We start from the raw sequence: 72,089 nt of genomic DNA on the forward strand, positions 1-72,089 counted from the left end.
AGTTTATAACACTATGACTATTTAACTAACAATCCCCTTGGGGATAAATTTCAAAATTGGACATTATGTGAACAAAATTCAATTCGTTGTTTTTTTGTTTTTTTGTTTTTTTTGGATGTAGTAGCAAAGTCCTGAGCTAGAGTTTTAAATATATAGGGTCTTGTCCAAGCTTTGTGCTAATTAGATGAATGGCTTGGGAAGTCATTTAACTTTTATAGGTCTCAGTTTCATTATCTGCAAATGAGAATTTGCTTGATAAAACCTAATGTCCCTTTGAAATACCCTCTTAATTCATACAGTCATTCTTTTCTTTTCAAAATGTGTCCACTATCTCTATACTCCCTTCCCATTTCCTGGTCCTTGTTCTAATGATTGATCTTGGCTTCTTCTCTTGCTAGCTGTGCGACATTAGACAAGTTATACAACCTTTCTGGGTGCTGAGAGAAAAGAGAGTAGTAAAGTTGTCAACCTCAGAGAGTACTGTGAGCATGAATTTATCAACATATGTAAATTACCTGGTTCAACAATCAGTAATTGTTAGTCAATATTCATTATTTTCCACAGATTAGCTCTAACTTATTCAAGAATATAGTTGATGCACTTTAGCCATGGATAATGAGGATAGAGTTGAAAACATTATTATCCAGAGTGGCTTCTATTTACTGAAGAAAAATATAGATTGGATTACTATTGGCTTACTGACTCTCTCTTGTCTAGTCTCACACTGTTGTTTCAGGAACTCTGTATAGTCACACTCTCTCTCTCTCTCTCTCTCTCTCTCCATCTCTAATTCTTTCACCATTCTGTGTGACAACACAAAGTGAATCATTTCAACTCAGACCTTGAACATAGGAATCAAGTATGTGATTGTCTTTCACTTTTCCTAATCTGTTCTGCACATTGGAATTATCAACATGCAAGTACAGTGGAGAAAGTACAAGTGTATATATATATATATATATATATCCTAGTGAAACACAAAAAATGATGGAGTAATACAATTTGGGGAAAGTACAAAGTACAAAAAATGTTTTGGTGCTCTTATATGCAGTAAAATGCCTGGCTCTTAAGTATATCATTGAATGGTTTTGACAATTGTATACGGTTATGTGCCCAATCCCCCAGTCAAGACATAGCACATCAATCAACCCTGGAAAGTCCCTGAGCTCCTTCTGAGCTAATGCACTTCCTTGGTCGGTGGCAGCTAGTATCTTGATTCCTATCCCCATAGAATAATTATCCATGATTTTGAACTTTCTATAACTGTACTTTTTGTGTCTGGTTTATTTCATTCAGCTTAATGTTTTTGAGATTGATCCCTATTGTTCTATGTATCAGCAGCTCATTCTTTTTGGTGTTAAGGAGATAATATTCCATTGTGTGCCTATACTGTTCATTTGTTTGTCCCTTTCTTCTTGATGGACATTTGGGATATTTTCCCTTTGTACTGTTACCAATGAAAGTACAGTGAACATAGAAAATGATGAGATAAAATTATTTTTTTCTCCCTTGAAGTTTTAGTTTTCTGCCATGGAATTATACTTTTTAAAAGATCTAAAATGTATCTCAAAGGCTACTCAAAACTTCCGCCATTCAAAAGGAGCCCCATTCCTCTGCTGGCATTTCTTGCTAGGAACTGTTTTGCACATATTCATGTACAAGCACCGGGGTTTCACAAAGTGCCACTCTATTGCTTGCTTGTGCACCTGTTTTAATAGTCTCATACGTTTCTTGTATAATAGTCTTACCTCCTCCTTAGGTAACACTATTTCCTATATTTCTTTGTTACATCCATGGTGGGATATAATAATCAACAAGTTTGTATTTTATGATGGCTGTTTTTCTTTTGACATGGGAGATGGTTAATTTAGAAGAGAGAAGTGAAGATCTTGAAGATAGATGAATGCTCCAGATCAAAGCCCATTTCCCCCCACCTCACTGCCATGCAAGTTCAGGTCATGGGCCTACAAATCTGCTCTACCATAAGTCTGTTTGATTCTATGCCCTCTGTAGTACTGGAGCATGCTGTTGGGGGACACCTTTAAGATGACCATTCAGATGTTCTCTAAATGGGATGTACATAGAAACAGCCCTCATCAAGTTCATCATCAGAGCACAGACAGGGACTTCTAGTGTCTGGATGCTATGTTCTGTGTTTGTGTGTGTGTGTGTGTGTGTGTGTGTGTGTGAGCATGTGTCTCCATGTGTATATGCCCGTGTGTATGAATGTGTATGTGTGTAGGTGGATTGTGTATGCATGTGTGGTGCATGTGTTTATGTGTATATGTACATGTTTGCACATTCTTGTACTTATCTTTGTGTGTTGTGTCATCTGCCCTCTCCCCTGTATCTTCATTGACTCCATCAGTCTTATGTTAGTCTTCTTTGCATCGTCTAGCAGGTGCCAGATTGGTTTCTTGTGGTCCCTCACTATTTTAAAGAAAGTTTTCTTTTCCTGGTCATTAATTGCAATCTTTCCTTCTATATCTGAAATTCTGTCCTCACATTGGTTCATTCTGCTGCGTAAACTTTCAATGGAGTTTTCAATATCCTGTAAATCTGTTTGCATCTGTTTTATGGGTTCCATTTGTTTCCTATGTTGGGATTCCATCATGTTCCTCAGATCCTCTATTTTTTTTATCTGTATCCTCTCTAGATTTATTAATCATGTCTTGCACTATGGGCACAATCTCTGCTGTTACCTGAGAAATTATTTCTGATTTCATTTTTTCCAGAACTTCTTTTGTTGCCAGTTCAGGGAGTCCATGTGGTTGAGTATTAGATTGTTCCATGTCGTTTCCCTTTGGAGTTGCTTTAGGTGATCTGGAAGTCTGGTTTTGAGACTTGTTTACCTGTCTTCTCATTTCAACGGTGGGGGGGGGTGGCCGAATGTGTGCTGCTGGGGCCCAAGCGGCTCACTTCCTCAGCACTGGGCATGGCAGTACAGTGGCCTGGAAGGTTCACCTCCTCTGTGCTGGGGGCAGCTCTGCTCCTCGGCACTGGGGGCAGTGGAACAGTGGCCCAGAAGGTTCCCCTCCTCTCAGCTTTTATCTTTAGGAGAAGTATATTTTCATCCACATTGCCTTGCTGGAGGCCATTCTTGGGAATGAAACTGAAGTATCTTCAAATCAGCTACATAGCTACTTTAACAGCATCCTTATACCTGCCACGAACCAGGTCCCTCCCTGGAGCAAGGTCTTACTCCTTTGCGTGTTGTGTATTTGAGTGGGGCATGTAATTGTGTATATATATGCATTAATGTGGATAAGTGTGTGTATGCTTCTGTACATGTTGCAAATTAGTGTCTGTGGTGCATGGTATGTGTAAGTGATACGTATACCTGTCTATATATGTGTGTACTTGTGTGTGGTTATTTGTGCATTGTGTATGTGCTATGTGTGGAGTGTTTTATATACATATAAGGGTAATATTGCACATGTGTATATGTGCATCTATGCACACACTCCACACATCTTTCTACAATTCAAGAGAAGTGATGAAAAGAAATAATTGCTGGAATTGCAGATAAGAATAAAGGAGTGAGCTGTTGAGTCCCAGGTGCTGAGGAGAGAGATCTGGAAGGGGCCTGCCCTTGTGGAGTGCTCTTCTCTGAAAGCCACACAAGGGCTGTGCGCTCTATCTTTCTACCCCATTTTGGTCTCAGTCTTCCTTTTCATAATTGCTGCCTTAGTTGGTCTGGATCTAAATACAAACACCATGCTTTCTTTTACATTTGTTTTTCATCTGTGTATTTTAGTTTAATGAAAGTAAGCAGAAAAAAGCGTAAAACATTTTCATAGTGAATATTTAATAATTTATTAGCATATGATAATGAATAATTAAAATATATGGTCACATAGAAAGGAGACATTTTCAAAATATTAGGAATGAAGTAATAGTTTATCAAAGCTTTATTAATTATTTGCACTCCTATTTTATTTTTTGTTTCATTTTAGAAAGGTTATTTTTTAAAATTATTTAACATATTAAGTAAACATAGAGAAAAAATTTAAACATTTTCTCGATTTTTATTAAATACTAACATCAACTAAGAGAATTTAAACCAATGTTTGTATGTTTTACTTTTATGAAATAATACCTATTTATTGTAAAAAATTGAAAAATACAGATTAGTTGAAGGAAAAGCACTTATTAATTCTAGAGAGCATTTCTGTAGGTGGCATATATGTGCATAATTTTATATATGGAGAAAAGAGGTATCTAAGAGTAAATATAAGTATACATGTATATGTTATATGTAGGAGTATATATTATATATTCATCTATATATATATGTATAGATATATATTCAAAATAGAATCAAAGACTGCATACATTTATTTTTCACTTTCTCACTAATGGATTGGGAACATATTTACATATAAATAAATATTCACCTAGAGAATCATTGAAAATGACTGAATGGAACTTTGTTCTAAAAATACCATATGCACAGACAGACAGTCCTTTTCTTGGAAATACTAGATGTTTCTAGTTTTTCATTATGCAAAATCTATCATGGAACCTTGCTTCTTGACAAGATGAAATGAGAGCATCCAGGTTGAATTTTTAATCTGAAAAAAATTTAAAAGCAAACAAAGATCTATAAAACAATGGTTTCTCAGCCATTGAACATCAAGGAGAGAAAGAACTAGCACAGTAAGCTCCATCTTATGGTCTTGAGAAAGTTTCAAGACTACAGGAAGAAAGGGGGAATTCAGGAAGAATTTAGCAGACGGACTTGCAGAGAATCAAAGTCCAGGAAGACCATAGTGGCAAAGGTTCACAGGGCAGAGTACTGGGAAGGAAAATGCTATATCGAGAGAAGACTGGAGATCTACTAAGATACCCTTGAGTATTGGACAGATACTGATTAAAGCATGCAAGTGAGGAAACTGTCCCAGACCAGAGACAAAGCCATGTACAAGGGCAGAGGAAACTAGTTGCAGTTCACACAGGCTAGGAATAGTATCTTCCCTCCAACCAAAATGGAAATCTCATGATTCCAATGCCGCTGGGTAGAGTGCTCTGGGGAGTTTCACCTCAGCAAGACAAGACAATAATCAGCCCAAGACCAGGATTCCAGATGGGACTAGAGTGGTATATAATCTGGGGCAAAAGGTTCAAATTACTTTTAAGTAATATAGTTATCCAAACTAAAGCTTTGAAAAAGATAAAATCAGTGTCTGGCATCCAATCAAAAATCTCCAGGTATGGAAAGAGGAGGAAAAGCATGTGCAATTAACAACATGATCATTGACATTTTTGAGGAGCTCTTATTCCTCTAGTCACACCCAACTGGGCCAGAGGTGGGCCCTTGATCCTGAGCAGACTAGAGATGGTCCTTCAGCAGCTCATTGCTTAAGGCCTTTGGCCTGACTCTTCCTAATAAACTAAGCCAATCAGCTAGCTATGTCTTTTCTTAATTTAAAATAAGAAACAGAAATAAGTTACCAGTCAGTGATGGATAATTGAATCGAAAGGTCAAGTACAATTCAGTGTGAGATGCTCATTAGTACCCTATATGTATTTGCAATTATGAAGGAGCAGACACTCAGGGAGAGAACAGAACAGGTCTAAAGGACAAGCAGGGTCAAGAAAGAGATAGGTGAAGGAAGGTTGGCTGTCCCCAAGATACCCAAGCTTTTTGTCTCTGAGTCCTAGTTATCAGCTTTTTCTGAATCCCATGAGCTGTCTTTACCCTTTATACCAGTGATTCTCGAATGGGAGCAATTTTGGCTCCCACTCCTTCTAGAAGACATTTGGCACTATCTAAAGATATTTTTTGTTGTTACAAACTGGTGAGTTACTGATACTTTCATCTAGTGGCTAAGTCCCAGGATGCTGATAAGGTCCTACAATGCAGAGGACCAGCCCCTCCCTCTTGCCTTCAGCAAAGAATTACCCAGCCCCAAATGTCACTACTGCCAAAGTAGGGAAGTCCTGACTTCTTTTCGAAACTGAATGAGTTTGCATGGATTTCTTTTCTTTGTAAGTAAGAAATCCCTCTACAAATACCAGCACGCCCAAGGCTTTGCTCACATCATTAATTTTTTCCTTAGATTAAATTGGTAGAATTAGATTTGTGGATAGAAATAGGATTGAAAGACATCATTTTTAAAAGTGTAGATGCACATGAACAAATTAATAGAGTGTTCTTTACTAGATTACTGAAGTGTACTGAAGTCCGTTCAGATTTCCCTTGTTAGGAAAATAGCTCATTAGTTTTAGCATGTGTCTTTGTTTTGGAAATAAGAAGGAACAGACATTTTGGTTATGTAATATGAGCCACATCTTTCCTTTCCTCTAACAGGCAGCCACAATCCTACATTCCTCCTTATTCTGAACCTCTTCTTTAAGTGATGACCCTTGGACTCACCTTAGACCAACAAGGCAACTTGTGGCAAATGTGGCTCCACTTCCTTCTCCTCTACCCAAGGCAAGCATTCATGAAACATTCAACAAACCTTTATTGAGACCTCCTGTGTGCCTCAGAATTCTTCAGAGTGCTCCAGGCATCTATTTCTAACCAATAAAAATCAATACATGAGATTTAAAAAACAGCAATACCCCAAAGCAATATAATTCTTGGCTTTGACCTCTAGAAGCATTACATCAAGGGTATTGCTTTGAGTTTACGTCTCATTTTTTCCCTTTCTATAGAAGGAATGAAAGCATCACTGTGTAGAATAGAGCTCCACTGAATTTGAGTCACTTCAGTGCTACACTTGATCCTTCCTTTCCCTGCAGAAGGGAAAGCATGATATTATCACACATTTTCCCTAGTAGTAGAATGCAAGCCTCTTATCTTAGAGAAATCTACAAGGTCTGTTCATTTCAGATGCACATTTTTGGATTGGGTCTTTAATTTGGAAGGTCTGATTTTTTAAAGTTCTTTATAGATTCTAGATAGCAGACCTTTGTCTGAGGAACAGCTGGTAAAATTTTTTTCCCACATTGTGGGTTGTCTTTTCACACTGTTGGTAGTTTCTTTCACTGTGCAGAAGCTTTTTAATGAGAAGAGGTCTTACTTGTTGATTCTTTGTGATAGTTCACGTGCTACTCAGATTTTGTTCATGAAATCTTTTCCTATGCCAATGTCTTCAAGAATTCTACCTAACCTCTCTTCCAGCCAGTTTAGTGTTTCTATTTTAAAATTTAGATCTTAAATCCATTTCAATTTTAGTTTAATGCATGGTGAGAGATAAAGATGTAGACATAGCAAATAAAACATATGAAAACTTGTTTTAAAAGTATGAAAACATGTTTCTAAAAATATGAAAAAATGTTCAACATCACTGGTCATTTGAGGGATGTAAATGAAAACAATACTGAGATTCCACCTCACCCCAGAAGGAATGGCTGCTATCAAGAAATCAACCAATAACAAATGCTGGTGGGGCTGTGGGGAAAAAGGAACAGTTCTCCACTGTTGGTGGGAGTGTGGACTGGTGCAACCACTGTGGAAATCAGTACGGAGATACCTCAAAAAACTAGGATTATAGGTTCCATTTGACCCAGCTATTCCCCTGCTGGGTATCTTCCCAAAAGAATTAAAAGCACCATGCCACAGTGATGTATGTGCACCCATGTTTATAGCAGCACAGTTTGTAATAGCTAAAACTTGGAAACAGCCCAGTTGCCCATCAACTGAAGACTGGATAAAGAAAATGTGGGGTTATTTTTTTTATATAAAATGGAGTACTACTCAGCCATAAAGAATGGGAAACTAGAGACATTTATAGCTAAATGGATGCACATTGAGGTGAGATACTCTTAAGTGAAATAAATAGGACACACATGTGTAAATACTGAATAGTTTCTCTGTTGTGGGAAACTGAAAGTGTAAAGAAGGATCAAAATGTATAATAGATAATGAGAAATCTATAAGGACTTCTAAAAGAACCAAAAAACTCTTTTCACAGTTATTGAAATGTATGAAATTAAAATTATAATCACTCTCCTTTTAGTTATTTTAAGAAACTTTTCTTTTAACAACAAAACCCCAAAAAGTCATATATGAAAATTGTGTATCTTTATGTGTGACACTAGAATAATATTCCAGAGTTATCAGGTCACATCCAGTCACTCTTGAGGTGGCTTAGGTGGTCCTACATCCCAAGACTTTCTGGTTCATGTGCCACTGCTCAGGTCTTTGAGGATTTTGGAGCCTCAGTCTTTCCAGCATCCTTGAGAATAGCGCCCACTTTCCTGAAGACCCAGCCAGAGATATGAGCTCTCAGGGAGATGGGTCCACCTCACAGATCAGAAACAAAGCTTAAAAATCTGTTTATGTTCTAATTTTTGAAATGATTATAACTCATTTTGGAATTAAAGAAAAAAAATTGATGCCCTTACTCCATTTAAAGAGCATGCCACAGTCTTTATTCTTGTATCTTGAAGGCAACCGACAGGATAGGGATTGTCTCCTTCTTCATTTTCCTCTCTCAAAGGTTTCTTCAGATCTTTTTCATGACCTCAATGCTCTTTGTCTTGAGAGTCAAAGTCAAGTACATCCAGGACAGAGGCTCCCTTCTTTATGAACTGGCTTCTGGATTTGTCATGGCATGTAGGGGCCAACTATTGTGTAACAGAAGACTAAAATCTGCTGTGATATTACCAATTTTATAATAAATCTTCTTTTAAAGTTATTGAATTGTTAATTGCTTTTTACTGTTCACTTAAAGAATGATCTATTGATTGTCCTCTGTAAATAAGATAAACCTAAACAAACTGGCAGTTCCAAATCACATTCCTATTTATTTCCTGCACCAATTTATAAACTTAAAAATCAGGTACAGCATAACTTGCCTGGCAGGACTCTGCTTTCCTATGATGTCCAGAGTCCTCCAATGAGGAAGTATTTACCATTATGGTATTAAAATGGTTTAAAACAAAGACTGCTCTTTAACTTCTCATGTTAAAACGTTATTTACGATGTGAATAGATCAAGTGGTATATCTCTCTGCTCCTTTTCATTTTCCTGTTGTCTTCTCCACATGTAAATGACTAACAAGCCTGGGAAAGTTACCAGATCTTGGTGTTAACTTAATCCTTGGTTCTACTTCAATCTTCTCCATAAGCAATAGGTTTTGTTTGTTTGTTTGCTTCTTTGTTTGTTTTTTACAAAGGTAGGCAATAAGAGGAGGTATTGGCTGGTGGGTGCTATTCAGGGAAAATCATCATCATGTCTTGCCCGGTGCTTTTCCCAGGATCACACAAGCCCAGACATTACCCAATCTGCTTCTTCAAGGTTGTCTTAGGGTAGGGCCATTCTTGTGGGTTTTGGTTGGCCCCAAAGTCTTAAGTCACATTTGTTGTATGAGTGTATTTCAGGGCAAATTTCATACATGTCAGATTCTGGAAATCTCAGCAAAGGAGGACTGAGTTCTGGATAAGGGCAGTATGATGATGCTGATTGTTCTTATTGTTGGTTGTGGTCAATAGCTAATATAAACCTTTCTTATGCATTTAAGCTTGACTTAAAAACTTTTGAGTTTTGATGTAGGAAATAAAAGTACTTAAAATTAAATAATCAGATTATTTTGACAATTGCCATCTCAAAAGTATGGAAATTCTATTTATGGCATTTGTAATGTCTCAGAAATGAGTTTCCCTGCTTATGAACAATTTCTGTAAATTAAAATGGCAGTAAGATTTCATTCTTAGCCACTGAAATAGTGAGCTTAGCCATTCAACCCAGTTAATACCTGGGATCAACACACTATATCCCCACTGTCATGACATGGCACTGAGCCTAACTCATCAGAATCCAGTAACTTAGGGATACCCTCCCTTATGATGCCAACCTGTGAGATTTAATCAGCATTTAACTGTTAATCATTTATTTATTCAAGAAAAAATTTTGAATGCATGATGCTAAGTGTTGAGGGTGCAGAGACGACTATGGAGCTATTCTGACTCTTGCTGAATTGTTTTCTTGGGTTTTGCTGGCTATGATTTAGGGACATATCATTCATTCATTCATGCACTTATTTACCTGTTGATTAACCACTACTATATTTTATTTTTACATATTGAAAGTTTTATGTTTAGGATGCTTGAATGTTTTCCTTGAAATGTTTAAAGAGTTGCAAATTATACTTTTATCTATAAATCTAAGTTGTAAATTAGATTTTTATCTGGCTTTGTGCTGGATTCTGAAAATCAGTATACTTGTATTTGGCTGAAAGATAAGTGCTGTCTATAGATAGGAGATGAATTATTTACCACAACTAAGGTAATTTTGGAATGATTTATGCTCTTATGGATAAGGCTCCAATGTCCAAGGAAAGAACAAAATGCTTACAGACAATTTTAAACAGTGATGCCTTTGGTGCACAATGTGACTTTCTACTTTGTTGGCCTTATCATCCAGTCTTATTGCTCATCAGTATTTTGGAAATGGATTTACTCTTTTTGCTGTGTTGAATCTCACCTTAAAGTAGTTGCAAGGTGAGACTCCAAGCCCAAAATGAGTCCAGGAACCATCTATTATAGACATAAGAGGCAAATCAAGAAACCCAATGGACAACAGTCTAAATACATTCATCCAGAGAGACTTGCTTGTAGATTCAGGGGCATCCTTGTATCATAAGAAAAAGGCCATGATAGTGAAATGAGATCATGTATATAAATATGCTTTTTCAGGTTCTTAACGGGTATTATTTTGCAGAAGTAATGCAATATAGAATTTGGAGAAAATTGTCCTTGTTCCTATCCAGTTTCACCATGAATTACTAGAATAGAGTAGTTGATACTAGAAATGTTGATAGAAAATAATGCCATGAAGTTCCTAAAAGATCATTTGGTACAAAATTAGTTGATTCATCAATATTTGCTTTAGCTATGCATTTTGTCCACAAATACATTTAAAGTTTACCAAATCAATTTATGTTCCTGTGAAATAGGGAGAGATATCAACTCCCAACTTACCTAACAAAATCACTACGAAGATTAAGTAAAATGATGCACAGTAGATACTAAATAACAGGACTCTGCTCACATAACATAATCACAGTATGTTATACGTATGTATAGCTATGTCAAAATGAAACCCATTATTCTAAATAATATGAACTATAAAAATAAATAAATAAATATTACCTTAAATTTTTGGCAGGGAGCTCTCCACCTATAAAACAGACACAGAACTTAAAGGGTTGTGAATGTCATGTGTTGCTCTTGCTTTGGTCCTTGCTTCATTCTGGCACTTGTTCCTACCCTCAAGCACAGGCCCTAGGGGGTAAATTACAAAGCACTGATTCACATGAAGGTATTCTTGAATCCATACACAGCACACTGCATACACCAAACTGTTCTGTGAATGCTCTACACAGCTAACAATCAGGGTTACTCTGAGTCTTTAAAAAGGATTACGTATACTTCAGTGTAACTGTTCAAAGAACAAAAGTAATAAATCAATATATTGAGTAAAATCCCAAATGTTCTGCTGTTTAAGTGGGTAGACTTCAGTAATCTCTAAAATTCCAAAATATAGAACATTTTGTTCAGTGACAACTGCAGAAAAAAGTGAAGCAATTATGTAGATTTTGATTTGTATTTTCTGGGCAATGGTAGAAATTCCTAGGCAAGAATTTTCCCAGTGGAGTGGTAAACATGAGAACCAGAGACAGTAAGTTGTCCTGACAATCAGCGAGGTGCCCTTCATGGTGGAACCATCTCTGCTCAGCACCATCTTGAACCGGGAGCTACCATCACTCACTTGCACTGCTCGGAACACTGCCACGTGCTTCCCTCCCATTTCTGCCTACAGCACATGGACACTTCCATAGCAAGTGCTTCCTGAACCTAATGAATCCCTCCAAATTCAGAATGATTCATCCACTCACCAATTGTCCACTGAGAGGCAGTTTGGTGTCAGGATCTGTACTAAATGCTAGAGACACAGGAAGGATCAAGAGAGACATAGTTTCTTGGAAACTACAGCCTTGCAGGAAAGAGAAAAATATGAAATTATTAATTATTAAATAATAACTGTAATAGTAATTATAGAGATAGAACTTGTATTCATGGAAAAGCCAAGATGTTTATTGTCTGTAAGAAGGATCTGGACTTATCTGCTTGTGTATGATTGTACCATACTTATTAAAATACTTAGATGCATTTCATTATTTGACAGCTGGCAGGCAAAGTACCAATAAGATATTGCTCTCTTATTAGGTAGACTACAAATATAACCCTGATATGGTTATATAAGTGTTTTGGGGAACAATGGCAAGTCAAAGGTTTTTACAATGATTAGTTTGCATACTTTTTTCTTAAGTCTCCAGAAGGAGCCTATTTGTCACAATTCAGAAATTTTCTTCACTCCAGTAGTGGTGAATTTCAAAAGTTGTTGAGAGAAAGTGACAGATGCTCTACAAAACAGCTTCCTTCTGAGAAAATTCTTCAAGGCTCAGAAGAATTCACCCTAACTGGAAGAGGAGAGAGGAGGTAACCCTGCCTGTGCTCCACCTCAGGTGAGCCCTGCCCAGATTTGGCATTTACACAGAAGTTATCCTGGACATTTTCCAAACCCTGATAAAAAAAAAGAAGGAGCTCACAACTGTGGTGGTGATTATGACTGCTGCAGTCAGTGGAGCCTCATCCTTTGCTGTGTATTCCTTGCAAACTCCGATGTGATTGTTGATCAAAAAAGAAATCCACCTTTGTTCACAAAGGGGACCCCAATAATTTCCATAGCCTTGTGGGAAATACATAACATATCATTGTGATATGTATACACTGGTCATGGTCTAAGTTTTCTGTGGGAAAACAGGCTTTCTTGGTAGAAAGCAAGATTAAGGGACAAAGGGTTTCATGTAACTGATACTCATTGTTATTTCATGGTATGTATATTCATGCTTTCTTGGTGTACAAGACTTCTATGATATTGTTTATGGTAATGATCTTTTTTTGTCTCAAGTATCTGCCCTTCTCTTGCATTGCAGCTACTTGTGATGAGAGGTACATGTCAAGCCAGCATGAGAAAACCAGTCAAATAATGGCTTTCTTAAAAACTTAGGTGATCTTTGTTATATGTGTCACCACACTTGGGGATGTTCAGTCACCAAACAGTTTAAACAATGTCACATACTAAAATTAGAGGCTAGACATTATAAACTCCTAAGATACATTTATAGGCCAATATGTATGTTCTCTTTAGATGACATCCTACTAAAAAATGACAAATAAGAGTTTACCTTATGTCATTTAATGTGTTGTGATCAGATGGGGGTGTTTAACTAAAAGACTATTCCGTACTAAGATGGACATGTGTTACAAAGAAAATGTCATCATGATTGTTATGCTAAAATACTTTGTGTAGCTCTTGATCTTAAGTCTCTCTATAATATATAGCTGTTGTCTGTTAACATTCCACAGGGATTTGACTACTAAAACAACCATGGTTGGTAAGAAATAACAGCCCTTTAACTGTGCTTTATACCTCAAAAGTGCTTGAAGTCTTTTTTTTTTTTTGTATTAAATTCTTTTATTGGTACACTGTAGGTATATGACACAATTACCTTTCTCATTGGGAATTGTACCTTTATATAATACATCTTGGTTCTTATTTTTTCCCCATTCCTAGCCCTCCTTACACACCCTCCACCCTTCCCTGTTTACAAAGACTTTATTTCCATTTTTTCCATTTCTCATCATTTTTCCTTTCCCTTCTTTCCTTTATCCTGCCCCTCCTACTACCCCTACCCCTTTGGACCTTTTCTTCCTATTTTACATTATCGATTATTCATTCTAATCATTGGTACATTTTAGGTATACAATATAATGACATTCATCATTGGGAATTTTCACCTTTACGTAGTCTCTCTTGGTTCTTCTTTTTCACCCTTGCCCAGCCCTCCCTTCAACCCCTCCAGTCCTCTCTATTTACAAAGATTTTGTTCCTAGTTTTCCATTTTCTCATATTAATCCCATTCCCCTCTATCCTTTCCCCTAGCTCTCCCACTTTCTACCCCTTTGCCCCTTTTCTTCCTATTTCACATTACCTATTATACATTTAGTCCTTATTTACACTTTCAGTTTCTCACACTAGAGAAACTATTTGGTATTTACACATGCGTGTCCTATTTATTTCACTTAAGAGTATTGCCTCAATGTGCATCCACTTAGCTATAAATGTCTCTAATTTCTCACTTTTGATGGCTGAGTAGTACTCCATTTTATTAAAAAAAAACACACATTTTCTTTATCCAGTCTCCAGTTGATGGCATTTGGGCTGTTTCCAAGTTTTAACTATTACAAACTGTGCTGCTATGAACATGGGTGCACATCTATCACTGCGGTATGATTCTTTTCATTCTTTGGGGAAGATCCCCAGCAGTGGAATAGTGGGGTCAAATGGGACTTCCAGTCCTAGTTCTTTGAGTTATCTCCATACTGATTTCCACAGTGATTGCACCAGTCTACACTCCCACCAGCAGTGGATCAGGGTTCCTCTTTCCCCACAGCCGCACCAGATTTTGTTATTGGTTGATTTCATGAGAGCAGCCATTCTTTCTGGAGTGAAGTGGAATCTCAGCATTGTTTTCATTTGCTTCTCTGAAATGAGCAGTGATGGTGAACATTTTTTCATGTATTTATTTGCTATTTCTACCTCTTTGTCTGAGAAATGTCTGCTCATTTCAGATGCCCATTTTTGGATTGGGTCTTTAAATTTGGGAGGTCTGATCTTTTTAAATTCTTTATAGATTCAAGATAGTAGACCTTTGTCCGAGGAAGAGCAGGTGAAGATTTTTTCCCCACATTGTGTGTTGTCTCTTCACACTGCTGGTGGTTTCTCTTGCTGTGCAGAAGCCTTTTAATAAAAAGAGATCCCATTTGTTGATTGTTTGTGCTAGTTCACAGACAACAGAGGTTTTGTTCATAAAATCTTTTCCTACACCGATGTCTTCAAGGGTTCTACCTAACCTCTGTTCCAACTGGTTCAGAGTTTCTATTTTAGTATTTAGATCTTTAATCCATTTTGATTTTAGTTTAGTGCATGGTGAGAGATACAGGTCTAGTTTTAATCGTTGGCAAGTTGAAGCTCAATTTTTCTGGCACCATTTATTAAAGAAGCTATCTTTCCTCCAGTGAGGGTCCTTGGTTCCTTTGTCGAAGATGAGATGGTTGAGTGTGTCTGGCGTTGTTTCTACATCTTCTAATCTGTTCCACTGATCCTCAAGTCTGTTTCTTTGCCAGTACCATGCTGTTTATATCACAGTACCTTTGTAGTATAGTTGCAGGTTGGGGATTGTGATACCCCCTGCCATATCTTTGTTACCTAGAATTGCTTTTGCTAGTCTGAGTCTCTTCTTGCTCCAAATGAATTTTTGAATTGTTTTCTCAAGGTTCATGAAGTATGCTGCTGGGATCTCAATTGGAATTGCATTAAATCTGTATAGCAGTTTTGGAAGTATGGCCATTTTCACTATATTAATCCTTCCTACCCAGAAGCAGGGGATGTCTGCCCATTTTCTGATATCATCTTCAATCTCTCTTTTCAGAGTGCCATAGTTTTCAGAGAAGAGGTCTTTGATTTCTTTCATTAGGATATTTCCTAGGTATTTCAGTTTTTTGGATGCTATTGTGAAAGGAATTATTTGGCCTATTTCTCTCTCAGTGAGTCTGTCATTGGTGTAGAGGAAAGCTATTGATTTTCGTGTGTTGACCTTGTAACCAGCTACTTGACTGAATTTGGTGATTAAGTCTAGAAAACTTTTGGTTGAGTTCTTGGGGTCTTCTATATAGAGGATCATGTCATCTGCAAATAATGACAATTTGACTTCTTCATTCCCTATCTTTATTCCTTTTATTTCTTTCTCTTGTCTAATTGCCATGGCTAATGTTTCCAGAACTATATTGAACAAGAGTGGTGATAGTGGACATCCTTGTCTTGTTCCTGATTTGAGTGTGAAGGATTTCAGTTTTTGACCATTTAGTATGATATTGGCTGTTGGTTTTTCATAGATGGCTTTTATCCGTTTGAGATAGAGACCATCTATTCCGATTTTTTGTAGGGTTTTTATCATAAATGCATGTTGGATTTTGTCAAATGCTTTTTCTGCATCTATGGAGATAATCATATGGTTTTTGTCCTTGACTCTATTGATATAGGGTATTACATTGATTGATTTTCATATATTGAGCCATCCCTGCATCCCTGGGATGAATCCCACTTGATCAGGGTGTATGATCTTCTTGATGATCTTCTGCATTCTGTTTGCCATTATCTTATTAAGGACTTTTGCATCTATGTTCATTAGTGAGATTGGCCTATAGTTCTCTTTTTCAGTTGGGTCTCTCTCTGCTTTGGGGATCAAGGTGATGCTTGCTTCTAGGAATGAATTTGGGAGTATGGCTTCCCTTTCAATTTCATTGAAGAGTTTAAACAGTAGTGGTAGCAGCTCCTCTCTAAATGTCTTGTAGAATTCAGCAGTGAAGCCATCAGGGCCCGGGCTTTTCTCAGTTGATAAGTTTTTAATTACATTTTCAATTTCATTGGTTGATATTGGGTTGTTCAGAATTTTTAGGTCTTCTTTGTTCAACTTTGCTAATTCATATGTATCTAGGAATCTGTCCATTTCTTCTGTGTTGTCCATCTTATTGGTGTATAGGTTCTGGAAGTAGGTATTGATGATCCTCTGGATTTCTGCTGGGCCTGTTGTCATTTCACCCTTTTCATTCCTAATTGCATGGATTTGGGCCTTTTCTTTCCTTTTTCTGACAAGGTTGGCTAAAGGTTTGTCCATTTTGTTGATTCTTTCAAAGAACCAACTCTTGGCTTCATTGATTTTTTGTATTGTTCTCTTAGTCTCCATTGCATTGATTTCTCCTCTGATCTTTATAACATCCTCCCTTGTATGAGCTTTGGGGTTGTCCTGCTCTTCTTTTTCTAGAAGCTTGAGGTTCAGCATCAGGTTGTTTAATTGGGCTCGTTCTGTTTTCCTAATATGCGTATTCACTGCTATGAATTTCCCTCATAAGACTGCTTTCATTGTGTCCCATAGATTCCGATATGTTGTATTGTCATTGTCATTTAATTGAAGGAACTGTCTGATTACTTCTTTAATTTCCTCTGTGACCCATTGGTTATTCAGAAGTGTGTTGTTCAATTTCCACGTGTTTATGAAATTTTTCCTGTTTCTTTTGCTATGGATCTCCAATTTCATCACACTATGGTCTGATAATGTACAGGGGATAACTTCAATTCCTTTGCACTTACTTAAACATGTTCTGTGTGTGAGTATGTGGTCTATTTTGGAGAATGACCCATGTGCAGCTGAGAAGAATGTGTATTCTGATTTTGTGGGGTGAAAGACTCTGTAAACATCTGTTAAGTTCATTTGTTCATGAGTTTGATTGAGTTCTAGTATTTCATTACTTATTTTTAGTCTAGTTGATCTATCTATTTGTGACAGTGGGCTGTTGAGGTCCCCCACTACAATTGTATTAGTGCATAGATGACTTTTCATGTCCGTTAGTATTTATTTTATATAGTTGGGTGCACTAGTGTTTGGTGCATAGATATTTATGATTGTCATCTCTTCCTCATGGATTCTTCCCTTTACAAGGATGTAATGTCCTTCTTCGTCTCTCTTAGTCCGTGTTGGTTTGAAATCTACTTGATCTGCAAAGAGGATAGCTACTCCTGCTTTTTGGGGGATTCCTGTCACATGGAGTATTGTTTTCCACCCTTTAACTTTCAGTCTATGAGTTTCCTTTTGAATTAAGTGTGTTTCTTGTATGCAGCATATTGTTGGATTTTGCTTCTTGGCCCATTCTGCCAGTCTATTTCTTTTGATTGGTGAATTGAGACCATTAACATTGATGGTTATAACTGAAACATATTGACTTGTCATTGCCATGACTTTTTCTTTTTGTTGGTTTCTCCCCCTTTCCATTTAATTTCTTGTCATGCCAGATGGGTTCATTCTGCTTTGCTTCCTGGGGTTGTGATCCTCAATGTCTGTTCCTAGGATATTGTGTAAAATTCTTTGGAGTGCTGGTTTGGTATTCATGAAGTTCCTAAGGTGCTCTTTGTCATGAAAGTATCTTATTTCTCCATCCGTTTTGAAAGATAGTTTTGCAGGGTACATCAATCTGGGTTGGAGGCTGTTTTCTTTTAGGGCTTGGAATATGTCACTCCAAGCTCTTCTTGCCTTGATGGTTTGTGTTGAGAAGTCTGTGGTGATTCTGATGGGTTTTCCTTTATATGTGATTTGTTTCTTTTCTCTGACTGCTTGGAGAATTTTGTGCTTCTGTTGTGTTTCTGGAATCTTAACAATTATATGCCTATGTGTAGATTTTTTTTGATCAAGGCTATTTGGAGTCCTATTTGCCTCACTTATCTGTATGTCAAGCTCTTTTCCCCTGCTTGGGAAGTTTTCTGCCATTATTTCTGTGAAGAGATTTTTTATGTCATCTGCATTCTCTCTTGTTTCTTCATTGAGCCCAATCAGTCTTATGTTATTCTTCTTTGCATCATCTAGCAGCTGCTGGATTGATTTCTCATGTTCCCTTATAATTTTGAAGCCATTTTTCTTTTCCTGGTCACTAATTGCAATCTTATCTTGTGTATCTGAAATTCGGTCCTCACATTGGCTCCTTCTGCTGTGTAGACTTTCAATGGAGTTTTTCATGTCCTGGAAATCTATTTGCATCTGTTTTATGGATTCCATTTCTTTCCTATGTTGGGATTCCATCATGTTCCTGAGCTCCTCTCTAGATTTATTAATCATGTCTTGCACTAGGGGCACAATTTCTCCTGTTATCTGAGAAATTATTTCTGATTTCATTTTTTCCAGATCCCCTTTTGTTGCCAGTTCAGTGGGTCCAGGTGGTTGAGTATCAGAGTGTTCCATCTCATTTCCCTTTGGGGTTTCTGTAGGTGATCTGGAAGTCTGGTTTTGAGACTTATTTATGTGTTTTCTCATTTTGACTGGGGCGGGGGGCTGTTAGCGCCTGCAAGGATTACCTCCTCTGAGCTGGGTAAGGTGGGACAGGGGCCGGGAGCAGTGGTAGGGATGGTGACCCAAAAGCCCTTTCCTGTGGTCTGGGAGCAGCAGGAGGGATGGTGGCCTGGAAGCCCCTTCCTCTGGGCCAGGAGCGGTGGGACAGAAGGTGGCCCAAAAGCCCTTTCCTCTGGGCTGGGAGCAGCGGGAGGGATGGAGACCGGGAAGCCCCTTCCTCTGGACCAGGAACAGTGGGACGATGGCTCAGAAGCCCCTATCTCTGGGCCGGGAACAGTGGGACTCAGTACCTTGGTCTGGTGGTCTGGTGTCCTCTGCGTCTTTGCAGTGTGGCAGGTGGCTGCTTGTCTGCAGCGGGGTGATTCGTTGTCTTCCATGCAACTCAGGACCTCGGTAGGGCGTGCACAGACCTTCCTGTGTGTAGCGGGTTGATTCGGCGTATTCTGTGCGACTCAGGACCTCGGTAGGGCATGGGCAGACCTGCCTGTCTGCAGCGGGCTAGTTACAGTATCTTATACATTTTATATATGTATGTAACTATATAATCTTAAATATTATATTTTTAAATTGTGCCTTTATAATGAGATAGAAGGGCATTGAAATACCACAATAATATAAATCAGTGGACTTTGTTCTTGACTAAATCTTATTTTGCCTGATGAGGTTGCAGTGGACATGATTGGTAGAGGTTCCCACCATGCTTGCCCACTGTGTGTCTGTCTTTGTCATGAGAAGAACATGACTTAAATAGTTGCTGGTACTAAAAGGATGCTGCTACTAAAAGGTACTAAAAAGCTAATAAAAGGTGTGGAGTCTACCTGGGCTCCAGCTCACAGAAGAAAGCTCAGCCCAGCCAAGACCATCCTAAATCAGCTGGACCCCAGCTGACCCAAAACCCATGAGCAGGAAACAGGTGCTTTTTATTTGAGCACTGATAAGTCTTTGGTTGTGTGTTGATAAGACTTTATTATTGTTTTTTATATAACATAAAGTTGACAAAAGAGGTCCATATTTATTGACAGAATTAATAGTTAAGGTTTTCTGTGTTTAAAAAATAGATATCTTATGAATGCATAATGAAATATTTTCCATTTTAAAAGTTCATGAAATCAAAAATCTAAGTCTAGAAGATATGCTATGGCTCTGTATTTCTGCTGACTTGAAAAGAAGACAAAAGATGAAATCTTTATGACCCTGACATTGAATGTTTGACAGCACATACTGTTTTATTTTAAATGAAGTTTATCTGGTTTAAAGGCAAGAACACAGAATACTCTAGTTCTGGAAATTCAATCCCTGCAATGAAAATAAATATTCAGCAGTGCCTGTGTGTTTTCTTTTGAACACTTGAACGAGGGCTGAGTGTGGATGGTGATGAGAAAGAGTGAAAGCAGTGAAAATGGGTTGGTAGAAAGGGAGATCTCTTTATATTTAAAAAGTACTTTTTAATAACATGTTGTACACCTAAATTGAATTATACTACTAGTAATTTTGATACTGACATTGGTAGAGGTACATATATTTGCATATTTAACTACCAGTGAATACGGGTTTTTTTGATACTGGGGATTGAACTTGGTTCCTTGCACTGTGAGGCAGGCGGGAGAACCACTGAGCTAAATCCCCAGCCCTACTTTGTTTAGAAATACATTTTTCCTTTAAGTAGATGCAATAAGAATGTACCAGAACCGTGGGCATCAACATAGATTAACCTCAAAAACATGATATTAAACTTTTAGGAAGTAAATTGAAGAACACTAATATCATTCATTTGAAATGTCAAAAAAAGTAAAATGATACTATATCTGTTACAGTACAAAATATACGTCGGAAAAGTACATTTTCAAAGCACTCAAATAGTAATACTTTCAATTAACAATGGTATCTTAAATCAGAGAAAATGCCATCTTTGCATTTTTAAAGAGTTTCCAGGAAAGATGCTTTTATAACTTCTTTAAGAGTATTATTTGTGTGAGTGTTATGTCATGTTACTGAGTAGCATTTTTACTGATTTCAAAAAGAAAAAGAGAGACCAGAAACAAGGAAACATTATCCACTTAAAAACTTTTTTGAACTACAAATGTGTCTATTGTCCAAATGTCTATAATTTTACTGACAATCAAGTCCCTGGAGGATTCACAGTGTTGGTAAAGCATGAGTTTGTAGGTTTTCAAGTTAATGACCTTTGAGAGGCATCCATAAATTGCAGAGTTTTGCCAATTATGAAATATGCTAGCCATAATATAAAACACCACTACTGTATCAATAAAAACATGAAGTATATCATGATCCAGAGTGATCTACATGACTTCCAATTTCTAAAAACACACACATTTTAGAATGCACTCAATTTCTGGTGCAAGAATTAATGTGTATTTGCCAAATCTGCTTTCTGTTCCCTTGAACATTCTCCATTAAAAAGATACCATCAACAAAGAAAAAATCTGAACTCATTTGACTGTATTCATGAACATTTCTGCAAACAGAACATAATTTTGCCATTATGGTAATCAGATAAATGTGTTTTGTTTGGTTCAGAAAGATTTAAGAATTTTTGACCTAATTATGAAATTTACATTTTAAATATGAAACATATGGGTATATATTCAGATATGACATAACTTCCTCAAGTGTGTAAAAAGGAACAATCTTACAGATGTTCACAGAAGATTGTGTATAGTAGAAACACCAGGTGTGATGTAAGTGATGGCAGCAGCTAGAATTTTATTTTCTTGCCAAAGAAGGGGAAGAGAACTCAACTTCTAGACAACCTCTCCTAGATCATTGTATTTCACAAATGTAGTTCCCTCCAAAGATGTGCTTTTCCTGCCAAGACTGGCCTCATGAGTAGTTGGAATAGATTGGTTTCAGTACTCAGTGTGTTTTTCTGTGATGCTGGGATACTCTTACTGCCAATAAAACAAACAAACTTCTTATTCTAAGAGTAATGATTAAAATCCCCCTATCCTTTTGTAAGGCCTTTGGTTTTTGTTATATAAAACATCTCTCAAGTAGTGATTTTTAAATGTCTACTCTGACTTTTTAGACTTAGTATAACTGAGGAAGCTTAGTGGTCAAATCATTGTTGTATGAAAGAATCTACCTCCAGAAATGTTTATTGTGGCTCTGTAGGTCATAGCAAAACATCAAGAACCATCTAAGTATTTGGCAATAGGACACTGATTAGATAAGCCTGATTACTTTGATACAATGGCATGCTGCACAGCTTTTGAAAATAATGGTAAGGAAAGGTTTTTGTATAAAAAGAAAATATTAACAATGTGAAAAAACTGATTATAAAACAAGGTAAAGTATGATATCAATATTTCAGTTACCACTGCACACAAACTAAAACAGGTACATACCAAGGAGTGAATGAATAGTGGTTATCTGACTAGATGACAGAGCTGTGTATAATTTTATGATCTTCTTTGTACACATGCATATGTACATATATATATACATATGTATCCACTTAATATGTAAACACATAATACATGTATATATACAGATATATGTATGGGTATATATATCCTAAATTTTCTACAAATGAAGTCACAATATATAATATCTGCTAATAGTGAGTGATCAATGAATGTTTACCAATGAATAGTGTGATAGTGATAACAATAATAAATTTAATACAGTTCACTAATAAATTAATCATTTAAAACCTTTGTTTTTATAAAATAAAAAATTATCCCTTGAAGAAATTCCATTGATTTAATTTCTGGAAACAGGAATGCTTGGGTATATATGAGATGAAAGAGGCTGTAGGGTAAATGTGGATAAACTTCTGTGTCTCATTGAGGGAATACAGGGTGATATTGGGAAGATGACAGTGGGTTACAAATACTGAATGTTGTTTACTCCGTGGTGCCTGTCGGAGCCACCTTTCCTTGGCATATGTGAGCTCTGGGAAAATAACATAGTAGCTTAGAGCAGAAAGTTTTGAATATCTGTGGCTAATTCCTTCACAGCATTTAATTCCCTGCAGAACTAAGCCCATAAAGATATCTCAGAGCTACTGAAAAGACAGTGACTGATAAGCACATCTACTTGCTTCCTAAAAATATTTTAATTGTCTACATTTTTGCCATAACTATTATCTGCATCATTCAACTGGAGTAAAATAGAAAACATTTTTATTAAGAAAAAATGTAAAATGATTACATATATCTGGTTGAGCATTTTTCTAAAAAGAGGACTATATAACTTAAAAGTCAAAAGAAGTACTCATTTCTGTTATTTTCTCCAAATTTCTTTCTACTTTGTAAAATGTTATTTGATTAACTTGACTGATGTTAATAAGAATCCAAACTACAAAATGTATGTAATTTCTATACTTGAAACTAAACTAATTTAGAAAACAAACCCTGTATTTCAAAATAAACTCAAACATTTTAAAATAAAGTCAAAAGCTTTAGTTTAGAGATGAAGTCAGAAAAATACTACTTCTTTACAAGTGAGCTTTAAAAGAACTATTTGAAAAGACAGTTTACTATAGGTCATAATCTCTTTTGCTACCTCTCAGCCTAGGAAGAACAGAATTTATGCATTGTATAAATAAGTTTTTGTATCATTTTGCTTTACTAATAAATTCTTATTGAAGTTTATTGTAGAAAGTTGCAAAGGAGAAAAAAAGAGGAATACAATGCCAAATACTTTTCTCAGAAAAAAAATTGGGACATTGCAAAAAAGTATTAGAAAAGAAAATGGAAATCATAGGAAATGTTTAAGCACATTGCATAGTGATCCAATGGCTTCAGGTAGAAACTCATTTGGTTTATTCCAAACATGCAACACTTGCACAAAAATTAACTTGCTTACGAAAATTTTTCCATTTGGTAGGTATTTTGGGGTTGAAAGAAGAACTTGCAGAAAAAACTTTATTAGTTTGGAGATAGGAAAATGATTGTATGAATCTATTCTTCTACCCTCTCCCACAACTCTCACCATCCCCAGATACCATATCTTCAAAAACTCTCTTCATGTGTTATGGGAGTAGTTGTTCAGAAAAATAATTATTGTGATGGTATCTTTCCAGAAACACAGTCTCAGTATTTTTGTGTTTTATCCTGCAGTTACAGAAGTTGCTTATAAATAAGAAAAATGAATTATTTAGAAAACTAATAACGTTTTTGAAAGATGGCCACAAATTCTTTGACAGTCATTCTTTTATTTTGTATTAAATTCTTTTATTGGTACAATGTAGGTATACAACACAATTACATTTCTCATTGGGAATTGTACCTTTATATAATGCATCTTGGTTCTTATTTTTTCACCATTCCTCGACCTCCCTTCACGCCCTCCTCCCTTCCCTATTTACAAAGACTTTATTTCCATTTTTTCCATTTCTCATCATTTTTTCCTTTCCCTTCTTTCCTTTCCCCTGCCCCTCCCACTACCCCGTACCCCTTTGGACCTTTTCTTCCTATTTTACATTGTCGATTATTCATTCTAATCATTGGTACATTTTAGGTATACAATATAATGACATTCATCATTGGAAATTTGCACCTTTACATAGTCTCTCTTGGTTCTTCTTTTTCACCCTTGCCCAGCCCTCCCTTCAACCCCTCCAGTCCTCCCTATTTGCAAAGATTTGGTTCCTAGTTTTCCATTTTCTCATATTAATCCCATTCCCTTCTATCCTTTCCCCTAGCCCTCCCACTTCCTTCCCCTTTGCCCCTTTTCTTCCTATTTCACATTACCTATTACACATTTAGTCCTTATTTACACTTTCAGTTTCTCACACCAGAGAAACTATTCAGTATTTACACATGCATGTCCTATTTATTTCACTTAAGAATATTGCCTCAATGTGCATCCACTTAGCTATAAACGTGTCTAATTTCTCATTTTTTATGGCTGAGTAGTACTCCATTTTATTAAAAAAAACACACATTTTCTTTATCCAGTCTCCAGTTGATGGCATTTGGGCTGTTTCCAAGTTTTAGCTATTACACATTGTGCTGCTATGAACATGGACGCACATCTATCACTGTGGTATGATTCTTTTCATTCTTTGGGGAAGATCCCCAGCAGTGGAATAGTGGGGTCAAATGGGACTTCCAGTCCTAGTTCTTTGAGGTATCTCCACACTGATTTCCACAGTGCTTGCACCAGTCTACACTCCCACCAGCAGTGGATCAGGGTACCTCTTTCCCCACAGCCGCGCCAGCATTTGTTATTGGTTGATTTCATGATAGCAGCCATTCTTTCTGGAGTGAAGTGGAATCTCAGTGTTGTTTTCATTTGCATCTCTCAAATGAGCAGTGATGGTGAACATTTTTTCATGTATTTATTTGCTATTTCTACCTCTTTGTCTGAGAAATGTCTGTTCATTTCAGATGCCCATTTTTGGATTGGGTCTTTAAATTTGGGAGGTCTGATCTTTTTAAGTTCTTTATAGATTCGAGATAGTAGACCTTTGTCTGAGGAAGAGCAGGTGAAGATTTTTTTCCCACATTGTGTGTTGTCTCTTCACACTGCTGGTGGTTTCTCTTGCTGTGCAGAAGCCTTTTAATAAGAAGAGATCCCATTTGTTGATTGTTTGTGCTAGTTCACAGACAACTGAGGTTTTGTTCATAAAATCTTTTCCTACACTGATGTCTTCAAGGGTTCTACCTAACCTCTGTTCCAACTGGTTCAGAGTTTCTATTTTAGTATTTAGATCTTTAATCCATTTTGACTTTAGTTTAGTGCATGGTGAGAGATACAGGTCTAGTTTTAATCTTTGGCAAGTTGAAGCCCAATTTTTCCTGCACCATTTATTAAGGAGGCTGTCTTTCCTCCAGTGTTTGACAGTCATTCTACTGAGAGGTGGGATCCAATTTTCCACTCTCTGCCTAGCGAGTCTGGGCTGGTTTTAGTGATCGGCTTGTAGTAGAAGTTGGCAGAAGTGGCATTCTCTGGCTTCCAAGGCTAGATCAGAAATTGTGCAGCTCCGCTTTGCTCTCTGGAACATTTCTTTTGCAAGCTCTAAGTGACCATGTAAGGGGTCCAACTCCCAAGGGCCAATATGCCAAAGAAGTACAGGCAACATGGAGAGGCCAAATGTGGGTATTCCCATCTGAACTCATCTTGAGTCATGCCAGCTCGGAGAACAAAGACAGGAGAGAAGGTGCCATGGGTCCCCAAATAATTCCAGCTCTTGATGCTTGAATGATCCCTGCATGAATCTTCCCGTTTGAGCCCCAGGCATACAGGAGTAGAAAGAATACAATTCTCAGGTATGAATTTTGAATTTCAATCCAGTAGAATCCAAGACTATAATAATATTGATTTTTTTATCACTAAATGTGACTTCTGTTATGCTTTGTTTTAATGCAGCAACAGATGCCTGGTATATCGTGTGATTTACATGTTATGGTTTGTGTCTAGATGTCCCCCCAGAGCTTCATGCAGTCACAGGTGGGGCTTTTCAGAGGTGACTGGATCCAGAGTGTGATGCTGGGATTAAATCTGTGATTCTGGGATTGATTCATGGTACACTAGGTTTAAGGGTGCCCCACCCTGAGTCCTTCTATAGACTCTCTTCTAAAGATTATGAGACATGCCTTTCCATTATACTGTAGTCCCCATAATTGGTATTTCTGTTTTCAGTATCAGAAAATACTCATCTTTATGCTCTGGCCCTGATGTGACATTCGCTAATCCAATTGCCGATCAGACTGCTCAGGCAGTTTCATGGCTGTTTGGTAATACCAGGTCTCCTTGGACTACGCACATTCAAAGAAATGTTCCAGCAAGCAAGGTGGAGCTGCATAATTGATTTCTGATCCAGCTTTGGAAGTGAGAGAATGCCACTTCTGCCACCTTCTACTACAAGTTAATCACTAAAACCAGCCCAGATTCACTGGGCAGAGAGTGGAAAATTGGATCCCACCTCTCAGTAGAATAACTGTCAAAGAATTTGTGGACATCTTTCAAAAACCTGATTAGTTTGTCAGTTATGTTTCATAGCAAGTTTTTCTACCAATTTGGAGTCAAGTAATTCTAATTTTTAACAGTGCAAAACAATGAAGATGTGTGAAAAAATAACAGTTTAGGCTTAAGTAGTTTTAATGTGGATAATTTTGTATTGCAAAAGCAATTCAAAGAAATAAGATGACCTATCTATTTTTTACCTAATTATCAATGGAAAGAGACTGCCATTCTGTTTATGAGGGCATTTGAAGAGTCACGTTTGGCTCTTATATTCATTTGTTATTTAAAAATTCAAAAATATTCCTATTTGCTTTTATAAGTATAGACTAGAACCCTAGTTATTTGCTTTTAAGGAAAGTTTTTAAAATCATCTTTATCTAGCATATATAAACAAAACTTTAATTTTAAATAGAATGTTTAGAATGCCCCAGAAGGCTTAGAAAGTTTGAATTCGTCCAGTATTTTGCTTGTCTCATAATCATCACGTAAACACACCAATTATAAGTTGTGAAATGTTCTCTGCAAGATTCAGTGGCAAATTTTGGTGCAGCTTTCCAAATAAACATGAAAACTATAAGTGGGGCGTGGGTCACAGCAGAAGTTCTACCAAGATGAACTCAAATGGGAGAAGGAAGTTTAGGATTCATTCCAAAACAACAATTTATAAAACATTTTTCACAACTGCTATGGACTGAGTTGTGTCTCCCTCTAAAATTCGTAAGTTTAAGCCCTCAACTTCAGTGTGTGAAGTTTAGCGTGTGATCTCACTTGGACATATAGGCTGTGTAGATATGCAAGATATTCTATCTTTGCAGATAGAATTATTTAAGATGAGGTCATACCAGGTTAAGAGGGGCCTCTAATCCAGTATGGCTGTTGTCCTTAAACAAAGTGGAAACTTGAACATGGACAAACACATGAACACAGATACCACCATGTGAAGATGAATGCTAAGAATAGAATGATGCTTCACACATCACAGGACGCCAAGAATTGCCAACAAACTCCCAGTATCTAAAGGAGAGGTATGGGAGAGGCCTCAGAAGAAATCAACTTCGCCAGTTCCCAGATCTTAGATTTATGACCTGAGGTACTGGGAGATAATATATTTCTGCTGCCAAAGCCATTAAGTTTGTGGTACTTTGTTATGGCAGCCCATGGGAATGAATTGGCTGGAGTTTGATTTAATATGGGAGTTTCTAATGCTCTTTATTTTTTTTAACTTGATAGTTATGGTGAGTGAGCTAATTACTCAGTGGATTTGCAATCTGTCTAGGCAGACTCTGAATTCATACAGCTCTCTCAGAGAAATGATAAATAACTATTTTCTCAGTTTACTTGCATATCTTCTTAAGATTCTATTGAACAATTCCAAGAATTCACCAAAGGTGCTCAATCATATTAGTGCTAACAGGAACACTGATCATTGCAGTTCTCTCGGGCCTTGCCTGTCTTCCCATGTCATTAGCCTGGGTTGCATGTTTTTGTCCTCCCTTTGCATCATTTCAGAGCCTTGTGATTGTCATGGTGCCTGTTGTTTTCATACTCTGTCATTTCATATGTTGTCCCCAAAGAGAACACAGGAGCCTGACTGGATTTGAAAGCACTTCAAGTGAATCTTGGTATCTTTGGAAACTAGACCCAAGAATTCAGCATTCAGTAAATAGGACATTGAGCTAGAACCAACACTAGGGCTTTTGGAAAACTTTAAAATACACAAAGATTTTATGGGTGGCCCCCACTGTAATGTGCCTCTCCTCTAAAATGATCTCTTCTCTCTAAAGCCCTCAAGAGCTACATATTGAAGTAAGCCTCCTCTAAAAGACCTCCCTCAGTCCTAGATGGTAGGAAAGACTATGGTTTATTTATTAAATCAGTTAACAGCTAAATCGATGCTTCTGATTCTCAGGATTCCAAGTAGTATAGAAGAAGAACTTTCTCAATACCAATGACCTGCACTGGAGGAAAACAGGAGGGACATATTCCTCAGTGACAATAAAAAATAAAGAGCAAATGAAGAAGTTAACATTTTATTTCCAGACAACTGCTAACCCCTTACTTAGATATGGAATGGACAGGCTGATGTGTCACAAAACAAATTATGAAAATGTAAGTTTTCCATTCTAGGCACCAACAGAGGAAGTGGCATATTTAAAAATTTAAAGCTGTTAATCATATTGCTCTGTAATGCTAGAAACAGACAGGCAGAACCAGATGGACAGATAGAAGAATAGGCAGAAAGGAGGAGAGGATAGATTTACAGAAAACAAAGTGGACTGAAAAGGTTATCCACAGGGACAAGAGAGAATAGCTAAGCAGAGTTCTTACTTAAGCACATGCTGGTTTTCTTCTCATATTTTTCTCAAACTAGACACCAGAGTTGTACCTTTATACCCAGTATATGAAAATACTTAAGTGATCTCCATATTAGTTCTGTAACATTCTTTCAAGACATTTTAATTAACTCAGTTTTGTATATATCAAGTACCACAAAGCACTATCTATTAAATAGATATTAAATATAAAGATGCGTAACTTATAAAGATCCAAAAGACACTCTCAACTCCTGAAGAAACTCAGTCTGTGTATTTGCCGATTGTCTGAGTGTGCACAGTAGGAGCTGCATCCTGGAAAATGAAACTGGGATGTTCTGTTCTGTATATTGTGTAAAAGCTGAGCACTACTCTTGCTGGCTAGTTACTAGGCCTTGTATTTTCTAATTGGTGTATGTTGGCAATACATTATGTTTACATTCATTTTGGGGAATTGATATATATGTGTATATACTACTTGGTTTCTCTTATATGAGAAATCCAAATTATAAATAAGTGAAATAAGGGAGAGACTGTAGGAATCATGGAGGCAGAAAGGCAGAATATTTGGAGATGGGGAAGGGGATCAGAAGAATGGAGAGTAGGGAGGTGGGGAAACAGGTTAGAAAGTAAGGTCTTTTAAAGAGGCATTAAATATTTTTAAAGAAATGCCATTAAAAGAGATGATGGAGATAAAGTGTTTAGCATAGTCCCTACCATTGCAGCAAGCCCTTCAGTGTCAGCTATTAGGGTAATAATAAGACAGCCCGAGACTTACAGAGCACCATCATTCACTCATCCATCCTCCCATCCATCATTCATTCAAACACTCATTCAATATTTCTTGATGTCTAAGTCCCAGGTTCTGAGCCTTGGAGATACAGCAATAAACAAGAGTGACACTCCTCTGACTTGGTAGAGTTTCTGTTGTAGCCGAGGAGAATCTTCAAGTACTCTCATTGATTTGAAAGGGGCTATAGAGAAGATGTTGAAAGAAATGGACTCAGAGCTCATTGTGTTCCTTAGCAGCGGTGAATTCATGGAACTCCAGAAACTGTTGTCTCCTTTAAATTTTTATATTTTGCCATTATTAAGCTTTTGCCTGGTTATCTTCAGGGAGGACAGTTTTTTGTGTGTGTGAGGTTAAATTTCTGGACAGACTCTCAGAACCCTTTCTGCTTTTCATTTCCTTTTCTCCTTTTTGTACAAACAGCTTTATTCTCCACATCACCACTTGGCTGCAGGGAGTTAGAATCCTCCAGTATGGTTAGTAATTTGCCTGTGTAATATGTGCAATCCTCTTTTTATAAACCTTGTCCTTCTGGCCAGGCAGTTGAGGAGAGTTTTAAGGCTGTCAGTTATTGCAACTAACATGAGCAACCAACTTCCATGACCATGAGCAACAACAGCTGCCACAAATCTCTCTGGAAAGGGAAGTGTCCTCCTTCCAGCAGAAGCCCTGGTGAGACATCCACTTCTTTTCTCTCCAGCCTCCGGCTGTTTGCAGATAATGGGAGCTGACCCCTTCTCACCCTAGAAGTGAGCAAGGCCAGTGCCTCCCCTAGCAGCAGCCACGACTCAATGTCTTGTCACCTTCCTTGTCTTTAGTAGTCATTATAGGGTTGAACAATTGACACAAAGCTGTTCAAGTCCCCTTGAGTTGGATTCAGAGAAACAAGTCTTTAGATTAGCATGTCATGCTATCACTCATTCCTCTCTTCTGATTTTATTTACACAAATAGTATTTTACTACAGATAAAAAGATAATTTATAAATATTTATAACAAGGAAAACATCCAGGAATACTAAACAAAAAACTTTCAATATGCAAAATTCAAATTTATAGGAACATATTTTTGGACTATGTGGTTATTACTACACTATCTTTAATTCCTTATCCATATGCAAAAGAATGTAGGCACACCCTACAAATATAGCAGAAGCACTCTGCACACAGATATCCATTTTCTAGTTTGTGCAGAAATGTTTCCTCAAGTTCACAGAGTACTTGCAAGAGGAAAGAAGCAAAGACTGGTCATTTTTTTGCCCTTCAGATCATCCACGATTCTTCATTAGGATCCACCGTTTCCCAAGGTTCTGGATTTCTTTTTTTAAGAGTAGGAAAAATTCATTGGGAGAAAGAAAGCTTCTGCCTAAGAGAGACAGAAGGGGCCTGAAAAGTGGGTTGCCTACCCAATCCACTTTTCAAGGATGTTTTATACAGCAAAGCCATGTGGCGAGGTGGGTACAAAGTGGGACAAAACTATAAGACCCAATGGAAATTTACAAGGTGGGCATGAGGTGGGACAAAACCATGACCAACCAATAAGATTACCAGTACAGTCACCCAGGTAATATTGATTAAATGGGAGTCAAATTGGGAAGCAAGTCAAGTAGCAAGTATACAAGAATTTTCAGTAAGGGGGGTCAGGGACATTTCCTGGAGAGGCTGAGTTAAGACCTTGGCCCCCCACCCAGGTGATTGATACCTATTTAGAATATCAGTCACTGTTATTCATCCTAATACATGTACTAGTTTCTCTCCTTTTACAATGTTGGCCTTCAGTGAATGTGTCTTCACTGTCCTCCCTGTTGACTCCTCCTGGCTGGCCCTGTCTAACTGCCTACAAGATACCTAATTAACTTACCTATCTGCAATATCCCCCCCCCCCCCCGTGAAGAAGTACCCCTAACTGCTGTGAGGGGGCAAAGGGCAAATATAGGCCTGGCTACTTTTGGCTGAAGAGGGTTGTAGCTGTAATCAACAGCTAGAGTTGCTCTACAGAGGGTCTATCTAAAGGCCTTCAATGGGCCTTGTCATCTTGTTAGCTGTATAGCTTTGAGTCTGGAGGAGACAAAGCCAAAGAAACAGTTAAGAATACATGGGCCTTGAGACTGGATAAAGAAAATGTAGTTTTTTTTATAAAATGGAGTACTACTCAGCCATCAAAAATGAGAAATTAGAGACATTTATAGCTAAGTGGATGCACATTGAGGCAATACTCTTAAGTGAAATAAATAGGACACACATGTGAATAGTTTCTCTAGTTGTAGAAACTGAAAGTGTAAATAAGGACTAAAAGGTATAGTAGATAATGTGAAATAGGAAGAAAAGGGGCAAAGGGGAAGGGGAAAGGGGAAGGGTAGGGGAAAAGAAAGAAGGGAATGGAATTAATAGGAGAAAAAGAAAAAATGGAAACAAAGTCTTTGTAGATAGGAAGGGGCAGAGGGGTTGAAGGGAGGGCAGGGGAATGGGAAAAAAATAAGAACCGAGATGGATTATGCAAAGGTGCAAATTTCCAATGATGAATGTCATTATATTGTTTACCTTAAATGTACCAATATAATTAATAAAAAAAGAAAATAAATAAAAATTTAAAAAAAAGAATACATGGGCCAAATTATAAGGTCAGCAGAATTGCTATGAATATAGCCAACAAGTGTTTCCACTGGGAGGAACTAGTAATAGCCTCCCACAAAGAGGATAAGAAGGTCTAGGAGACCTCAGAATCCAACATAGAAGTTATATTGTATAGTTTAGCAGTTATGAGTTATTTACAAGGTTGATATGGTGGATCCCAGTAAAAGAATTCTAGCGCATTTGTCATTGGTTCCATTTGTATGACTGTTTGAAGTTTGGCAGCCTCTAAGCAAGAATAAACAAAAGTTTTAAGAAATTAAAGCATGTATAATCTAAGCACGAGCACACTAGAATGGAAGGGCAGGTTGGGAAGAAAGTCACACTTAGAAATTGAAATAGTGATTGTAACCTGCTGGCTCTTATAGATTCTACCATAGTTTTTTCCTAATGATCCATTACTGTGGTCAGCTACTGGTGTAGCTAGAAACTGCCACAAAGGGTCAGTGACTGGAGCCCCCTTTTATGTCTAACTTTATCACTATGGCATTATTTTATACTTCTTTTGATTTTGATTATTCTTTTCTGCTGGGTGTTTAAGACCAAGCTAAAGTGACACCTGTGCCAATCAATATGAACCTCTTGCTATCTATCAAGGTCAGTTAAGTCTCCTCAGGCATTACTTTGGAACCATGCATAGACCCTCTAAGCTCCTCTGTCAGTGTCAACCTTCAGGAGGGTCTTGCTTGACCATGGACTTGCTTGACCATGTTGCTTTCAGTGAAAGCATGGGAGATATTTCCATCTTGGTGACCCTCCTTTGGCACATGGTACCTTTGTCATCTGGTGTCCAGCAATCTCCCTACTCAGGAGGTTGAGTGACTTATCAAAGATGTAGGATCCTGTAGGAAAGGTTCCTTTGTGTCCTGGATCTTTGTTGACCTTGAGGAGCCAGGGCCAAAATATTGGCTGTCCTCATAGCCCAGTTACCTTTCTAGTTTTGGCCTCCAAACTTTAGTTGTTGAACACCGAGAAGATAAGATCAGTGACATAAGTATTTCAGTAGAAGCAGTGAGCTTAACTATTACAATAGTTAAGACTTCAAGTGAACACACGCCGAATCAGCCCGCTGCAGACAGGCAGGTCTGTGGATGCCCTATCTAGGTCCTGAGTTGCGCGGAAGACACTGAATCACCCCGTTGCAGACAGGCAGGTCTGTCCATGCCCTATCTAGGTCCTGAGTCCCACAGAACACGCCGAATCAGCCCGCTGCAGACAGGCAGGTCTGTGCATGCCCTACCAAGGTACTGAGTCGAACAGAAGACACCGAATCACCCTGCTGCAGACAGGCAGCCACCTGATTCCACACTAGAAAGACGCAGAGGACACCAGGACACCAGTCCAAGGTACTGAATCCCACTGTTCCCGGCCCAGAGGTAGGGGCTTCTGAGCCATAGTCCCACTGTTCCTGGTCCAGAGGAAGGGGCTTCCTGGTCACCATCCCTCCCGCTGCTCCCAGCCCACAGGAAAGGGCTTTTGGGTCACCATCCCTACCACTGCTCCCGGCCCCTGTCCCACCTCACCCAGCTCAGAGGAGGTAATCCTTGCAGGCGCTAACAGCCCCCCACCCCAGTCAAAATGAGAAAACACATAAATAAGTCTCAAAACCAGACTTCCAGATCACCTAAAGCAACCCCAAAGGGAAATGAGACGGAACACTCTGATACTCAACCACCTGGACCCACTGAACTGGCAACAAAAGGGGATCTGGAAAAAATGAAATCAGAAATAATTTCTCAGATAACAGCAAAGATTGTGCCCCTAGTGCAAGACATGATTAATAAATCTAGACAGGAGCTCAGGAACATGATGGAATCCCAACATAAGAAACAAATGGAATCCATAAAACAGATGCAAATAGATTTCCAGGACATGAAAAACTCCATTGAAAGTCTACACAGCAGAAGGAGCCAATGTGAGGACCGAATTTCAGATACACAAGATAAGATTGCAATTAGTGACCAGGAAAAGAAAAATGGCTTCAAAATTATAAGGGAACATGAGAAATCAATCCAGCAGCTGCTAGATGATGCAAAGAAGAATAACATAAGACTGATTGGGCTCAATGAAGAAACAAGAGAGAATGCAGATGACATAAAAAATCTCTTCACAGAAATAATGGCAGAAAACTTCCCAAGCAGGGGAAAAGAGCTTGACATACAGATAAGTGAGGCAAATAGGACTCCAAATAGCCTTGATCAAAAAAAATCTACATGTAGGCATATAATTGTTAAGATTCCAGAAACACAACAGAAGCACAAAGTTCTCCAAGCAGTCAGAGAAAAAAAACAAATCACATACAAAGGAAAGCCTATCAGAATCACAGCAGACTTCTCAACACAAACCATCAGGGCAAGAAGAGCTTGGAGTGACATATTCCAAGCCCTAAAAGAAAACAGCCTCCACCCAGATTGATGTACCCTGCAAAACTATCTTTCAAAACGGATGGAGAAATAAGATACTTTCATGACAAAGAGCACCTTAGGAACTTCGTGAATACCAAACCAGCACTCCAAAGAATTTTACACAATATCCTAGGAACAGACATTGAGGATCACAACCCCAGGAAGCAAAGCAGAATGAACCCATCTGGCATGACAAGAAATTAAATGGAAAGGGGGAGAAACCAACAAAAAGAAAAAGTCATGGCAATGACAAGTCAATGTGTTTCAGTTATAACCATCAATGTTAATGGTCTCAATTCACCAATCAAAAGAAATAGACTGGCAGAATGGGCCAAGAAGCAAAATCCAACAATATGCTGCATACAAGAAACACACTTAATTCAAAAGGAAACTCATAGACTGAAAGTTAAAGGGTGGAAAACAATACTCCATGTGACAGGAACCCCCCAAAAAGCAGAAGTAGCTATCCTCTTTGCAGATCAAGTAGATTTCAAACCAACACGGACTAAGAGAGACGAAGAAGGACATTACATCCTTGTAAAGGGAAGAATCCATGAGGAAGAGATGACAATCATAAATATCTATGCACCAAACACTAGTGCACCCAACTATATAAAGTAAATACTAACGGACATGAAAAGTCATCTATGCACTAATACAATTGTAGTGGGGGACCTCAACAGCCCACTGTCACAAATAGATAGATCAACTAGAATAAAAATAAGTAATGAAATACTAGAACTCAATCGAACTCTTGAACAAATGAACTTAACAGATGTTTACAGAGTCTTTCACCCCACAATATCAGAATACACATTCTTCTCAGCTGCACATGGGTCATTCTCCAAAATAGACCACATACTCACACACAGAACATGTTTAAGTAAGTGCAAAGGAATTGAAGTTATCCCCTGTACATTATCAGACCATAGTGTGATGAAATTGGAGATCCATAGCAAAAGAAACAGGAAAAATTTCATAAACACGTGGAAATTGAACAACACACTTCTGAATAACCAATGGGTCACAGAGGAAATTAAAGAAGTAATCAGACAGTTCCTTCAATTAAATGACAATGACAATACAACATATCGGAATCTATGGGACACAATGAAAGCAGTCTTACAAGGGAAATTCATAGCAGTGAATACGCATATTAGGAAAACAGAACGAGCCCAATTAAACAACCTGATGCTGAACCTCAAGCTTCTAGAAAAAGAAGAGCAAGACAACCCCAAAGCTCATACAAGGGAAGAAATTATAAAGATCAGAGGAGAAATCAATGCAATGGAGACTAAGAGAACAATACAAAAAATCAATGAAGCCAAGAGTTGGTTCTTTGAAAGAATCAACAAAATGGACAAACCTTTAGCCAACCTTGTCAGAAAAAGGAAAGAAAAGGCCCAAATCCATGCAATTAGGAATGAAAAGGGTGAAATGACAACAGGTCCAGCAGAAATCCAGAGGATCATCAGTACCTACTTCCAGAACCTATACGCCAATAAGATGGACAACACAGAAGAAATGGACAGATTCCTAGATACATATGAATTAGCAAAGTTGAACAAAGAAGACCTAAAAATTCTGAACAACCTAATATCAACCAATGAAATTGAAAATGTAATTAAAAACTTATCAACTGAGAAAAGCCCGGGCCCTGATGGCTTCACTGCTGAATTCTACAAGACATTTAGAGAGGAGCTGCTGCCACTACTGATTAAACTCTTCAATGAAATTGAAAGGGAAGCCATACTCCCAAATTCATTCCTAGAAGCAAGCATCACCTTGATCCCCAAAGCAGAGAGAGACCCAACTGAAAAAGAGAACTATAGGCCAATCTCACTAATGAACATAGATGCAAAAGTCCTTAATAAGATAATGGCAAACAGAATGCAGAAGATCATCAAGAAGATCATACACCCTGATCAAGTGGGATTCATCCCAGGGATGCAGGGATGGCTCAATATATGAAAATCAATCAATGTAATACCCTATATCAATAGAGTCAAGGACAAAAACCATATGATTATCTCCATAGATGCAGAAAAAGCATTTGACAAAATCCAACATGCATTTATGATAAAAACCCTACAAAAAATTGGAATAGATGGTCTCTACCTCAAACGGACAGAAGCCATCTATGAAAAACCAACAGCCAATATCATACTAAATGGTCAAAAACTGAAATCCTTCACACTCAAATCAGGAACAAGACAAAGATGTCCACTATCACCACTCTTGTTCAATATAGTTCTGGAAACATTAGCCATGGCAATTAGACAAGAGAAAGAAATAAAAGGAATAAAGATAGGTAATGAAGAAGTCAAATTGTCATTATTTGCAGATGACATGATCCTCTATATAGAAGACCCCAAGAACTCCACCAAAAGTCTTCTAGACTTAATAACCAAATTCAGTCGAGTAGCTGGTTACAAGGTCAGCACACGAAAATCAAGAGCTTTCCTCTACACCAATGACAGACTCACTGAGAGAGAAATAGGCCAAATAATTCCTTTCACAATAGCATCCAAAAAACTGAAATACCTAGGAATCATCCTAATGAAAGAAATCAAAGACCTCTTCTCTGAAAACTATGGTACTCTGAAAAGAGAGATTGAAGATGATATCAGAAAATGGACAGACATCCCCTGCTCCTGGGTAGGAAGGATCAACACAGTGAAAATGGCCATACTTCCAAAACTGCTATATAGATTTAATGCAATTCCAATTGAGATCCCAGCAGCATACTTCATGGACCTTGAGAAAACAATCCAAAAATTCATTTGGGACAAGAAGAGACCCAGAATAGCAAAAGCAATTCTAGGTAACAGAGACATGGCTGGGAATATCACAATCCCCAACCTGCAACTCTACTACAAAGCTACTGTGATAAAAACAGCATGGTCCTGGCAAAGAAACAGACCTGAGGATCAGTGAAACAGATTAGAAGATGCAGAAACAACGCCAGACACACTCAGCCATCTCATATTCGACAAAGGAGCCAAAGACCCTCACTGGAGGAAAGATAGCCTCTTTAATAAATGGTGCCGGAAAAATTGGGTTTCAACTTGCCAAAGATTAAAACTAGACCTGTATCTCTCACCATGCACTAAACTAAAGTCAAAATGGATTAAAGATCTAAATATTAAAATAGAAACTCTGAACCAGTTGGAACAGAGGTTAGGTAGAACCCTTGAAGACATCGGTGTAGGAAAAGATTTTATGAACAAAACCTCAGTTGTCTGTGAACTAGCACAAACAATCAACAAGTGGGATCTCTTCTTATTAAAAGGCTTCTGCACAGCAAGAGAAACCGCCAGCAGTGTGAAGAGACAACCCACAATGTGGGAAAAAACTCTTCACCTGCTCTTCCTCAGACAAAGGTCTACTATCTCTAATCTATAAAGAACTTAAAAAGATCAGACCTCCCAAATTTAAAGACCCAATCCAAAAATGGGCATCTGAAATGAACAGACATTTCTCAGACAAAGAAGTAGAAATAGCAAATAAATACATGAAAAAACATTCACCATCACTGGTCATTTGAGAGATGCAAATGAAAACAATGCTGAGATTCCACTTCACTCCAGAAAGAATGGCTGCTCTCATGAAATCAACCAATAACAAATGCTGGTGGGGCTCTGGGGAAAGACGAACGCTTCTCCACTGCTGGAGGGAGTGTAGACTGGTGCAACCACTGTGGAAATCAGTATGGAGATACCTCAAAGAACTAGGACTAGAAGTCCCATTTGACCCCACTATTCCACTGCTGGGGATCTTCCCCAAAGAATGATAAGAATCATACCACAGTGATAGATGTGCGCCCATGTTCATAGCAGCACAATGTGTAATAGCTAAAACTTGGAAACAGCCCAAATGCCATCAACTGGAGACTGGATAAAGAAAATGTGTGTTTTTTTTAATAAAATGGAGTACTACTCAGCCATAAAAAATGAGAAATTAGACACGTTTATAGCTAAGTGGATGCACATTGAGGCAATATTCTTAAGTGAAATAAATAGGACATGCATGTGTAAATACTGAATAGTTTCTCTGGTGTGAGAAACTGAAAGTGTAAATAAGGACTAAATGTATAATAGGTAATGTGAAATAGGAAGAAAAGGGGCAAAGGGGAAGGAAGTGGGAGGGCTAGGGGAAAGGATAGAAGGGAATGGGATTAATATGAGAAAATGGAAAACTAGGAACCAAATCTTTGCAAATAGGGAGGACTGGAGGGGTTGAAGGGAGGGCTGGGCAAGGGTGAAAAAGAAGAACCAAGAGAGACTATGTAAAGGTGCAAATTTCTAATGATGAATGTCATTATATGTCATTATACCTAAAATGTACCAATGATTAGAATGGTTAATCGATAATGTAAAATAGGAAGAAAAGGTCCAAAGGGGTAGGGGTAGTGGGAGGGGCAGGGGAAAGGAAAGAAGGGAAAGGAAAAATCATGAGAAATGGAAAAAATGAAAATAAAGTCTTTGTAAATAGGGAAGGGTGGAGGGCATAAAGGGAGGGCTAGGAATGGGGAAAAAATAAGAACCAAGATGCATTATGTAAAGGTACAATTCCCAGTGAAAAATGTAATTGTGTTGTTTACCTACAATGTACCAATAAAAGAATTTAATACAAAAAAAAAGATACTGTAACTATATTTAATGTTTATAAAATCCCTTTGCTTCTACTTTCTCCTTAGCATCTAAAAATAATTCTATGATAATAAGTGGGCCCATGTCTTATTCTCTTTTTGTAGAAGAGGCAACTGAGGGAGGACAAGACATGAGGTGACTTACCTGACGTCACATATCTGGAGCTAACATCAAGAAAGAAACCTCTGGTCTAACAAACTTTCTCTTTCTCCTTTATAATAACTTCTGTTTCCTTTTAGGTTGCAAATTAACATAGATTTATAGTAAAATATATTTAGAAAATATAGAAAAGTACATGGAAGAAATGTAAAGTTTTACACAGTTTCACCACCCAGAGGCAATCATTAACATTTTGCTTTGTTTAACCATTTGCCTACCATTTCTTACTACAGTCCTGAAATCATACTGTTTTGGAACCTGTATATTTTACTAATGGCTCTATAATAATCCATCAAAAACAATTTAACTAGAATTAATTTAACCAATTCTGTTTAGTGCATTGTTTTACATTTTCTGCTTTCATGAGTGTCTTTCTCATATTAGGGCAGGGATGCCTTGGGAATATAGATCCCTGGTTATCTTCATGAGATAAATTCCTAGACGTAAATTTCCCAAATTGGAGGGAATCGCCATTCTAAAACTTTAAATCCATACTGGTAAAAGGACTCATTATAAAGGTTATCGTATTGATACAGGCAATACATTCAGCAGGGCCTAGGACCCATTTGTAGAACCTGCACCAACACAAATGAACTTTCTCCTGGACTTGGTACCTCTGTATGTAACACTTTTGCTGGTTTCTGAAAGTCACAATTAGGGGGTTGGTATTAGATTCTCTTTAAGACCACTGGTCAGTAATAGCAAAAGCTAAAGGACATTGCTTACTCTGGTCACTAGAATGGCTTAGGCTGGAGAACAAAGTGTTCTGAGATTCATATGCAAACAAAAAGCAGCCCATTTTCCTCCATGCATCATGGTGGCAAAGGAACTCATTGGCCAGACTGTTCATTATGAGCCCTCAAATCTTTAAAAAATGGGTTTCCAACAGTTCTGTCATGGCTGTTGGACTTAGATAACTGGGGAAAAGGTAACTTCATTAATTTTTGTTGACAGGGAGAGGAACTGACTCTCATGGGCACTTCCAGGAAGAAAAGGGAGGGTAAGAACCACTCCTCACCACTGACTTGGCCCTGAGACAATCCATTCCCACCAGGGAGGATGGCAGAGGATGCTGGCCCTGCCCCAGGTGTCGCCAAACACTAGGGAACAACACAGAATTCTAATCGGAGGAACAAACACTCCTACTGAGGCTGATACCCACTCCTGAAGGTGAGCTGACAAGATACAGTATTTGTCTCTGGTTCTCTGGCATAACCTTCAAAATTGCAAGACTAAGGGGTAACAAATACAATCATGATAGTAAGCATCACTTAACAAGTCACGGCCCCCTAGTATGCCATCAGCCACACATTGATAAACTGTAGCTAATCCCCACAACCCTATGAGTTAGGTTTCATTATTATTTCAATTTTTCAAATAAGGAAACTGAGTCTTGGAAATTGTACACTTGGTGAACAACTGGCCCAGTGGTGAAAATCCAGACCTTTTTAGTGCAGAGCCCCAAATCCCCATTGCTGCACTATGCTAAGCAGATTCATAGTAAATTATACCACACTTCTCTAGGAAGTGACCCTTTGTGGCTATATATGATGCCCAGTTCTCATTTACTCAGAGTAATCTGCTGTGAATTTCATGCCCCTACTTAAACCATAATAATTCAACACACTAATTAGAGGACTGGAAATTAAGATATCCTGCATTTAAAAGAATAAAACCTGGAAAGCTGTTACTTTCCAATATGAATTTTACAGTCCAATCAAATTTGACCAAAACATTATAGAGCAGGTAAAATACAGTTCCTTGATTGCAATTCTGTTGTTCAAAGTTGTTTTCATAGACTTTGCCCCAGCCCATATTTTCTATGAGTGCCCCCACCTTTGGGCTATCCAAAACGGGAATTTCTGTTTCTAATGCAAGATTTTCAGATATTTTGGATTAAAAGTTATTGATTACTTGACATCTTTCAGGAAATTTAAAATGACAATGCCCACAGCTTACATTAAAACAGGCATGGCTGCCTTCAGGACTTTGGGTTTGCCTTCAGGCTGCATCATCTTCCCCACTGCAAAACAAGTACTTTGTTCAGACAGTGGGTTTTGGTCAGTCAGAATTAAGTGACTGATGGGAAGGAGAATGTAGGATGGGGAGGGTTCTAGCACAGTGTTCTTATTTCTAGCACAGTGTTTCTGTTTTCATATTTAGATCTTTAATCCACTTTGATTTTAGTTTAGTGCATAGTGAAAGATAGGGGTCTAGTTTTAATCTTTGGTAGGTTGAAATCCAGTTTTTCCAACACCATTTACTAAAGACAGCCTTTTTTTTTTTTTTAAGAGAGCACACCCAGGGGATGACTGGTCAGTTAAGATTAAAAGGAAGGTCAGTTAAAGGAGTGGAGGGCGATGAAAGTCTTAGATGAATGAGCAAAGCAGATGGGCCATAAATATCCCCAGAAGAGTTAGGATGGTCCCTAACCACTGAAAGTCACATGATCAGTCAGCAATGGCTGCATAAATATATGGGAGGTATATATTGATTTAAAAAATGATGCTAACTTTATGGTTAAAGGAAGAAAAGTTACATGAGGACTCTGTGTTTGGGGAAGTAGGCAAGAAAAACTCCATCCCATACTACTCTCATAACTATAGAAACTTAGGGTGGGATAGAGAACACTGGTCTCCAGATTTGTACTTTAATCCACTAGACTTAAATAAAAGAAATACTCCTAAGAGCCACATTAACTGATTGTTTATTGAATGTAGACGTCTTACATAAGCATAGTCATAGCCAATATGTATACACAATGATTCCTTGCCAAGAATCAAGCTTGGGCCTTAATTATTTTAATCCTCACAACAATCCTAGGAAGAAGCTAGGGTACATAGCCATATTGTTAGTAAGCAACAGAGCTAAGTTTGGAACCTAGCCAATTTGGATCCAGAGTCTATGCTATAATATTCAAATGTATCTCTCATTGGAGATACTGTCTTTAAATCCTTACGGCAGTCCCAAAGAGAAGTATTCCTGCTCCATTTTGCAGGTGATGGGAAAAAAAGATTTCCACGTGACTAATAAATGCAAGAGCTATAATTTTAACCTAGTATCTGACTCCAAATAAGGCTCATACTCATTTTCCAACAACACCATCCCACTTTTTAAACCCACTTTAAGTAAACTATGCCAAGTCCGTTCCAGAGTCAGTGAAGTTTCTAGCTCTCCTTTGTCTGGTGCAGGCCAGAGAAGAATCTAAATTGGTCAAAATGGCAATGTTCTCTCTCAGCCACATGCATTTGTAAAATGTAACCAAGTGCAGAGTTTCAGGAAAAGAAGAAAAAGTGACAGAGATGTTTAGAGGGCTGTTCCCTCTAGTCCAACTCCACCTTGTACATAATCCGCTGGAACTCTGTTTCTTTGCCAGTCTATTAGGATTTCTAGGCAAAGAGTATTTACAAAGAGGAAAGTAAGAGTAACATCTACTTCAAACTTCTCCCTGTTGCTTTCATTCATTCATATATTCAAACACTTCTTCATTTGTCTCTTCATTCAGCATTCAATATGCAGGAATAGTTTTAGATTCTAGAGATACAGTAGTGAGTAGAACTCAGCTAGAACTTATATTTTAGTGAGGAAGACACAGTAAACCAACTAGCAAATAAAATACAACATAATAAATGTGAGATTGCTGCAATGAGAAGAATTAAGCAGAAGAAGGGGAGAGAGTTTCCAGAATCAAGTGGTAGTAGTTAGTGATGTAGGTTAATGAGAAGACCCTTTTGAGGATGTGACCTCGCGAGAGTCTCCTAGCAATCTGGGGGCAGAAATTCTCACCCTTGCACCAACATACATATTTAGAGTGGCCATGTGATGTTTATGACTTCAGATCAGAGACTAAGACTACAATTTTATTTCATTTTGAAAAAATCAATTCTCAGAAAGATAAGCAAAAGAACAAATGTCGTATGTGGGGACATAAAAAATTATTTCCCAGTAGTTTTTTAAAGGACACAAACACAATGAATCTCCATGCAGGACCATTCCGAGGAGATTTTCAGATAATCATGATATTAGCTGTCCAAATCAAACCCCCCATATACACACACATAACATACACAAACAAATTCATTAATGCATTTAAAGCTTTCAGGAAGTGCACACTGAGGTGACATTTATATGGAACAGTAGGGAAAGAAATCACCAAACACAGTGTGCATTCTGAAGGTAGAGGTGAAGCTTGTGTCCATTAATTCATTTATTCATTTGTTAGCTATTTTTTGTGTTCCTTTTGTGCTCGACACTGTGTTATATAGTAAAGCCACAAGGAGAAAGATGACACTGTCCCTGAGTTTTCTTAAATTATAGTCTTGAAAGAGTAGGGGAATAGAAACTCTTCATTGAAATGCAGTCAGTCTCACCTTGTCTTTAATTTGGGGATAAAATCAGGGTTTGTATATGGGTGTTCCAATTTCCATCACCAAGAGACATTACTACTCTCTCTTCATGCTGCTTGCTTCCATAATAATTCACTTAAAAACTCCCAATGCCTGTTTCTACAGCAACGCAAGTCACTAGTTGATGGTCTTAATTTCTGTCTCTCAAGAGTGTATGCTTATTATGCTGTCCAAATGAACTGGAGTGACTGTATAAACAGGTTTAGTAGTTCTTCTGTCTACACTCATAATCCACCATCAAGCAAGATTAAATTTATCTTAAAATCCAGTTCTTATGGATATTTAATGTGTGCTCACCATATCTGCCCAGAGAGGGTGGTAAGGTGCTTAGTAGCTTAGAGAACTTGGACTGGAAAAGGTGACAAAGAAGACCTGGCCCAATTCTCTGGTGTCAAAGATAAGGGAAAGGTCTAGAAAGGCAAGTTAGTCCCACTGCCTGGCCAAGGCTGAGGGCATCCAACACCCTTGTCATCTTTTGTGATTCTGCACCAGGCCTTCTGTCCTCAGCACCACTTACCTTTCTTCTCAGACATGTTTATCACTCTAAACAGGTCTGGAACTTCTTATTTCTTTAATATCTTCAATGTTTTGAATATTCTGGAGTCATTTCTGATGTCATAATTACTTATAATATTCCTAAAAGTCCCTTTTCTAACTCATACTGACTATCATGGTATTGCATTCCATCATCACCTGCATTAATTCTTCTGAGCTCATAATTGTCTTCTTTGTAAAATACCTAAACCTTTTGTAACCCTGTTATGTTTTGGATCAAAAATGTGCTCCAAAAGACACATGTGTTCAGAGATGGGAATTGGGAAAATGATTAGATTAAGGGATGCTAACTTTATTCACTGATGAGATCATAGTTGAATGGGCTGTTAGGAGGTTGGACCTGATTGGAGAGGTAGGTCCCTGGAGATGTGCTATCGAAGAGTGTATCTTTCCTCTGTCTCCTCCTGCTCTCTCTATTTCCTCAATCTTATGAGTTGAGCAGCTTTTTTCAGCCATGCCCTTCTGCCATGATGTTTCTGCCTTAGAGCCAACCAACCATGGACTAATATGTTATTTTACTCCACTGCTTTCCTACTGATTAGTCAACTGAGATCCTGGTACTTGGTAAATGGGAATTTCAAAGAAAGACAGGGGAAAGAACAATGTAATTTTGGAATTGGACAATAAAACTGATTAATGCTCATAATCCAGTTCAATAATATATGGTATGAAATAAATGTCAGAATTTGGGCTTATGTGACTGAAAGGGAAGGAGTTTAAAAGGAAGAGATATCAGCCTCATTAGACCTGCACCATGGGATTCATTGTTGATGTGATTCTATTTGTTTTTATTACAAAATGGCTAGCAAAGTCTCTGATAAATTCTATTTATGCATCAAACACTAGTCAATATTTTCTATTTTAACTTTTTTCCTACCACATTCACTGGCTATGTTTCCTCTGGAAATAGAAAACAGAACCAGAGAATAGGAACTAAAGCAGTCCTGTGAACATGGAGCAGATTCCCAGGAGAGAAGCAGCAGGGACTTGGACAATGCTATATATTTGCTGCTGAATCTATTGGAGGAGTCTTGGGCTTGGGAGGGACAAGATATCATCTGTCCCAGCCTTGATCTTCAGACAAGTTGAGTAAACGCTCCATTTTACACCTCAACTGTGAGATTCAAAGAAGTCAGTGGATCTACAAGGTCTTATGAGAAAGGTCAAGATGGCTAGAGTGAAGGACAAAGTGGGAGGAGAAGGGTCCTGGGTCCAATAACTAGAACAGAGACTTTGCAGGAGCACTTATAGAGCCTGAGGTTTGATGTACATAAACTAGCCCTCAGCAGAAGTCTGGGATGTAGGTACCACAGGAATCACTGTGTTCATGTCATAAACAAGACAATGGTTCATGTCATAAAAGTACATGGCAGTGGAGAGCTAAAACAATGGGAATTTTAGTTCCAGCTCTATCACCTTCTAGCTGTGCAATACTGGGCAAGCTTGTCAAGTGTCCTGAGCCTCCATTTCCTCTCTATCAAATAGAGAGCAATATGGCTACTCTTAAGATTGTTTGAGGATTAAATTAATGTAAAGTAAAAGTAAAGTAATGCAAAGTGCTCAATAAATGTGAGCTTTTATTGCAATCTAATGATAATTATATTATCATTAATTAAATTATACTTTAATTCATTTGGGCAGAGAATGCTCCTGTGACATTTTCAAGGTCAGACAGTCAGAGAACGACAAAAGCCAGACTGAAAAATAGCTTCACCAATATTAGAACAATGCCTGAGCATGTAGAGGAGTATTAATTCTTTTCCAGTTTATCTCTAGACAAGTCCAGATGTTCTTATTAAATACAATTCATTCTTCCTTATGAAAATGTAATCATTTTTCAAAGCCTAGATCAAATTGCTATTCTGAATCTAGATAAGTGGTATATTCACTGACCATTTTTGTTTGCTATACAAGGATTTGAGGAATTTCTCTAAATCCTGTGTCCCATAAGGAAGACAGGCCACTGATTCAATTGCCATAGGCAGCACCTGTATTTTCCAGCGAATCTGTAACTGTTGATGGTTTTTAGCAACCAAATAAAAAGAGAACAGCATGCTTTATGGGAAAGAAGGAGGCTATTCCTTGGCCTTGGCTTTGCCACTTCTCCGTTCCTAAAGGATTTGGGGTTTTTTTTCCTCCCCTGGATGCCAGGGCTGCTATACAGTCAGGAGAGGCAGGGCAGGGCAAGACATTGCCTATCTATCCTTCTGCCATGGTGACTTGTTGCCATAGGTCTCTTAAAAAACTGTGGAATGCTTGCCCTTAGACCCACAACCCACCTCTTTTTTGCATTTAATTGGTCTTAGCCTAAAGCCTCAACAGAATGCATTGTGTTTCCTTGCTTAATAATTCCAAGGTTTTACTGAAAATTTCTCTCTTTTGTGCTGTCCAAAGAAGATATGATCAAATGGGCAGGTGGCCTAGCGAATCAAGACAGTGTTGACAGTTTCTGGGGAGCTGATATCTCTATTTGTGCCAAAAAGGACCAAAGACTTCAAACATTTCACTTTATAGTTCAGGAAACTAAATCCAAGTAGAGGTGAAGTAATGTATTCAAGGTCACATACTATTGACAAGAATGAACATTTCCTCTTGTCAGATACTGCTGTTTGAAATCCATGTAGAAGTAATGGAGCTATACCAATACTTTAAACAATTTTGCTCCCCAGGTCTGTAATATCAGACCTGTCAAAAGTGACTACCGTAGATGGACTTTAGATTTCCTCAAGGGTCCTTTTGTTAAAGGCCTGGATGCCAGTCTATCATCCTATTGGAAGATGAATCTTACCTAGGTAACTGAGAGCATGCCCTTGAAGGGGATAATGGGACCCTAGCCCTCTATTTCTGTTGTTTCCCAGCTGCCATGAAGTAAATAATCATTCATGGCCATGCATGCCAGCCATGATATTCTGTGCTAAGACAGCCCCAAAGCAATAGGGGCTAGAGACCATGGACTGACACTTCTAAAATCATGAGTCATGATAAACATTTCCTCCTTGTAAATTGATCTTCTCCATTATTTTATTGCTGTGATATAAGTGAACTCACATAGTGACTTACATCAAGTCTTATCTCATTTGGAAAATGTTTGGAATTCACAATGCAAAATGTGTTTCTGATCCTTCCATGGCTACCCACCTGTTGGTCCTCCTATTGAAGCAGACTGCAGAGCCTCCTAGAACAGCCTCCAGGAGCTTGGCAAGAGCTCAAAGCCCTTTGGAGTCTGCATATATTTGCTGATCACTCAGTTTACTTACAGGTGAAGGTTTTTAATTTGATATTGGACATCTGAAGGAATGGAAATCCCAGTGGCTTTGCGAGCTAGTGGCAAACCCAAACAATTCCTTCTGGAACCCTTTTGCATTTTATTAGTTCCATATAACATGTTCTTCCCTTGTCCCTCCACACCTACACACCCTCCAAAAACTTCTTTCCCACTGAGTCTCTAATTCCACATATGGACTTAAAAAAATGCATTCCATGTGTTTCTGATGGATTTATACCTAACTCCTTAGAAAATTATTATGTAAGTCCCATTGAAGTCTAAGCAGGCTTGTGAATCTCCCCTCTTACTTCCACCCTTCCCAGCCATTTAAAACAGGAAGTCCAACAGTTGCCAAGACCACATTAAAGAACAGGCCCAGAGTTTCCAAGCCTGCCTCCAGAATGGTCAGTCCATTTGCACCATCTCAGTCCCATGTGAGTTTTGCTTCCAATCACTCTGAGATGAAATTATGAAGACAGTGCAACACAGCTCAAGCATCTGTTCATTCTGAGCAGTCCCAAGCAGGGCGCCATTAATCCAGAGACTCTGGGAATGAATTGTGCACATTTATTGTCTGCTGCCTCTCACTCCAACTTCTCTGTCAGCGCTGTTCAGCTGTGTTTCTGTGAAAACAAAGGCGCCAGAAAAGGAGAAAAACACTGTTTATGAGGCTGTCTAGATTGGTGAGTCATAGCATTTCAATAGCCCTGAGATACACACAGCTGACTACTTATGCAAATTTCAGACATTGTGTTTGAACAAAAGGTTACACAGTAACATAACCTGGAGCTTTTATTACTAATGAGGCACTTATTTCCATTTGAATACAGAAAGTGTGTATTTTTTCTTTTTGTGGTTTCTCATAATTGTGTCTAATAATACAAAAATAACATTGAGTCTTTATCTCCAGGAGGTGTAGGCATCAGACAGATTTCACGTCATTCCAGGCATTGAGAGAATGTGACACAGTTCAGATTTCTCCCTGTTTATAGTACAGTTAGAAGACACTAAGCCCCAGGTGCATCTTTGGAAAGAGAAATTCCATTAACTTTCTTCACTTTTGAGAACTGCCTGTTTAGGCAAATTTAAAAAAACAAATATTATAATAATAAGAAAAATAAAAGAAGATAATTTAAAGGTAGCCATGTTTGGCTTTATTATCAATTAAGTAAGGCAAATTTGGCACAGATTAATAGCAACTTTCTGTCTGCCACAGTGGTTTGATTTTGGTATGACATCGATCATTGGGACTACTGAAAGGAAGAATTTCTTAACATGATCTATATTCTATAGGTTGGCCATAGTGAATTTGGTTTTAATGAATAAATAAAATGAGAGACAACTGAGTACACACATGTGTAGATAAATGCATTGACTAAACTATAGGAATCAATAAAAACTGGAGTTGGCACCAATATATTTATTTACACACACGTACACTTACTTGAATTAGCCCCTGTGCAAGAGTCAGAGAGAGCAGAACAGATCAAATTAGAAACAGAATTTAGTACCAACCATGGCCTCCACCCCTCAAATCTCAATTTAGCTCTTCAATATTACTTCTTTGAGATGTGTTGACTTTGGACAATTAAGAATTAACCTCACTGGGCCAGGAATTTAGCTCAGATGGGCCGGGTATTTAGCTCAGTGGTTTCGTCACCTGCTGTGCAAGCGCAAGGACCCAAGTTCCATCCGCAGTACCAAAAAAAAAAAAAAAAAAGAATTAACCTCACAGATGCAGAACTCTTGGGAGAGTGAGGGATTTTAAAGAGCATTCATCAGGTGATGATGATGCAAGTCACCATGGACACTTGCAAGAGGCTTTGACCTAACCACAGCTGAGAGCAGGAACATAGCTGGTTGTGTGTAGATTGGCAGGTTTGTACCTAGTAGTAAAAATTCGGGGGTATTCCCCCAGAATGAAGATGGGCTGAAAGTCTTTCAGTGTACATTGCCTGGAGCTTCCTCCTCCATCATCAGCTGGTAACCCTAGTCATCTAGTTTTCTTCTCAGCACCTCCTTTCAACTCTGAAGAAGGCTCTGGTTTAGAATTTATGAGCACTCCAGCATCCTCTACCCAGACTTTATACCCAAACATGTCCCCATGACCCTTGACCTAGAAGAAAATAAAAAGAAGTTGCTTTCTCAGCCTCTGGTTGTTGATTTAAATATAGGTGCTGTAATAGTTAATTTTATGTGTCAACTTGGCTGGGCCACATGTTGTCTGTGCAGAGATACTTAGTCAAATGTTATTCTGGGTGGTGAGGGTGGTTTTGGCTGAGGTTAGCACTGAAATTGGTGGATTCAATAAAGTGCATTGCCCTCCTCAGTGTGGGTGTGGGCCCATCCAATGGTCGAAGACCTGTCTAGAACAGAAAGGCTAAATAAGAAATAATTCTTTCTCTGACTGCCTTTGAGCTTTTTCTTGCCCTCAGACACAAACTGAAGCATCAACTTTTAGGTCTCCAGTCTGGGGCCTTCAGTTGCAGACAGATGCCATGAGCTATCCTGGATCTCAAGCTTGCTAACTGCATATCTTGTAATTTTTCAGCCTTCATAACTGTGAAAAGCAATTTTTTATAGATCACTTTCTTTAAACATGCATATTCACAAACATGCACGTACATGTACACACTAAAGGTTTTGTTTTCCTAAAGAACCCTAATTAATACAGGTGCCCAAATAACAAAGTGAAAAGCATATGATCTCTTCCATTAAAAATTAGGAGCCCATCTATGTTACTTGTGGAAAACAAGTCCTTCCCACAGCCCTGAGGATGCAGCAGCCCTCTCCAATGTGAAGATAAGAAGCAGAGCCATGGAAACCTGACACATTGGGAAAAGATTTTCAGAATAACCCCCGCATTTTTCCTCTCAGGAGACCCTCCACAGAGAAATTTCTTCTTCTAAGCCTTTCACATGGTGTCACATCAATGTTACTAAGCAGGCGGAATAATGAGAATCAAACAGGCAGCCAGCTGTCCAAAGCAGAAGCCCCTGGGAGCCCTGGCTTCCAGTAGTAGAAACCCCACCCTGGCATGGGCAGAGGTGGCTTCTGTGGGGCAGTTGATCCTCTGGCCCATGAGAGCAGAGTGAGGGACTTGCTTCCTTCTATTGATTTTACGAAAAGTACACATACCTATGTCTGGCCAAGGGAGTTAATAGTAGCTGCTAACAAGACCTCAGCTAGCTATCATGGAATGATTTGACTTTCAGCAAGAAGAAAGAAAAGAAGGAAAAAAGAAAGGGAGGGAAGAAAAAAATGGAGGGAAGGAAGGAGGGAAGAAGGAATGAAGGGAGAGAGGAAAGAAAGAAGGAGGGTAGAAAAGAAGATCCTACTTACAAATGTATGAACACCATACTCCGATCTTTCAAATATATTTAAAATGCATTTCTAAAAGTTTAGTTAAAGTGAGAAATCCTAGACTGTGATACTTAGCCAAATATCACTCACATTTGTTGATTCCAGCACAAGAATGCAAATTACATAGATCACTCATTAACTAATTTCTTAATTTTTGCTCTTTCTAATTTTAAAAATGTAACATAGAAACATAAGTTTGGGAGCCAAATAGGGAAAGTCTCACTTCATTGAGAGAGGCTGAAGTGATATGGTATCTTTAGCAATCCCTTCTTTACTCATTTAACTCTGCATTTAAGTACAATTAGGGTTTCTCCAGTTCCCCAGTGTTCTGTCTCTCCAGCCCCTCATCTTAGAATTAAGCCAAAAGGAAGACATCCTCCCCATGGCAACCTGAACCCACTTTCCACAAGGGCTTTGGTCTACAACTGTCAATAGGACATTTGGTGACCACTAGCTTGGAGAGCCCAGCTGTGGCAAAGCCCACTGTCTCCATGGCTTTTAAGATGTTTGTATTTCCCACAATGTTCCTAACACCTGGTTAAGCTCTAGCGCATCAGGACTGAAAATGACCTGCTACAACATTTTCTATAAATCCTTTACTCTAATCTCTTTTACTGGGGAGAACCCAAGAGTCAAAAGATCATGGGATTTTTCTCAGACTGTGCTAGCTGGCAAGTGTCAAACTTAGGACTAGAAACCTCATCCACTGGTTCTCAGCCCCCTCCTCTTTCTGTAATACTAAATATATGTATCTGTGTCCCCCGTGTTATCCCAAGGAAATGGGTCCAGGCCAGGGGTTAAATGGATGGAGGATTAGTACTGAGACTGGTGGTTTTAAAACTCTGGGTGAGAGATTTATCCTGAGCCCTCTCTTGCAAGCTTATTAGAATCATCTCATTTTCAGGGTCAGGGTGAAGTTCTGGGAATAAAGGACTGAAAAGTCACGAGGGACTCAGCTGTGCCTCTCGCCAAGGGGCTCTGTGCAGGCAGGGTCCGGCCGGGGGAAGCATGCGGACCCTGAGCCCAATATAGTGTGGCATACAACTGTTAAGCTCCTGCATTTAGCGCACAGCAACATTTCCAAGAAATGAAACTGGATCAGAAGAAATGAGTTTGTAAGCTTAAGGGAAATTTAATAGCCATCTCTCCTTTCTGTTCCACCTTTACTGGGCTTTCCTAGAGATTTGTGCTGACAAAGAGACCAGATATTTTCCCCTCCCACTGAAAGCAGACAAGGAAGGTAATGCTGAGTGGAGGCGAATGGTGCCAATTAGTGAAACACTGTTGAATCCAGAGCTTGTGGTTAATCTGCTTGTCCTGCTCCTTTGAGCCTGGCAATTTGTTCTCTTTGTTAATATTTCTTTAAATTGGTAGAAATTATGCCACTAACCAGACACTGTATACATTCAAGCAATGCATTTCCTTCTCCCCAAACACACATGTATACACACACACACACACACACACGCACACACACGCACACACACACCCTGTGTTTGGAGTTGGGAAAGGTTGGGGGGGGCAAATAGCTCCCCTCTGGCCCAGTGGACAAGTGAACCTGGGAGGGGTCCTCAGCCATTGTAAGGTATCATTCATCCCACCTTCTTTTTCCCCGGCTTCTCTGCACTGATTTAAGTATATCTCTAATTACTGGTATAACTTAATTCCCCAAGCTTTTCTTTTTGTTTGTGTCACTTTAGTTGTTGGTTGTCATCTGCTCTGGTTTAAACCAGATAAGCTATAAAACAGATGTTGGGACCTGGGTAAATGTATCTGCCATGGGTAGTGTTAGTCTGAGTGAAGAGCAGGTACCACCCTGGATCCTCCTCGAACCTGGACATCTCTGAGCTCTGAAGTTAGAAGCAACCTTCGCAACACAAGAGTGAGATAAAATGTCCAGACCTCATCTCTCTGCCTCTGCCTGTCTTTTTGCCTCTCCATTTCTCTCCTGTTAAGATTGGACAGCCCACTGAGGCTCCTGCTTTGCCTCCCAGACAGTGGAGCTATCCTGTGGACTCTTGCACTCTGTGCAGCTTGACCATCATTATCCAGACTGTAGGATATCATCTGATGCTCTCACAGCCTTTGCTGCATGCCCTGGCAATATCACTAGCATACCCAACTCATTAAGTGTAAGAAGTCTCACTCTAGCCCTTTCCTCAAGCAAGGAGCTTAGCTTCAGTCCGGAGCTCATTTGATTCCCATCAACTCACAGAAGAATATTCCTGGCTACTACTGCATGCTTTCTCTCCCACCCCAGCCAGACCGAACCTTCAGCCTTGCTCACTCTGGTTTTTGATCTATTTCCAGTCCAGCTAGATGTGTTCTTACTGATGAACCAGGCGCTCTCCCTTTGTTTTCTTTCTTTTTCTGGCTTTCAATTGAATCTGACCTTGCTAGCAGGAAGCGTGTATCCAAGGCTATACCACTTGCCCAGAATTCTTTACTTTGCTTTTCCGTTTGCTTCTGAGCTGTGACTTGAAGGCAAGCATTCTGTCTTTCAGTTATTTACTTTCTGACCCCAAGCACCTGACACCTGAGCGGGCTTATACCTGAGATTCTAGAAGAATAGGAACTACTGACAGAAAATGGAGTGGGAGGCTGCTTGAGAAAGAGAATGAGTTCAATTTAGTGTAGGTCATTGGAGGTGATGGAGGCTTATTCAAGTGGACAGGTAGAATTGCGATGGGCTGTTGTTGATGTGAGTCCAGGGTTGGAGTGAAGGGTGACGAGCTGAAGATGGGAAAGAATCAATGAAATATTTTTTTAACCTCAAAAAAGAAGGAAATTCTGACACATGCTACAACATGGATGGAACTTGAGGACATTATGTCAAGTGAGATAAGCCAGTCACCAAAGGATATATATGATTCTACTTATATGAAGTACTTAGGGACCTAGTGTAAGAGGAATGAGGAGTTTCTGTTTAATGTGTTTAGAGTTTCTGCTTAGTTGATGCAAAAGTTCTGGGGATGCAACAGTGCAAATGTATTTAATGACACTGAAATATACCTTTAAAATGGTTAAAATCATCCACGTGTGTATATTTTAACACAGTAATAAAAAGGAAACCCCTTGGCCCAGGAATTTAGCTCAGTGGTTCCGCCGCCTGCCTCGCAAGTGGAAGGACCCGAGTTCGATCCCCAGTACCAAAAAAACCCAAAAAAACCCAAAAAGGAAACCCCATCACATGGTAAAAATACAATGTTTCTCTGCTCTTGGCATTAAAATGAGTTCCCCTTGAGACTTCTAGTCTATCTTAAAGTAAGGATCAATGGGGAAGAGATAGAAAGTGAGGAATGGGTATATAGGAACACAGATTTGATCTTGAAAAAAATACACTTCAGCTTTGTTCTTTTTTTTTTTCTTTGAGCTTCTAACTCAGTGTGCAACCCTTCCCAAAAGTTTTCCAGAAATTGGAAGCCCAAGGCATTTTGTTTCAAGATGTGTTCTTATACTAACTAAAGCAGCACAAAACTAGAAATAAAAGTATTGCCTGTCCAGTCTGAAAATTATTCTTTATTGATCTGCTCTACCAAAGTTTTATCCAGAGAAAAGTTTAATCCATCAACCTGTTTTCCTCTTGGGCACTGGTGATAAATTACACTGGGCAAAAGGCAAATGACCCAGCAAAAGGCAGAGAGCAAATATTTACTGATCAATGTATTAAAAATTGCAGACAATTCCTTACTAGCAGGAGTAAACATTCATTAAAGTTTATGATGTGCCCCACACTGCTCTTGGCATAGTATTTCATTTAATAATCAGGGCAACCCAATACAGAGGGACTATTTTCTGCCTCTCTACAGGTAAAAAGACCAAAGCCCAGGATGATAAGAAACTTGTTTTGGAACAATAGCTAATGAACGAGGGCGGAGCTAGAAGCTGAACACAGGAACCTCCACATTACACTGCTTTTTGCTATTTCTAGATATATTCCTTGTCTGTTTAGAACAATGCCTCTGGGTCCCCTAGACAATAAGCTCTGTACAGTTATAGTTCATAGCTTAATAAGTTCTCCAAAAGTGTTTGTTGAATCACTGGATATTATTCCACTTGTGCTATGGATTGTAGTGTTTATAGGCACACAAAAGATTGAGCTTAGTGCCATAACCTGAAACAGGAATCTTTAGCCCTTGAATAGGCATCTGTCAGTGTAATGAAGCCTAAACTAGATCTCTAGACCTGGGCAATGTCTATATACCACCTTCTACCAAAGCACTGCCTTAAAAGTCTATTGGGATTTATATGAAGGAGAATAGGCTACTCTTTCTGCTCACTGCTGGGGACATTTCTGTGCCATCCCAACCTTGGAATCACATGGAATCTCTTTTCTTCCTGGCCTCCTTGTATGTGCTCAGCTAAACACAAAGCTCTTTCTGTCCAAAGGGTAGGAACAATTAGGAGCCATAACTCAGTTCAGATAATGAGAAGGCCTAAATTCTTGTTTTAACTGCCAATACTGATGATATTTATATAAACACAGGGAAGATTCTTGTCTCATTAGTGTCTCATTTTCCACTTTGAAAATTGGAATCTTAGCTTAAACTGCTATTAATACAAAATCTAACCAATCAGAGAATTCATTACCAAAATGATTTTTAAATCAGCAGTCAGGAAAAGTGATAAGCCATAAGGAGACCCAAAGGCAAGCCAAGTGCTGGGGTGCTAAGAAATATCATAATCACCTGTTTTCATAGCTGCTTTTTAAAATATTAAACAGGGCCAGGGATTTAGCTCAGTGGTTCTGTCGCCTGCCTCGCAAGCGCGAGGTCCCGAGTTAGAACCCTGGTATCAAAAAATAAAAATAAAATATTAAACAAAGAAAATTCCTCTTGTTCTAGGGGAGCGGGATGGAAGCAGGAAGCTGATATGAAGAGAACACAGAAAAAAATGAAACAGACATAGGAGGAAGGAATGTATAACATGAAAGAGAAAAATAAAGGAAGAAACAAGGTTTATAGGAGCAAATTGAAGAAAATGGAATGGGAATTGAGAAACTGAAGACAGAAGAGTCAATAATAATAATCTAAATGTTGAACAGGCAAATGAGAGCAGGATAATATATTATGATACAAAGCATATGCATTCTAAAGTATGTATAATGGAAAGCAAAGAACAGCAGCTTAAGTGGGAACCATGGACTCTAAATGAGTGTAAATTCCAGTGTATATTCAACAGGGTGGAAATAGTAGAGCTTTGATGACAGGCTCTTCTGGCATTTCATCTCTAATCACTGACACCAAGACTTATATAGAAATATTCCTTGGGTGGGCTCTCATTTTGAAATGGTCATGGGATGATGCAGTGGATCTGAGGTTGACCATTAAAGCTTGAGCCCAACTCTTCCTCTTTTTAGTTGTGTGATCTTGCACAAGTTATTTAGCTTCAGATTGAGTGGCTTGATTTGTAAAATTGCTATAACAATACCTACTTCACTGGAGTTCTTGTGAAAGCCAAATTACAAAATATATAAAAATATTGCATTAGAGGTGGCACCAAGGGCACTCAAGGAAATGTCAACTCCATCAGGCTAATAGTTTGCATGTACTTAACTTAGTTGTTGTCAAACAGTGTTCAGTACACATGGCTTTCAGTTAGCAATCAGTTGTCCCTGGTATCTGACATAGCACAAGATTTACATTAGGGAATGTAATAGACTGATTGGCCATGTGTGCGTTCTGAAGAATGATATTTTAAAATTGGAACAAGTGTATTGCATGCAAGATACATGAAGTGAAAAAATATTTAGACTAGGAACTACAGAAAAAGCTAGTGAATATTTTAGAAATTTAATTGCAAAACATGGCCTATCTCCAAAACAATTTGAAATGCAGATAAAAACAGTATGTTTTGGTGATACTTGCTGAAATCCAGTCAATGAATTTCACATGAACACTGCGCCTTGTCTCAATGCTAGGGGCTCAATAAAATAAAACTGCCAGGGTGTGAAAAGGGCAAGTATCCAGGAACTGTTTAGTACACATGAACTTCTTGCTTGCAAAAGCAGCTATAAACTATACTTAGTCATCAAAGACATTATGTCTTTTTCCTGATTTGTTTTACAATGAATTTTTATTTCCAATTATTTCCAGTGAAATTATAATTTTAAAACAAGGTTTGAGTCAAGCAGAATGCAATGTAAAATTTATACTGGAAAGTAAAATTAGTATCTGCAAATATTTTTTAATTTTCCTACTTGGCAGTAATATGTATCATTGATCCATTGATCATATTATTCAAACTATATGATTTCTGATTAAGGAAAATATAGCATAAGAATGTTGATCACTTAGAAGACTTTTAATTTTGGTTTAATACAGACTAGGTGGTTTTAAAACATTTTTGAGATTGGAATTTTGTTAGAAGAAATATAAAAATTTGGTATTATTTTGCCCAGTGTGTTCTAATAAAGAATTTGAAGACTTTCACCTTTTGATAAATTCCTAAAGTGAATTTAATTAACAAAGTAATTTCAAATGAAGAAAAGTTTAGTGGAGCATGTTTTTGCTAATTTTTCCTATTTTTTGTGAGAAGTCAGCACAACCACAAGCTAATTTCCTATGGTAATATGTTAGTTTTAAAATAGATTTTATTTGCGCTACATTAGCAAAGCTAAAGCAAATAAAACTGTGCACCTTACTGAGTTGCATTTTACAAGGAAGCCAGTTTACCACTTACTTCCAGCTGGGAGAGACCATTAATCTAATTTCCAACCTGCTCTTCAAAAGTCCAAAGCTGAAATATATACATATATGCTTGAATATTTCCCTCATGTAAAATATATTGCATTGAAAATATGGTAGGCCCTGGACTTTATTAAATAATGCCATATGACTTCAGAGGGGATTAACAAATAAATTCTTTTTAATTGAAGTTGAGTTTTATGTCACAAAATATTCTTATCCACCTGACTTGAAATATTATCATCAGAAGTAAAAATTCATAATGAAAAACATAAAATAAAATTCCTTTGATCATTCATTAATTATATTGTTCTTTGTAAAACAACAGGGAAATACATACCGAACTAATGAGAGCTCTTAGATAATTACACTTTCCAATTAGGAGAGTTTTATTTTTTTGAGCCTATGACATTAGAATACTTAAGAATAACTTCTCAGTTTAGAGCCAGGGTTATTATATTCTACTTATAATGGTTTACTTTGTATCTGCTTTTACGTTGCTTTGAAGGATCCCTAGGAAGTTTTTAGCATATATCATGTATTTCTTCTTTATTGTGTCTGACTTATCCTGATTCCTGCCTTCCCCTTGTCTGGGCTACTGGTTCTAAAGAGCACAGGTCTTCTGCTTTTCTCAAGACTGTCCTTGAAAAATAAGAGGGATAAAATATTGGAAATCATGTCCTAATGAGAGAGAGAGGGACAGACAGACTAAGTCAATCCAATTTCCCAAGACTTTAGTCTTTTGGCTAACAATTACTAAAGATCAATTACATGCCTCACATAGCTAATACAGAATTTATAAATTATTTAGAAAAGTTAACAACAACCTGATCTCTCCTGGGTTAGAGTCCGATTCCAGTGCCTGGATGCCCCTCACTAAGTTTTCCTTTCCCTTGGAGTCCTAGCAGAGTCCTTGGTCCCCACCCCTATTCCCATCCCCAGCCTCACAGGACTGCAGATTATTTATGTACCTGAGTTAAGATGCTGAGTTCAGCACGGTAAAACAGCAAGGAGGGAGTCTGAGGGTAAGGGGCTGCTTTGCTGACAGTTTTATAAGCTTAAGTAAATGACAAGAGCTCCCTCCTCTTTTCTTTGTGCAGCTCCCATTTTGGGGTCTTGCAGGCTGAAAAGCAGCTGCCCTATGGTCCCACTCTGTGACACTCACTGAAGAACCTGCCCAAATGAATGAAGATGTCCTGGAAAGCAACCATCACTATGTATTGTATCGCATCAGAGCTGCTTCAACACCGGCACTGGGGACCATATTTACATAAAGACTGGAGAATAGGCCCAGGATTCCTGCTATTTTTTTCTCTTTAAACATCACTGACGCCAAGGAATGGAGTGGCCAATTTCATACCACAATAGAAACAGAGGTAAAGGCATGATGTAGAATCTTGGAGAGGGAAATATTCATCTTTGCTCATATTCAACTCAGAATAATTATGCACACTGGTGTGTGCATCCTCACACACATGCACACACCAGTATAGCCTGATCATTCTTTCAGGTTTCAAACTTTCAACACATGGAGGTTAATTCTCTTTAGAGGGCACATCCATTCAGTTATACCATGTTTACCATGTAAATTCTGCAGACTACAGAATCCACTGGTAGGCGCCCATCTGTCATGAAGCTGTCAGCACCCAATACAGATGCCTGCACAGCCATTCACATGCCTCTGGCCCAGAGCCACCACCCCAAGCACTAACAGAACACAATTTAGGTCAGGTGCTGTACTAAGCACTATAACACCATTATCTCATTGTATCAACATGAGGAAATTCAAACAATTTCTATGAGTAGATTTTTTTGTGGCAAACATTATAGTTTAGAAACATATAATAATGCCAAATGCTAGTCAGTGACAGAAGTCAATTTGAACCCATGTCTCTCAACTCAAACGCTCTTTGTTTCTCTTAGCTATTGCCATAAAGATGCAACATAAAAAAGCCCCCAAACACACTGGCTTAAAACAAAAATGATTCATTGTTGCACATATGTGAGTTTCCTGGACACTCCTGAGTACAGTTGGAGGTGTCTCTGCTCCTTGTTGTTCTATGTGATGCTTGCCCTTTTCCTAGGACTAGTGAACTGGCAGAAGACTCCTAATTATCATGGCAGATGTACAAGTGCACTAACCTGGAAAATGATGCCCCGTCAGTGGGTCCTCACTCCACTGAGTGAGTGTCACATGACCAAACACAGCCCTGGAACAGGAAATTACACTTTGCTCCTTTTATAGGAAGGATTACAAAACTACTAGGCAAGGAGCATGAGCAGGAAAGGGGGAAGAATTGAGGCCCATAGGCAACATACCCTCCCATGTTCTTGGCCTCTGTGCTGTCCCCCTAGAATTCTTCACTTAAGATTGAGATTTCTGAGAACTTTGTAAGTTCATTCTTTGCATATTAATGTGGGGGAGGGGTGGGCAAAATAACTTAGTAGTTAAGAACACCAGCTTTGGCTTTAACATCAGAAATCTATCTTCCTGAATTCTATCACCCTTGACCAAGTTCCTTAACCTTCACCAAGTTCCTTAACTCTCTAAGCCTCTTTTTCCTAGTATATCATGAATACTATCTGTTCAGCATGATGGGATTAGTGCTTCTGCTGTCTTAGAATTAACAGCTCAGCAGGAGGAGGACTTCATAGCTATCCTTTCATAGCAACTGTCTGTGACATGTGATTGAATGAGGTAATTTTTGTCTTTAAGGACAAGCTAACAACACTCCCTGTTCCTAAGCCCACCCTCTTTCCTCCTAGGAGGCAGAGGTAAATACACCTCAGCTGCTCCTTCACCTCACTCCAAAGCTACTGTAGGTAAGGTATGTAGGTAAGGTGGACATTGGGACCTGGCTCTATTTTCCCATACTTCAGGAGAGGCTCTTGGACACTCTATGGCAATAGTGAGTACCTGGGCTGGGCCTGGGACCTTCCACTCTACAGAAGGATGACGATAGCCGACATCTGGCTAGCACAGCTGGAAAAGGAAATAGCAAAGAGTGGCTCAGTTCACCATCTAGCCTTCCTTCAAGGCCCTAATCTAGAACCTAAAGCAGTGGTTAAGTAGACAGGTCTAGGTTCAAGTCCAAGTTCTGGTATTAACTATCTGACCTAGGACAAGTTACTTAGCCTTCATGCTTCAATTCACCCATCAATAAAATGCAGGAAGCCCCAGGTAAGTCAGTGAGCTGACCATTCCCTTTGGCTCCCTCTTTGAGTACATCAATCACATGCTTCATTAGAGCTGCTTGTAAAACACCCCTGAGACAAGATAGGACATTGACTCAGTGACCTTGCTGTGCTGGTTGGGTTCCCTCTGCTCTGTCGTCTGTTTACTAGTCATTGTCCAACATTTTCACTGGACATCTGTTGAGGTGTGTTCTCTTCTCTGGTAGAAGTCCTCTATAAATAAGTAGACTGCCACACAATGGGGGAAGAGAGAGGGCCATAGTGTACTCACCCTTCTGCTAGATTAGCTGAGTAACCTGTATACAGCAGACACACAATGATTATTAGTGGGCTGAATGAATGATCAAAGGTATTATCAATCAAATGGGAATGAATGCATGTCACTAAGGGAAAACATCAGCAAGCATGTGTTTAACTCAGGGGGATGAGTCACAGTGGTAAGGTTTCATGTGAGCTAGGAACAAGGTGGGGTGGGAGCATGCCCTTTCGGGCATTCTTCACACCATTCAAAAGATCCCCATCCTTCCAAAATCCCCAAAAAGCATTCCATTCACCTGAGAAGCTCTCAAAAAATACAAATTACTAGGGCTTGGGCCTTCCTCGCTGACTCAGGATTCTGGGCCTCTGAATTCTTAGGTGAGCCCAGTGATGATTTTGTCTTTTAACAAATTCTGTCATTTGAAACAACATGGGTGAATCCAGAGGATGTTATGCTAAATGAAGTAAGCTAAGCACAAAAAGACAAACACTGCATACTCTCACATATATGTGGAATCTAAAAAGGTGGAACTCAGAAGTAGAGCATGAAATGGCGGGCGCGAGTGTCTAAGGGGTAAGGGGGATACTACACAGTGATGATGACAGTTGATCAAACAGTAGAGACTTTAAGGTAAGCAGAGTAAGTTTTTAAGATCAGTTGTACAGCAGGGTGAATAGAGTTAATATAATGTATATTTCAAAGTTGCTAAAAGTAGATTTTCAATGTTTGTACCACAAAAACATAAGTATTTGACATAATGGTTATATTAATTAGCTTGAGTTATTCATTTCATTATATATGCTACATTGAATCCCATAATATATACAAGCTTTGTCAGTTAAAAATGAAAAAAAATAAAAGGACAGAGTCCTGGCTAGGCCACTGTTTCAGTGTACAGAAGAGAAGCCTCACCAATGTAGTGACTCAGGGCTCATCCTTCTCCCGGTGGATGAGAAGGGAGGGGTCACAGGAAGCTGTTTTTAGCAGACTCATTCATCAGTTCCTAAATCAGAGATCAATAAAATGAGGAGCAAAGCAGTGGGTCCAGGCAAGGGATCCCTAGTTCAATGACATTGGAGAAAGAAAGCAAACTTCCATAAATATCTGGGAACAAATGTCCCTCGGTGGTATCACAGCTGGCCTGATGCTTCTAGCTGAATTACATGCCCTCCTGTTGGACAGAAATAATCCGAAAGCATACCCAATGTTGAGTCACACTAAATATCATATACCTTGTCTTTTGCTGAATAAGTGACTGCTATGTCTTTATCAAGCCCAGTATTATCTTAACTCTAGTCTATCCTCTGTGGACATAAGATTTGGGGAGGTACTCACTTATAGAATTGCTCCTGCTCTTTGGCAACAGCCAACCTAATGCAAAGCTCTGCTTCCTGGGCTCCTCCTCAAATCACCCAAGGAAAGCCCAAATCCTGCAGGAGGTTCTGTCATCCATCAACTCTTTCTTATGGGGCATTGGCAGGATGCATTAACAAAAGGGTAATTATCTATTAATGGTTACTTGAGACCTGGGGTTTCCCCACCTGATTTTAAAACACACAAGGCCATTTATTTTAAGTGGTTTCCAGACTTTGATAGATTGACTATTCTTTCATTCTGGCAAAGGCATAAATGCAGTGATGCTAATTAGAGTAACTATAGAAACTACCCCATCCTGCTACTGCTTTCGAACTTCTCTGAACAATCATCCCCATGAAGGAAGCACCAAGGGGATAGAAAAACCATCTGGTCTCTATAGTTAAAACACTTGAACAGCTTGTAAAGGGGAAAAAAATTAAACCTCACAAGAAAAACCTGGCAAATGATAAACACAAGATTTTCAAGTTTTTTTTTTAAATTAATTTTATTGGTACATTTTATTGGTACATTTTAGGCATACAATTTGTTTACATTTATCATTGGGTGTTTGTACCCGTACATGATATATCTTGGTTCTTATTTTGTTTCCCCATTACCTGTGTGCCCTTCACCTCATCCACCCTTCCTTATTTACATAGATTTCATTTCCATTTTTTTTTTCTTTTCTCATAGTTTTTGCTTTCCCTCTTTTCCTTTCCCCTTCCCCTCCCTTCACTCCTTCGTCTTTGGAGCTTTTTTCCTATTTCAAATCATCAATTATTCATTTTAATCATTTTAACTCTTGTTTACACTATCAGTTTCTCACATTAGAGAAACTACTCGGTACTTACACGTGTGTCCTATTTATTTCACTTAAGAGTATGGCCTCGATATGCATCCATTTAGCTATAAATCACCATGCACTAAACTAAGATCAAAGTGGATTAAAGATATAAATATTAAGACAGAGACACTAAACTTGCTGGAAGATAAGTTAGGTAGAACTCTTGAAGACATTGGCATAGGAAAAGACTTCATGAACAAAACCTCAGCAGCATGGGAACTAGCAGAAAGAAACAGCAACTGGGATCTCATCTTATTAAAAAGCTTCTGCACTGCAATAGAAACCACCAACAGAGCTAACAGACAACCTACAATGTGGGTAAAAATTTTTAGCAGCTGTACCTCAGACAAAGGACTACTATCTAGAATATATAAAGAATTGAAAAAAATCAGACCCCCCAAATTCAAAGACCCAATTCAAAAATGGGCATCCAAAGTGAACAGACATTTCTCAGACAAAGAAGTAAAAGCAGCAGACAAATATATGAAAAAATGTTCAACATCATTCGTCATTTGAGAGATGCAGATGAAAACAACTCCAAGATTCCACCTCACCCCAGAAAGAATGGCTGCTATCAAGAAATCAACCAATAACAAATGCTGGCAGGGTTGTGGGGAGAAAGGAACCCTTCTCCATTATTGGTGGGAGTGCAGACTGGTGCAACCACTGTGGAAATCAGTATGGAGATACCTCAAAGAACTAGGACTAGAGGTCCCATTTGACCCAGCTATTGCCCTGCTGGGTATCTTCCCCAAAGAATTAAAAGAATCATACCACAGTGATATATGTGCACCCATGTTCATAGTGGCACAGTTTGTAATAGCTGAAGCTTGGAAGCAGCCCAAGTGCCCATCAACTGGAGACTGGATAAAGAAAATGTGGTTTTTTTGTAAAATGGAGTACTACTCAGCCATAAAGAAGGAAAAACTAGAATCATTTAAAGATTTTCAAGTTTTATCAACCAATTGCTATCAACCCAGATCAATGTACCAGAAAGTACACTGTCAGAACCCAAGGCCTCTGGCTGGAATGAAAAGACAAGTAGAAAAAAATGGAAAGGACTGAGGCTGATTATAATTACACTACCCCAAACATACTACTCATGAGAAAGCTATTTATTTTCTTTACAAATGATCGGAAATCCAAATAGAATAAAATCATACCGAATGTTGTAAGACAAAGCATTTCCTTGGCATTTACAGCTCAGCTGCAGGCAGAATATAATGACAACCCCATGAGAAAAGTCTGTTCTTCTGGAATGCCCGAGTCAATTTTGTAGATCAGAAGGTAAAGGTCAATCCAAATATGATTTCAACCTAAGCCCTGTAGTGAAATAAGCAAAATTTCCAAACAACTCACAGCCCTTCAAGACCAATCAAGTCCTTCAGAAATATTTCTACTTGCTCTGTCTCTTTTTGCTCACTTTTTTTGTGGTCTCGGGCAGCTCTCAGCTCAGAGCTTGGCTCAACAAACACAACATACTGAGCCAAACCAGGCTCAAGTGTCATTTTCCATGGGTGTCACACATGTGCACAATCATCCAGGCCATTGACCTCCTTTGAAACCTGAACTAAAACTGCTAAGATCTTGACTGCTTTGGTTACCATTTCACTGCCAAGCCATTTTCCATGTCATTTCCATCTGCCTGTCTGCAACAACCATCAGGAGACCTTAAATATGAAATAACAATAACTTTACCAAATATGGTATTTTAATTTTTTCAAATCTTTTAAATGCTGTGTGTGTGCGTGTGTGCATGTGTTTTTCTCACCAAAAGTACAATGTTGTACAAATATATAAAGAAAAATAGGGAGAAGAGCTCCCTCCATGTCCCTCCTAAACCCAGCATTCAAAAGTACCTATTAGTACTTTTGTATGAATCTGTTTATGTTCATCAAACATTCACTTATTTTTTAACCAAAATTGTATCATGTCTTAAATCATGTTCTGCAGCTTGCTATTTTGTTTTACAATTATTAGGAATGTCCCTATAGCTCATTAATTGCAGGAATACTTTTTTCTTATTACAGGTTGCACAGCCGCATGGAGATTCCACGAAAAACTATAACTAGAAATTCTTTTTGAACCAGGTATTCCCCTTCCAAATATCTTCCCTGAAGAGTTAAAAAATATCATATTATATGATACATATATACACATGTTTATAGCAACATAATTTATAATAGTTAAATCCTGGAACAGATGAATGGATAAAGAAAATGTGATATTTACACACAATGGAGTACTACTCTGCCACAAAGAAAGATGGACATTTTTAAAACTCCTTCTTGTCTTTCATTTTCATATTGAGCACCAAGTGCTATCATTTTCATTTTTCAACATTTCTTAAGTGAAACCACTCTTTTTCCATCTTTTATTTCCATTCTAGGGAAAGAATCTGAATTCTACTGAGTTATCAGAGTTACTCAGTTATCTGAGTTACTGCAATGTCCTACAAGTTGGCCTATCTACTCCTTTCCTGTCTGTCTTTAATCCAACTGCCTGTCCATATTTATAGTGTTCAATTCACGTACCATTATCCCTTACTGAAACCCTTCCCAATGGTCTCATTGTCCACGGGATGAAGTAAACACTTCTCAACATTCAAGTTCTCTAGGCCTTCAGCTTTCCTCCTGAGTCTCCTCATCTGCCTATTCCTACCCTACAGCTTATGGTCCAGGAAGGCATGCCAAATAACTCAGCATCACTTTTACTCTTGCCTTTCAGCCTCTGCACCAGCCTTGCCCTGAATATGGATCAATTTGCTACATCTTTGCCCTTTCCACCAAGTCTCTGGGACTCCAAATTTACATGGAGTCAGTTCACATACATATTTCTTTCTCTGGGAAGTCTTTCCTGATTTCTTTCTTCTCTCTCAAGTCCAGATTAGAACTCCTCTCCTCTCCTCCCTCCATCAGTCTACATCTCCCCCATCGTTTATCTCATTTTTAATAGGTACATACTAACTTACCCATTCACCCTGTGCCATCCAGATGCAAAATCCAGATGCACTGTGTCCCACTTACACCTCTGGATAAACAAGAAAGAGCCCATTTAATAAAGACTTGGGCCAGTGTTTTCCATACTGTACTTCACAGAGTACTAGTGCCTTGTGCTATTCCAGGAAAAGAATGGTCCCCTGGTCAGATAAGTAACAAAATTTGGTACACCTTGCTTTCTTCTTTAGAAAAAAAATCACATAAATTAAAAATCCATTTAGCCCTTAAAAAGGAAGGAAATTCTGATATACTACAACATGGATGAACCTGGAGGATATTATGTTAAGTTAAATAAACCAGACACAAGAGGACAAATAGTGGATGATCTCATTTGTAAGAGGTCCCTAGAATAGTCAAATTCATAGAGACAGAAAATATGTAGAATGGTGCTTGCCAGGGCCTGGCAGTAGGGAGAAGGAATGGAGAGTTACTGTTGAATGGGAACAAATTTTCAGTTTGGGATGATGCAAAGTGCAGATGGATGGTGTTGATGGTAAACTTTGCTAGCATCCCAAACTATACACTTGAAATTGGTTAAGATGGCAAATTTTATGTGTATTTTATCACAATTAAAATTTTTAAACCGTAATATTAATATGGAGTTACCCTAAATTTTCACTCATGAGCTATCTTTTTAAAAATTTTCTAAACTATCATTCCCCCCAACTGCTATCGCAATGGGATATATCATGCAGCCTGTAGCTTAGATGAGCAATTCTAAGCTTGAGGCCTTGGGGACAGGGGACTGGGAGGTAGAGACCAATGGCCAAAGACAGCCGAGTTGACTGTCTTTTCAACTGTGGTAAGTCTAAGAAAATGGATTTACAGCCCCTGTCTATACTCCACGTACCGTAGTTTGAATGTCCACAGCAAAATGTGTGTTGAACTTTTATCACCATTTTGAGGTATAGGGAGGGGGAATCAGGTTGGGCCTTTAAGAGAAAATTAGATCACCAGGGAACCTCCAGTCACGCATTAATCAGTTTTCTCGAGAATGATCCTGTTATAAACACCACTTCGGCTCTGTTTTCGCTATCGATGCCCAGCATGGACTCAGAACTCTGGTCCCCATCAGCAAGAAGGTCTTCACCATATGGAGCCACTTGACTTTACACATCCCAGCCTCCAGAGCTATAGGCTGAATAAACCTCCTTTCTTCATAAATTACCCAGTATATGGTGTTCAGTTATAAGAACAGAAAACAGAGTAGGAGACCAGATTATTGTACTGATCTGAGAACAGACCATAGTCCATAGGGAGGCAGCTGCTTGGGTCAAAGAGAAAAAGTTCCAAGGTCCAATTATTGTGCCCAGATTTCCAGACACCCTGTTGCTGGCTCCTCTGAGAATTCTGCCTCCCATTTCTTTTCTCTAAACTGGTTTCCAAGAGAGAAAAAGGTCATTTGCTCTCTTACAGTGTTCTTGGCCAAATGTTTCCCTTACTCAAAGGAAAGAAAAACTGATGGGGCCGGGGATTTAGCTCAGTGGTTTCGCTGCCTGCCCTGCAAGCGCAAGGACCCAAGTTCGATCCCCGGTACCCAAAAAAAAAAGAAAAAAGAAAAACTGTTTTCTTTGTGTCACACATAGGGTCCCATATTCACTATTACATCAGGACTAATTTTTATCAATAAGTTTGAACCATATGTAATTGCCAAATTTAACTCTCTGACCTACAAAAATTGCACTATCAAACGGTGTCACCTAAATTGTTATATGCTGGAGGAAATGCCATCTTGGAGCACACACTTTTCAATCCAAATCTTCCCTTCTAAACTTCAGCCATGACTTTGTTTGCAACCACTAATCTCCCCTCACACTTCACTACCAACCACGCCTCCCTCCCACTTCCCTCTAACAGGGATCACTTAGAATTAAGTGAAGTAAAAGGCAGGCACAGGAGCCACTAAGCCTTTCAGGCCTGAAGATCCCTAGGTACTTCCTCGTGAACTGGATCTATTGTACCTCGTCCTTTGTCTCAGAGAGGTCTTATCTTTCTTCTTCTAAAATACCTAGTATTAAATACACACACATCTTCATCCCAATTGTCCTACAATGCTTAACTCACCTGCTAATATAGTCCTTTCCCTTCTTCTTGTTCTAATTCCACATTAGAATTATTTGATGTTGACACAATGCTTCCCTCTGTCACTTCTACTGCTTTACTATATTGGCTTTATTTGAAATATCTCCCTGCTTCCAACCTGAACCCCAGCAGAGCTATTGGATGTATTTCTGAACTACCTTCACCTGTGTGCTTTCCAGAACACCTTACGCTTGCTTCCAGCATCAGCAAGATCGTGCTTGTGCACCTGAGTGGAAATTTATTATTTCTCATTAAGCATCTTATGCTGAGCATAGATTTTTTTTTAGAAAATTCCTTTAGGTGTATTTATTTTATATGTCTGCTCCTCTGTATGGTTTTCCTACTTTACTCTAGAAGCTTTTGCAGCAATATAGATATACAAAGTGTGATAAAAATATGGTGAATATTTAAATTTTAAAAATATTATTACAGTAAAAGATTGCCATTAACCCCCTCAAAATATTCCCCTTCCCTTTGAACACAGTTATCCCATCGTTCTTGCCTGTTTTTGAAGTAGCTTTGGAAGTCCTCTTGTGTGTCTTTAGTTGCACTGTCCTGATTGCCTTGATGTCCTGAATTGATTCAAAATGTTTACCTGTCATAGTCATTTTAAGTTGGAGAACAGCCAGAAGTTATACATTAGCAGATCCGGTGAATAATGTGGATGAGAGCACACTTTAATTTTTTTTATTTGATAGAAATTACCAAAAACAGTTGATCAATGAGTGTGGTCAAAATATACATTGAATGTTTAATTTTAAAAGATTTATTATAGTAAAAGTCGCATTGCCATCAATCCCCATCATAACATCCTCCTCATTTTGAACTCATTTATCTCATCATTCTTGGCAATGTGTCTTCTACTGTAATAGCTTTTTTTAAATTTAAGCAATCACAATGTTTTGATTACCCCTTGTACGCATAAATCAAATATAAAATTACCTCACCAATACTAGATGAACTGTTAAACTGTCAGTACAGAACAGAAATGTTCAGGAAATAAACAGAAAAAATTTAATTTTTCTCTTAAAAGAGATGATGAAATAATAACTTGGGTACATTAAATGATGCTGAACTAATGCAATCTTTTCATCCAATATCTTAGTCATGATGGCTGATGTAACAATCTCAAAGTGTCAATAGCATAATTCAGGAAGGTTTATTTATTCACTATTTATGTCATGGTCTGACATGGGCCAGAGAATTCTACTGGGTGGTTCTTCTCCAAACATGACTCAGGAATCCATTTTCCTACCACCTCCAACACACAATGTCTGTAGTCTCCACAGGGATTCATGGTGCATCACTTCTGTCCATATTCCTTGGCCAGAAACAGCCCCCAAACTAACCTTAGAGAGATTTAGAAATTTGGTTTTTCTCTTAAGCAGGGAGAGGTACAGAACTAGTGGTCATTTAGTCAGATTCAAATGTGTTTTTAAAAGAACATTGAAATCTACTGTGTGCTGGGCATTGAAGAGATCCTGCCTTCAAATAATTCACTACCAAAAAGTGATCTAAGACTTACATTAGGGCTGGAAAGTTGTTTTAATGAAAGATATATATGATTTACAATCTGCAGTAAAAGAACAATTAGTTCTAAACAAGTAGATCTCTCCATGCCTTTGGTTCCCAAGAAAACAACAGTCCAGCCTCCTTCCTTGTCTCACTCTCCATACACCATCCCTGAGCTGCCTCCAGGCAGCTTATCACTGTGAATATTTGGCACTGGCATTTGAATTTCTGGTTCAGCTGTTACCCAGTGTCTTAGTTCTTTCAGGCTGCTATACCAAAATCCAAAATTATAATATAAATATAAAAATATAAACAGTGGTTTATAAGGGACCAAAATTTATTTTCACAGTTCTGAAGCTGACAAGTCCAACATCAAGATGCCACCAATGGTGAGGGCCTGCTTCTTTCACAGACTGACAGACATCTTGTCTTTTCGCCCTAACTCCACAGGCAGAAGGGTAAGCAAGCTCCTGCCAGCCCCTTTCATAAGTACACTAATCTCATTCTAGGGCCCCACCCTCATGTTCTAATCACTCTCCAAACACCCCACCTCTTAATAACCAGAGGTCAGCGTTTCAATACAAGAATTTGTGCAAAAGAAAGAAACATTCAGACGACAGCACCCAACTAGCAAACCATCTAGCTCTAGACCCTAGTCTCTCCTCCTCTTAATCAGCAAGAGGAAACCTTTTATTGATAATATGCTTTGGTACCTTAGGCAGATTCACCATAAACTATGAATCTTGTAGTACTTAAACTTTTCAACCCCTCACTTACTCCATTCATTTTTTAAGGTTCTATACCTAATTTTAAATCACTAATATATTTTCTTAAGCAGAGATGACCCCACTTTCCCCCAAACCCACCCCCAACTCTGTCCTATAAACTCCTGACCCTACAAACCTTGTTCCTTCCTGCTGGCCACTGAGTGACATCACTAAACTGTACCTAATCTGTTGTTTCCCCTCCTCTGAGTCCTTTATCTACCATAGTACTTTGCTGTCACCTTTTGCAATCCCGCAACTTCCTCTTCTACAGATCAGCGAGTTGATATTTTCTCCAGGTGGATCCCATTTTGTTCCTTCCTTCCTCCTCCCTCTCCACACTTCCAACTTCTTTGTTTGCCTATCTCCCTAGGCCTTGATGCTCTGTGCTTTTTTGAACGCTAGCTAATTTAGTATTCCTGGCAGAATTCATGTGCATCCTGTTGACTAGTTCTTCCAACTCACTGATAAAGATTTTAATAAACTCAGCAGTCACAGTCACCCCTGGGACATTTTGCTAAACACCTCCTTGCAACTAGATCTGCTACGATTTGTTCATCAGTTCCATTACCCTTGGTTTATGGTTTTGGAGCCAGTTTTCAATGTGCATTGGAGTTTTCCTATTCCAGCCAATTTGAACTTATTTTGCAAGTAAAATTTCCTGGGACATTTTTATCAAGTGCTTTCATAAAGCCCAAATAGATAACATCTGCTGTGTTCCTTTTAACTATTCATGCAGTAGATTGTGTGTGTGTGTGTGTGTGTGTGTGTGTGCACACGTGCATACATGTACATTTCTTTTCAAGAAGCAAGCTATTAAGGTGGTCTGGCACTATTGGTCCCTAACAAACCTTTCCTGTTTTTGTCCTAGATTTCATTAGTCTCTGGTTTGCTGCTAGTTGGTTTTCATGGGTAAGCATTTTTCCCTCCTAATATTTGCCTTAT

Source organism: Heterocephalus glaber, unplaced genomic scaffold, assembly GCF_053883595.1.
Source record: "Heterocephalus glaber isolate CG9 unplaced genomic scaffold, H.glaber_assembly_v1.0 deba00001472, whole genome shotgun sequence".
In the NCBI taxonomy this organism is placed as follows: Eukaryota; Metazoa; Chordata; class Mammalia; order Rodentia; family Bathyergidae; genus Heterocephalus; species Heterocephalus glaber.